Source organism: Haematobia irritans, chromosome 5, assembly GCF_050003625.1.
Source record: "Haematobia irritans isolate KBUSLIRL chromosome 5, ASM5000362v1, whole genome shotgun sequence".
Classification (NCBI taxonomy): Eukaryota; Metazoa; Arthropoda; class Insecta; order Diptera; family Muscidae; genus Haematobia; species Haematobia irritans.
This window is the reverse complement of record NC_134401.1, coordinates 6990044-7062132: the sequence shown is the minus strand read 5'-3', so window position 1 is coordinate 7062132 and position 72089 is coordinate 6990044.

Below are 72089 nucleotides of genomic sequence, written 5' to 3'. Positions count from 1 at the left end.
AGCGAATGCTTATATCTTGTGGTTATTGATAACTTCATAATTGTATCGTATGACCAATATATTCACACATACACTTCTCTGGCTTTCCGAATATTTTCTCTTCCATCCTTGTTAGAGTTTCCATGATTGATGCCATGTCTTATGTTCTTAATTTCTGAATATTGCCAAATATTTCTTCCACACCAGAGTGATTTCATTCACACTCCTACATTTACAGATAAGAACAAGACCAAATGCTTTTACTTTATTGACCAATTAACTTTTCTTAGAATATCCCATGACTAAGCTGGCCAGAAGAAGAAAAAATCGTTTTCAGGTTGTAATTTTGCAAAACACTCAATATTGTGGTTTCTCTGTAGGATTTATAGTAAAAACAGATAGAAGGCAAATTTGTTTTTGCGGTTTGAATGGAAGCAACCACAATCTATAGAGATTTACGATTCTATCGAGAAGAAAATTGAGGATTTAAACAAACAGTGTAGAAATTTAATATTAGTAGTGGTCTAGAGTTATCAATACCGAATTTTTTGTGCTTCAGAAAATATGAAAACATTACGACAGAGGGTAGGGAGTAAGATAAGCTTAGTTTGAAGAAAATCCAATTTTTTTTGGCTAACATATTGGTATTCATGTAAGAGATAGGTTGTAATGGAATCAAAACTATCCACACACATTTTTAAAAATTTTAGAAAAGTCGAATTTTGGTTTGTTATGCCCTAAACCACTCTGTCGAACAGGTTATTATAACCACGGTTGCCACTCGAGCCAAAAATAATCTACCAAAATTTGAAGAATATTTTACCAAACAAACAAATCTTATTTGGAAAAATTTTATTTCTATAGAAGATTATGTCAAATTTTTATTTCTATAGGAATTTTTGTGACAATTTTATTTCTCTAGAAAATTTTGTGAAAATTTTATTTATATAGGAAATTTTGTCAAAATTTTATATCTATACAAAATTTTGTTAAAATTTTACTTTTATGGAAAATTTTTTCAAAAATTTTATTTCTATAGAAGATTTTGTCAAAATTTTATTTCTATAGAAAATTTTGTCAAAAATTTATTTAATTTGTTGTTTTGATCTCAGCTTACAATCACTGTGTTGACTAAACTAACATACAAGAGGAAAAGAATGTTTGTCAAATTTAGACTGCAAAATGGTTGGCAGTCTATATTTTGTCAAAATGTTATTTCTATAGAAAATTTTGTCAAAATTTTATTTCTGTAGAAAATTTTGTCAAAAATTTATTTCCATAGAAAATTTTGTCAAAATTTTATTTTTGTAGAAAATTTTGTTAAAATTTTATTTCTATAGAAATTTGTATCAAAATTTTATTTCTATAGAAAATTTTGTAAAAATTTTATTTTTATAGAAAATTTTGTCAAAATTGTATTTCTATAGAAAATTTTATTTTTGTAGAAAATTTTGTCAAAAATTTATTTCTATAGAAAATTTTGTCAAAATTTTATTTCTCTAAAAAATGTTGTCAAAATTTTATTTTATTTTATTTTTGTAGACTCATTTGTTAAAATTTTATTTCTATAGAAAATTTTTTCAAAATTTTATTGTTATAGAAAATATTGTCAACATTTTATTTCTATAGAAATTTTTTTCAAAATTTTATATCTATAGGAAATTTTGTTAAAATTTTGTTTCTATAGAAAATTTTGTCAAATTTTTATTTCTATAGAAAATTTTGTCAAAATTTTATTTCTATAGAAATTTTTGTCAAAATTTTATTTCTGTAGAAAATTTTGTCAACATTTTATTTTTATAGAAAATTTACTCAAAATTTTATTTCTATAGAAAATTTTTAAAAATTTTATTTCCGTAGAAATTTTTTTCAAAATTGTATTTCTGTAGAAAATTTTATCAAAATTTTATTTCTGTGGAAAATTTTGTCAACATTTTATTTCTATAGAAAATTTTATCAAAATTTTATTTTTATAGAAAATTTTGTCAAATTTTTATTTCTATAGAAAATTTTGTCAATATTTTATTTCTGTAGAAAATTTTGTCATAAATTTATTTCTATAGAAGAGTTTTGTCAAAATTTTATTTTTATAGAAAATTTTGTCAAAATTGTATTTTTATAGAAATTTGTATCAAAATTTTATTTCTATAGAAATTTGTATCAACATTTTATTGCTATAGTAATTTGTATCAAAATTTCTATTTCGATAGAAAATTTTGTCAAAATTTTATTTTTATAGAAAATTTTGTCAAAAATTTATTTCTATAGAATATTTTGTCAAAATTTCATTTCTATAGAAAATTTAGTCAAAATTTTATTTCTATAGAAATTTGTATCAAAATTTTATTTCTATAGAAATTTGTATCAAAATTTTATTTCTATAGAAATTTTTGTCAAAATTTTATTTCTGTAGAAAACTTTGTCAAAAATTTTTTTTTATAGAAATTTTTGTCAAAATTTTATTTCTATAGAAAGTTTTGTCAAAATTTTATTTTTATAGAAAATTTTCTCAAAATTTTATTTCTATAGAAAATTCTCTCAAAAATTTATTTCTATAGAAAATTTTGTCAGAATTTTATTTCTATATAAATTTTTGTCAACATTTTATTTCTGTAGAAAATTTTGTCAAAATGGTATTTTCATAGACAATTTACGCAACATTTTATTTCTATAGAAAATTTTTAAAAATTTTTTTCCATAGACATTTTTTTCAAAATTTTATTTCCGTGGAAAATTTTATCAAAATTTTATTTCTGTGGAAAATGTTGTCAACATGTTATTTCTATAGAAAATTTTATCAAAATTTTATTTCTATAGAAAATTTTGTCAAAATGTTATTTCTATAGAAAATTTTTTCAAAATTTTATTTCTATAGAAAATTTTTTCAAAATTTTATTTCTATAGAAAATTTTGTCAAAATTTTATTTCTATAGAAAATTTTGTCAAAATTTTATTTCTATAGAAAATTTTGTCAAAATTTTATTTCTATAGAAAATTTTGTCAAAATTTTATTTCTGTAGAAAATTTTGTCAAAATTTTATTTCTATAGAAAATTTTATTTTTGTAGAAAATTTTGTCAAAAATTTATTTCTATAGAAAATTTTGTCAAAATTTTATTTCTCTAAAAAATTTTGTCAAAATTTTATTTTGTGGAAAATGTTGTCAAATTCTATTTTGTGGCAAATGTTTTAAGCTTTTATTTCTATATTTTCAGAATTTTATTTCTATACAAATTTTGTCAAAATTTTTTTCTAGAAATTTGTGTAGAAATTTTATTTTTGTAGACTCATTTGTTAAAATTTTATTTCTATAGAATTTTTTTTCAAAATATTATTTCTATAGGAAATTTAGTTAAAATTTTGTTTTTTTTTTTAGAAAATTTTGTCAAATATTTATTTCTATAGAAATTTTTGTCAAAATTTTATTTCTGTAGAACATTTTGTCAAAATTTAATTTTTGTAGAAAATTTTATCAAAAATTTATTTCTATAGAAAATTTTGTCAAAATTTTATTTCTATAGAAATTTTTGTCAAAATTTTATTTCTGTAGAAAATTTTGTCAACATTTTATTTTTATAGAAAATTTACTCAAAATTTTATTTCTGTAGAAAAATTTTAAAATTTTTATTTCCGTAGAAATTTTTTTCAAAATTGTATTTCTGTGGAAAATTTTATCAAAATTTTATTTCTGTGGAAAATTTTGTCAACATTTTATTTCTATAGAAAATTTTATCAAAATTTTATTTTTATAGAAAATCTTGTCAAATTTTTATTTCTGTAGAAAATTTTGTCAAAATTTTATTTTTATAGAAAATTGTGTTAAAATTTTATTTCTATAGAAATTTGTATCAAAATTTTATTTCTATAGAAATTTGTATCAAAATTTTATTTCTATAGTAATTTGTATCAAAATTTCTATTTCGATAGAAAATTTTGTCAAAATTTTATTTTTATAGAACATTTTATCAAAAATTTATTTCTATAGAAAATTTTGTTAAAATTTTATTTCTATAGAAAATTTTGTCAAAATTTTATTTCTATAGAAAATTTTGTCAAAATTTTATTTCTATAGAAATTTGTATCGAAATTTAATTTCTATAGAAATTTGTATCAAAATTTTATTTCTATAAAAATTTTGTATCAAAATTTTATTTCTATAGAAATTTTTGTCAAAATTTTATTTCTGTAGAAAATTTTGTCAAAAATTTATTTCTATAGAAAATTTTGTCAAAATTTTATTTCTATAGAAAGTTTTGTCAAAATTTTATTTTTATAGAAAAATTTCTCAAAATTTTATTTCTATAGAAAATTTTCTCAAAAATTTTTTTCTATAGAAAATTTTGTCAAAATTTTATTTCTATAGAAAATTTTATCAAAATTTTATTTCTGTGGAAAATGTTGTCAACATTTCATTTCTATAGAAAATTTTGTTAAAAAAATTATTTCTATTGGAAAATAACAATATTTTGCAATATCTACCAAATCATCGGGACCTCTTGTTGCTTCTGGAATCAGAATCAATAAATTGTTGCTGTCACCTTTTAGGCATCCTCTCCATTGATTTTGCATTAATTTTTCAGATGTGAAGGAAAAGCTTACAAAATAAATCTTATCTATTGTATTTTGTACTAATTAACATCGGTGACAAACAATGGGGCCACCAAAGACATGCAAAGATTGTGGTAACACAATGCTGTCGCAATGTGGATTCCAAAAACTCCTTCGCTTATCACATCCTAAACCTCAAATAATCCACTACCCTCCCCTGTCGCGTCAAAAGGCACAACCAAAATAGTGTTGGCTTACAAACGCACTTTTGCCTTTTATCAACATATTTTCCCAGCCACTACCACAATGACGACCACAAACAATTGCAACAACAACAACAACAGCAACACTATGTAAGGCTCTTTGTATAGCGACCAACTGAGGACTATTGCAGTAGAATGCCATTCATGCCAATATATGCCTTTGCCATAAGTATTCTATGAAAACTAGCTCTTAACTAGGAGTTGTGTGAGTGTTGTCTCTCTCTCTCTGTTTTTTGTGTTTTCCATATAATCTGATCTCTTCTTTGGTTGTGTAAATGTGGCTAATGGCTGGGGTTTAAAAAAAGTGAGAATAACTGTGAGAACAACAAGTGAGATATCTGCAATGGTTCTTTTTATGGCGAGGGTTTTTGTTGTTGTTTTTGTTATATTAGTTAACGACTCCAGCTGCCACTGACAATGACAATGGCTGTAGAAATGCGTGATATGTAGGCCAAAGGGTTTAGGAGAGAGAGAGAAAGAGTAGATGCTCTTGAAAATTTCACAAATAAAAAAGGATTTTGCATAAACTATAGAAGTGAAGAGCTTTGCATAAACTGCCATCAGACGTCCTAGGGTTTTTTGATACATAACCAATTTGCTCAAAATTCGAATTGGAATTCAATTTATCTTAGAGACCTCAAACTCAATAGGCACTGGACTCTTATAAAAGCTGGACTCTTATAAAAGTGTGGCTATCGGAAGGAGGATAAAAATTCCTAAGGCAAGCAAAAGAGATCCACTGAGAGAGAGAGAGAGAGAGAGAGGAACTCGTAATTGCATTAGAATTTTGTTAGTGCTTATATATTCGAGGGGTCCTTGTTATCGAAAATTATCAACAAATGAGGCAATTACGACGTGATTTTGGACAGAAAAATTAGCATTTCGTAAACTATTTAATGGAAACCACTTTGGTTCCTTTTACATATATAAGGGCTCCATGAAAAAAGACCCCAAGAGAAAAATAATATAAAACCTGTATAGATTAGGTTTCTGATGACCAATAAATGGAATAATATCACAAATATTGAAAATGATCAATACACTTTTTGAAAATTAATCATAATTTTTTTCGTCGTAATACCCCACAAATAAGCCAAATGCCTTCAATTCAGTATGTTTGGTTAAGGTTATAATACAATCAGATCCTTCAACTTTAACTCTTCCTCAACTGTTTTATATTATCTGCACAAAAAATTCCATAGATTTTGGCAAAGTCAAATTTTAGGCCATATGACACGTTTCAATTATGTCCTACTATAAGGTAGGATGAAATAGACAGACTATCAATGTGGTTACATCACATCAAACCAAACGAACTATAAATTCAATTGTACCACCAATAGGCGTTTCACAAAATACAGATTACAAAAATATCAATGAAATAGATAATGTTTAGGGAAGAGGAGGAAACTGTAATTGAAAGAAAGATCATAATTTTTGCTTTTAATTTTTGCAATAAATTTAAGACAAGAACTTTTTTTTGGCTTGTAATCCTTATACGAAGGTCAACATCTTTCGATTGAAATAAACTTTGTTTTTGAGTGTATGAACGCTAGGAAGGTGGACACAACCATTAAAACTAACTTTTTGGGGGTTTTGTTTTTATCGATTTTTTTTTTCATTGTTGAGATATTTAACAACTGAGAAAACTAAAATATTTAATTAGCAACCCATTTACCAAACTTGCCTTACGTCCCTCATATATATGTTTTTTGTTTTGTTTTTTGGAAAATACCTATTAGTTAGATTTATCTGTTTTTAATTGAAAACGTGATTTTATTGATATTCGAATATGAAAGTGTTTGCTTTGTTTGCTTCATAGTCTCATATCACAAAGTTTGATATTTTCCTTAAGAAATTTTAAGATTCAAAAACCATGGATGAAGCTACAATGATTTTGTTAAAAATTGAATTTATTGATTGTTAGTAAGAATTCAATTGAAATTAAAAAATATATATATCAAGGATTAATAGTCCCTATAAATATACAACTTACTTAGTGAGAAATTATAAAATGGCAAACTCGAGCAGAATCGAAAACCTGTCAAACTTGGACACTCTGAAAGCCGGACACTTCCCCAGAGTGGACAATCGCCGTGAGACGTTTGCTATTTTAGCATATTGAAATTAACTTGTCATAACCACAGTTGTTACATCTACCAAAACTCGTAGATTTTTTACTGTTTGGTAAATTGGTAGAATTGTTTCTATTTTGGTAGATTTTGCAAAATATTCTTCTACAATTATGAGGTACCTTACAAATTTTCAATAGAATTAAAATTTGAAAATTTTTTATAGAAATAAATTTTTGACATAATTTTCTACAGAAATAAAATGTTTACAAAATGTTCTATAGTAATAAAATTTTGGTAAAATTTTCTATAGAAATAAAATTTTGTTGTTTTTGATCACAGCTTAAAACCATGCATTGACTAAACTACAAGTGTAGCTTAACCAACAGAGGAAAAGTATCCTTATCAAATTTATTTGGGCAAAGCCCTATAGACTGCAAGATGGTTGGATGTACAGCTGTTTCGGAATTACCACATTGCTCATCAGCATCCCATACTTGCAGCAAAACTATCAACCAATTATCAGAATAAGTTCGGGTAATTCAATCAACCCAAAGTGAACTACACTTGAACCTTCCGAAAAAAAGGTTTGATAGTCGGCTACTGCCTAAACAAATTTGCAAGCATATCTCTTTTTCTTTTGACAAAATTTTCTAGAGAAATAAATTTTTTCCAAAGAAATTAAAATTTTGAAAAAATTTTCTATAGAAATAAAATTTTGAAAAATGTTTCTAAAGAAATTAAATGTTGACAAAATTTTCTATAGAAATTAAATTTTCACAAAATTTTCTATAGAAATAAAAAAATTGATAATCTTTTATACAGACAAACAAAATTTTGACAAATTTTTCTATAGAAATAAAATTCTGACAACTTTTTCTATAGAAATACAATTGTGACAAAATTTTCTATAGAAATAAAATTTTGACAACATTTTCTATATAAATAAAATTTCCACAAAATTTTCTACGGAAATAAAATTTTTACAAAATATTCTATAGAAATCAATTTTTGACAAAATTTTCTATAGAAATAAAGTTTTGACAAAATTTTCTATAGAAATAAAAATTTGACAAAATTTTCTATAGAAATAAAATTTCGACAAAATTTTCTATAGAAATAAAATTTTGACAAAATTTTCTACGGAAATAAAATTTTGACAAAATTTGCTACGAAAATAAAATTTTGACAAATTTTTCTATAGAAATAAAATTCTGATAACTTTTTCTATAGAAATACAATTGTGACAAAATTTTCTATAGAAATAAAATTTTGACAACATTTTCTACAAATTTCCACAAAATTTTCTACGGAAATAAAATTTTTACAAAATATTCTATAGAAATCAATTTTTGACAAAATTTTCTATAGAAATAAAGTTTTGACAAAATTTTCTATAGAAATGAAATTTTGACAAATTTTTCTATAGAAATAAAATTTTGACAAAATTTTCTATATAAATAAAATTTCCACAAAATTTTCTACGGAAATAAAATTTTTACAAAATATTCTATAGAAATCAATTTTTGACAAAATTTTTTATAGAAATAAAGTTTTGACAAAATTTTCTATAGCAATAAAATTTTGACAAAATTTTCTATAGAAATAAAATTTTGACAAAATTTTCTACGGAAATAAAATTTTGACAAAATTTTCTACGGAAATAAAATTTTGACAAAATTTTCTACAGAAATAAAATTTTGACATTTTCTATGGAAATAAAATGTTGTCAACATTTTCTATAGAAAAAAAATGTTGACAAAATTTTCTATAGAAATAAAATGTTGACCAAATTTTCTGTAGAAATAAAATGTTAACAAAATTTTCTATAGAAATAAAATTGTGACAAAATTTTCTATAGAAATAAAATTTTGACAAAATTTTCTATAGAAAAAAAATGTTGACAAAATTTTCTATAGAAATAAAATGTTGACCAAATTTTCTGTAGAAATAAAATTTTGGCAAAATTTTCTATAGACGAACAAAATTTTGACAAATTTTTCGATAGAAATAAAATAATGTCAGAATTTTATTTCTATAGAAAAATTTGTCAAAATTTTGTTCGTCTATAGAAAATTTTATTTCTAGAGAAAATTTTGCCACAATTTTATTTCTATAGAAATTTTTATAGAAATTTTTAGAATTTTTTATAGAAAATTTCTATAGAAATTTTCTATAAAAATACAATTTTGACAAAATTTTCTATAAAAATACAATTTTGACAAATTTTTCTATAGAAATAAAATTTCCACAAAATTTTCTACGGAAATAAAGATTTTGACAAAATTTCTGTAGAAATCAATTTTTGACAAAATTTTCTACGGAAATAAAATTTTGACAAAATTTTCTACGGAAATAAAATTTTGACAAAATTTTCTACGAAAATAAAATTTTGACAAAATTTTCTATAGAAATCAATTTTTGACAAAATTTTCTATAGAAATAAAAATTTGACAAAATTTTCTATAGATATAAAATTTCGACAAAATTTTCGATAGAAGTAAAATTTTGACAAAATTTTCTGTAGAAATAAAATTCGACAAAATCTTCTACGGAAACAAAATTTTTGAAAAAATTTTCTATAGAAATAAAATTTTGAAAAAATTTTCTATAGACATAAAATTTTGACTAAATTTTCGATAGAAATAAAATTTTAATAAAATATTCGATAGAAATAAGATTTTAATAAAAATTTCTATAGAGATTAGATTTTAATAAGATATTCTATTAAATAAAATTTTAATAAAATTTTCGACAGAAATTAAATTTTGACAAAATTTTCTATAGAAATGAAATTTCGACAAAATTTTATATGGAAATGAAATTTTGAAACAATTTTCTATAGAAATAAAATGATGACAAAATTTTCTATAGAAGTAAAATTTTGACAAATAAAATTTTGTAACAATTTTCTATAGAAATAAAATTATGACAAAATTTTCTATAGATATAAAATTTTAATGAAATATTCTATAGGAATAAAATTTTGTATAGAAATTAAATTTTAATAAGATATGATATAGAAATAAAATTTTAATAAAATTTTCGATAGAATTAAATTTTGACTAAATTTGGTATAGAAATAAAACTTTGACAACATTTTCTACAGAAATTTTGACTAAATTTTCTATAGAAATAAAATCTTGACTAAATTTTCTATAGAAATACAATTTTGACAAAATTTTTCTATAGAAATAAATTTCTATCAAATTTTTCTATAGAAATAAAATTTCAACAAAATTTTCTATTATTATTTTATTATAAATAAAATTTTGACTAAATTTTATTTCTATAGAAAATTTTGTCATAATTAAATTTCGTTGTTGTTTTTTATTTCAGCTTAAAACCATACATTGACTAAACTACAAGAGTAGCTTAACCAACAGAGGAAAAGAATGTTTGTCAAATTTATTTGGGCAAAGCCCTATAGACTGCAAGATGGTTGGATGGACGCACGTTTCGGAATTACCACATTCCTCATCAGCATCCTCTACTTGCAGCAAAACTATCAACCAATTATCAGAATAAATTCAGGCAGTTTATTAAACCCAACAAAAACCACACTTGAACCCTCCGAAAAAAGGTTTTACATTGATAGCCGGCTTATGCCGAAATAAATTCGAAACAAACATATCTCTTTTCCTATGCCACTGTCAAATCATCGATTTGAATTCACATGGCTGGGTTTATTTTGAGCGTGCCTTCTCTTCTTTTTCCATTTGTTTTGTTTTGTTATTGTTGGTTTTGTTCTTTAAGCATTGTTGTTGTTTTTTATTTCAGCTTAAAACCATACATTGACTAAACTACAAGAGTAGCTTAACCAACAGAGGAAAAGAATGTTTGTCAAATTTATTTGGGCAAAGCCCTATAGACTGCAAGATGGTTGGATGGACGCACGTTTCGGAATTACCACATTCCTTTTTTCGGAGGGTTCAAGTGTGGTTTTTGTTGGGTTTAATAAACTGCCTGAATTTATTCTGATAATTGGTTGATAGTTTTGCTGCAAGTAGAGGATGCTGATGTGGAATGTGGTAATTCCGAAACGTGCGTCCATCCAACCATCTTGCAGTCTATAGGGCTTTGCCCAAATAAATTTGACAAACATTCTTTTCCTCTGTTGGTTAAGCTACTCTTGTAGTTTAGTCAATGTATGGTTTTAAGCTGAAATAAAAAAACAACAACAATGCTTAAAGAACAAAACCAACAATAACAAAACAAAACAAATGGATAATTAAATTTCTATAGATATTTGTTTCAAAATTTAATTTCTATAGAAAACTTCCAAAAGTGAACAATTGTCTTAAAACGCGATAATAATTAAATTAGCGAATATTAGCTATTCACTTCTAGGGGAATTCACTGTATTTTATTTTAGAAAATTATAACAAAAACTCTTGTGAGTTAATTGACCATTTGATCACACCTCAATTTGATGCTGTTGTTTTTTGTTCTCTTCTTTTTGCAACAGCTCATTATATCCAACAAAAGCACATTTAATTCAACGTCTGCAACATCCATCCATTGTCCTTGTTCGTAGCCCACCCAGTTGCTAGTGGTGAAGAGAAAAATGTTTATCCGTCTGCGATAGTCAACCAATATAAAATGTGATTTTTTTTGTTTGTTTGTTAAGCTGGCGTAAAAATTTACATAAAAGTTCGTTTAATTAGCTCACCAATTCATGTAACATAAGAAAATGTTTTAAGCCAAAATCTGTTAAATACCACATTACAGGCTGCGCACATTAACCAGAGCACAACCGACAGTCTGTTACAATGATGTGGCAGTGCCTATGAGAGTCAAGCGAAAATGCCTGACGACCAGTCAGGTCAGTCATAGTCGAACTGACCAAACATCCTGTCAATGAGCCATAATAATGGTTGGCCAATTAAATTGCTACCTTTGACGTTGTCACTACACAACTACGTGGGTCAAGAACCAGCAGCCATTTAGAGGACCATTATGGGACGGCGACTGTGTTTGTGGTGGGAGGGAGATGTGGGCGGTAAGCATGGCAGTAACCTGTCAACAAGCAAGCATTTCATTTTAACAGGTTGAGATGACATTGCCTACATAAATTCACAACCAATTGTTGTCGTCATGGCCGAAGCCGTTGTTTAAATCCAAGCATCTAGGCTGTATTACCCGGTGGTGATAACATCGATGATTGAGTTGAGGTAAAGATGATGAAAATGAGGCTAATTATCGGGGTGATAATGAAGATAGTGGTATTTGTGGATGAGATCTCTATATATGTGGCATATACGTCAATGGAGCTTGTCAATGTTAAATGCAGCCATGTCAACGATATTCAGGTTAATGGGGTCGATTAAAACAAAACAACAACAAAAAATTACCTGCCACAATTCTAGAAGACGTATTATTGAGTTCAACTATACCAAAAACAAAAAATTGAGTTTTAAACAGAAATAAAATTTTAGCAAAATTTTCTATAGAAATAAAATTTTGACAAAATTTTGTATAGAAATAAAATTTTCAGAAAATTTTCTAGAGAAATAACATTTTGACAAAATTTTCTATAGAAATAAAATTTTCAGAAAAATTTCTAGAGAAATAAAATTTTGACAAAATTTTCTATAGAAATAAAATTTTGACAAAATTTTGTATAGAAATAAAATTTTCAGAAAATTTTCTAGAGAAATAACATTTTGACAAAATTTTCTACAGAAATAAAATTTTGACAATATTTTCATAGACAAATAGAATTTTGACAAAATTTTCTATCACAATAGAATTTTGACAAAATTTTCTATATTAATAAAATTTTTGGAAAATTGTCTATAGAAATAAAACTTTGACAAAATTTTCTATAGAAATAAAATTTTGAGAAAAATTTTCAATAGAAATAAAATTTTGACAAAATTTTCTATAGACAAATAGAATTTTTACAAAATTTTCCATAGAAATAAAATTTTGGGAAAATTTTCTACAGAGATAAAATTTTGACAAAATTGTCTATAGAAATAAAATTTTCAGAAAATTTTATAGAGAAATAAAATTTTGACAAAATTTTCTACAGAAATAAAATTTTGAGAACATTTTCTATGGAAATAAAACTTTGACAAAATTTTCTATAGAAATAAAATTTTGGGAAAAATTTTCTATTAAAATAAAATTTTGAAAAAAATTTCTATAGAAATACAATTTTGACAAAATTTTCTATCAAAATAGAATTTTGACAAAATTTTCTATAGAAATAAAATTTTGTTGTTGTTTTTATTGCAACTGAAAACCATACATTGACTAAACTACAAGTGTAGCTTAAGAAACAGATGAAAAGAATGTTTGTCAAATTTATTTGGGCAAAGCCCTATAGACTGCAAGATGGTTGGATGCACGCACGTTTCGGAATTACCACATTCCTCATCAGCATCCTCTACTTGCAGCAAAACTATCAACCATCATCAGAATAAATTCAGGCAGTTTATTAAACCCAACAAAAACCACACTTGAACCCTCCGAAAAAAGGTTTTACATTGATAGCCGGCTTATGCCGAAATAATTTTTTGACAAAATTTTGTATAGAAATAAAATAATGACAGTATTTTCTATAGACATATAGAATTTTTACAAAATTTTGGGAAAATTTTCTACTGAAATGAAATTTTGACAAAATTTTCTATAGAAATAAAATTTGACAAAATTTTCTACAGAAATAAAATTTTGACAAAATTTTCTATACAAATAAAATTTTGACAAAATTTTCTATAGAAATAAAATTTTCAGAAAATTTTCTACAGAAATAAAATTTTGACAATATTTTCATAGCGAAATTGAATTTTGACAAAATTTTCTATGGAAATTAAATTTTGACAATATTTTCATAGACAAATAGAATTTTGACAAAATTTTCTATAGAAATAAAATTTTGGGAAAATTTTCTACAGAAATGAAATTTGACAAAATTTTCTACAGAAATAAAATTTTGAGAAAAATTTTCTATAGAAATAAAATTTTCAGAAAAAAATAAAATTTTGACAAAATTGTCTATAGACAAATAGATTTTTTACAAAAATTTCTATAGAAATCAAATTTTGGGAAAATTTTCTACAGAAATGAAATTTCGACAAAATTTTCTATAGAAATAAAATTTTGAGAAAATTTTTCTATAGAAATAAAATTTACCAAAATTGTCTACAGAAATAAAATTTTGACAAAATTTTCTATAAAAATAAAATTTTGACAAAATTTTCTGTAGAAATAAAATTTTCAGAAAATTTTATAGAGAAATAAAATGTTGACCAAATTTTCTACAGAAATAAAATGTTGACAATATTTTCACAACAAAATAGAATTTTGACAAAAATTTCTATCAAAATAGAATTTTGACAAAATTTTCTATAGAAATAAAATTTTGACAAAATTTTCTATTGAAATAAAATTTTTACAAAATTTTCTATAAATAAATAGAATTTTGGGAAAATTTTCTACAGAAATGAAATTTTGACAAAATTTTCTATAAAAATAAAATTTGACAAAATTTTCTACAGAAATAAAATTTTGACAAAATTTTCTACAGAAATAAAATTTTGACAAAATTTTCTATACAAATAAAATTTTGACAAAATTTTCTATACAAATAAAATTTTGACAAAATTTTCTATACAAATAAAATTTTGACAAAATTTTCTATAGAAATAAAATTTTTAGAAAATTTTCTAGAGAAATAAAATTTTGACAAAATTTACAGAAATAAAATTTTGACAATATTTTCATAGAAAAATTGAATTTTGACAAAATTTTCTATAGAAATTAAATTTTGACAAAATCTTCTATCAAAATAGAATTTTGACAAAATGTTCTATAGAAATAAAATTTTGACAAAATTTTGTATAGAAATAAAATTTTGACAAAATTTTCTATAGAAATAAAATTTTCAGAAAATTTTGTAGAGAAATAAAATTTTGACAAAATTTACAGAAATAAAATTTTGACAATATTTTCATAGAAAAATTGAATTTTGACAAAATTTTCTATAGAAATTAAATTTTGACAAAATTTTCTATAGAAATTAAATTTTGACAAAATTTTCTATAGAAATTAAATTTTGACAAAATCTTCTATCAAAATAGAATTTTGAGAAATTTTCTATAGAAATAAAATTTTGACAAAATTTTGTATAGAAATAAAATATTGACAGTATTTTTTATAGACATATATAATTTTTAAAAAATTTTGGGAAAATTTTCTACAGAAATAAAATTTTGAAAAAATTTTCTATAGAAATAAAATTTGGAAAAATTTTCTATTGAAATAAAAAGTTGACAAAATTTTCTATAGAAATAAAAATTTTCTATAGAAAAAAGATTTTGAAAAATTTTTCTATAGAAACAGAATTTTGAAAAAAAAAATTTATAGATATAAAATTTTGACAAAATTCTCTATACAAACAAAATTTTGACAAAATTTTCTTTAGAAATTAAATTTTGGACAAAATTTTCTATAGAAATAAAATTTTGGACAAAATTTTCTATAGAATTAAAAGTTGGCAAAATTTTTTATAGAAAAGAAATGTTGAGAAAATTTTCTATAGAAATAAAATTTTGAGAACATTTTCTATGGAAATAAAACTTTTACAAAATTTTCTTTAGAAATAAAATTTTGGCAAAAATTTTCCATAGAAATAAAATTTTGAAAAAAATTTTCTATAGAAATACAATTTTGACAAAATTTTCTATAAAAATAAAATTTTGTATTGAAATAAAATATTGACAATATTTTCTATAGACAAATAGAATTTTTACAAAATTTTCTATAAAAATAAAAATGTTGACAAATTATTTTAATGAAATAAAATTTTCTATAGAAATAAGATTTTGACAAATTTTTTGAAAAAAAAAAATATAGATATAAAATTGTCACACTATTTTTTATAGAAATAAAATTATGACAAAATTTTCTTTAGAAATAAAATTTTGGACAAAATTTTCAATAGAAATAAAATTCTGACAAAATTTTCTATAAAATTAAAATTTGGCAAAATTTTCTATAGAAATAAAATTTTATTGTTGTTTTTGATCTCAGCTTAAAGCCATGCATTGACTAAACTACAAGTGTAGCTTAACCAAAAGAGGAAAAGTATGCTTGTCAAATTTATTTGGGCAAAGCCCTATAGACTGCAATATGGTTTATAGACAAATAAAATTTTTGACAAAGTTATCTTAGAAGTAAAATTTTGACAAAATTTTCTAAAGAAATACAATTTTGACAAAGTTTTCTATAGAAATTAAATTTTGATAAAATTTTCTATAGAAATAATATTTTGACAAAATTTTTCATAGAAATAAAATTTTGACAAAAATTTCTATAAAAAAAAAATTTGCCAACATTTTTTATAGAAATAAAATTATGACAAAATTTTCTATAGAAAGAAAAATTTTCTATAGAAATAAAATGTTGACATTATTTTCTTTTGAAATAATTATTTAACAAAATTGTTTTATAGAAGAATAAAATTTTTACAAAATTTTCTATAGAAATGAAATTCCTTCCTGTCTTTTGACCTTTTTCTTTTTTGTTTATCCCTTACAGAAGACAGCAGATATATTAATGTAATAGATATTTGCCTTATTTCTACGAATAGTTTACATTTAAGACATATCATTAACTTAAAATTCCTATCATCCCTGGTCCCTTTTGATTTCATTTCATTTCATTTCATTTAATTTAATTTTTTTTTGAGAAAAATATGATCTTTCGTTTGGATGATAGTTAAAAGTCACAAACATAAATTCCTTTAGGGCCACATTGTCATGCAAGTTAAGTGCCTTCGACGTCATCATTAAACATTCATTGACAAAGTTCTTTTATTGATGTTTTTTTAAGTAATCCATTTTTCATTTTCACATGAACTACTTAAATTTTAATCTGTATTTATTTGGCTGGCAGGCAATAATCACAAATTTCTTCAAATCATCACGACAACAAACAATTTTCCTTTCAATGTGGTCCCTTAATATTGGAATATTTTCGTGTTTGAAGGCAACAAGCGTAGAACCCATAAAACTCCAAACTTGATGGCAAAATACTTGTCCCTTAAGCATAAAGGGCAGGACCAAGTAGAGTTAAATGCAAAATTATATAATTGACAAATTTAGAAATGATGACCGAGGTATTGATTCAGGATTGTTGGGTTTTCTTAGAATAACATAATCCTTGATGTAGGATATATTAGCTTCCGTCTAAATAAAATTCAGTATTTTTCTTTTTGTTTCTGTTTTTCTTGAAAATTATCTCAAATCCCATTTAAGCTATTTACCATTTTACATATAAATGTGTTAACTTACTTTAGTGTTTGTATTGTGGTACTCCTAATGAAAACATGATGAGTTCCTTAGTTTTCTTAACAAGAGAATTTTTTGCACACACGCACATACATCCATCTATACCTTCATTGATGATAATGTTGTTGGTGATGCTGTTGCTGCCGATGATGAAGACAAAACCTTAGAAAAAAGATATTCAGGATGGGAAAGGAATCCCTAAAACTTAATTTCGCTAATAACATAAATAATCTTACAGAATTTTTTGTGGGGGAGAAAAAGGAGAATTCGCCTATATAACATTTTTCATTTCTGTCAGTATTTAGGCCTACTCATGCAGTATAAGAAGGAAAAGAGGAATGGCCTAATCCGGCATGAACAGCCAAGGGTTTGAAAATTATGACAAAATTCATTAACTTTAATCAGAAGCCAGTTAAACTTGAAAATATTCAGAAGATGATTGGAATGAAAGCACGGTTCCCATGCGTGAAAAACTATAATCTGCCAAAATTTGCAGAAAGTTTTACCAAAAATCTACCAAATTTAAAAATCAAAAAAATATTTTGAAATGTTTAATCAAATTTTTGCCAAAATTTTATTTCTATAGAAAATTTGGGCAAAATTTTATTTCGATAAAAAATTTGGTCAAAATTTTATTTCGATAAAAAAATTTGGTCAAAATTTTATTTCTGTAGAAAATTTTGTCACAATTTTGTTTCTATAGAAAATTTTGTAAAATTTTATTTCTATTGAAAATTTTGTCAACATTTTATTTCTACAGAAAATTTTGTCAAAATTTTAATTCTATAAAAAATTTTGTCAAAATTTTATTTCTGTAGAAAATTTTGTCAAAATTTTATTTCTATAGAAAATTTTATTTCTATAGAAAATTTTGTCAAAATTTTATATCTATAGAAAATTTTGTCAAACTTTATTTCTTTAGAAAATATTGTCAAAATTTAATTTCTACAGAAAATTTTGTCAAAATTTTATTTCCATATACAATTTTGTCAAAATTTTATTTCCATAGACTATTTTGTCAAAATTTTATTTCTATAGCAAATTTAATCAAAATTTGTATTTTATAGAAAATTTTGTCAAAATTTAATATCTAAAAAATGTTTGTCAAAATATTTATTCTATAGAAAATTTTGTCATAATTTTATTTCTATAGAAAATTTTGTAAAATTTTATTTCTATAGAAGGTTTTGTCAACATTTTATTTTTATAGTAAATTTTGTCAAAATTTTATTTCTATAGAAAATTTTGTCAAAATTTTTTTTCGATAGAAAATTTGGGCAAAATTTTATTTCGATAAAAAATTTGGTCAAAATTTTATTTCTGTAGAAAATTCTGTGAAAATTTTATTTCTATAAGAAATTTTGTCAACATTTTATTTTTAAAGAAAATTTTGTCAAAATTGTATTTCTATAAAAAATTTTGTCAAAATGTTATTTCTATAGAAAATTTAGTCAGATTTTTATTTCTATAGAAAATTTGGTCAAAGCTTTATTTCTGTAGAAAATTCTGTCAAAATTTTATTTCTGTAGAAAATTTTGTCAAAAATTTATTTCTATAGAAAATTCTGTCAAAATTGTATTTCTATAGAAAATTTTGTCAAAATTTTATTACTATAGAAAATTCTGTCAAAATTTTATTTCTATAGAAAATTTTGTCAAAATTTTAATTCTATAGAAAATTTTGTCAAAATTTTATTTCTATAGAAAATTTTGTCAAATTTTTATTTCTATAGAAAATTTTGTCAAAATTTTATTTCTGTAGAAAATTTTGTCAAAATTTTATTTCTATAGCAAATTTTGTCAAATATTTTATTTCAATAGCAAATTTTGTCAAACATTTAATTTCCATAGACAATTTTGTCAAAATTTTATTTCCATAGACAATTTTGTCAAAATTTTATTTCCGTAGACAATTTTGTCGAAATTTTATTTCTATAGAAAATTTTGTGAAAATTTTATTTCTATAGAAAATTTTGTCAAAATTTTATTTCTATAGAAAATTTTGTCAAAATTTTATTTCTATAGAAAATTTTGTCAAAATTTTATTTCTATAGAAAATTTTGTCAAAAGTTTATTTCTATAGAAAATTTTGTCAAAATTTTATTTCTATAGAAAATTTAGTCAAAATTTTATTTCTATAGAAAATTTTGTCAAAATGTTATTTTTATAGAAAATTTTGCCAAAATATTATTTCTAGAAAAATTTTGTGAAAAATTTTATTTCTATAGAAAATTTTGTCAAAAATTTTATTTCTATAGAAAATTTTGTCAAAATTTTATTTGTATAGAAAATTTTGTCTAAATTTTATTTCTATAGAAAATTTTGTCAAAATTTTATTTCTATAGAAAATTTTGTCAAAATTTTATTTCTATAGAAAATTTTGTCAAAATTTTATTTCTATAGAAAATTTTGTCAAACTTTATTTCTTTAGAAAATATTGTCAAACTTTATTTCTTTAGAAAATATTGTCAAAATTTTTACTTGTACAGAACATTTTGTCAAAATTTTATTTCCATAGACAATTTTGTCAAAATTTTATTTCCATAGACAATTTTCTCAAAATTTTTTTTCTATAGCAAATTTAATCAAAATTTGTATTTTCATAGAAAATTGTGTCATAATTTTATTTCTATAGACAATTTTGCAAAATTTTATTGTTATAGAAAATTTTGTCAAAATTTAATATCTAAAAAAATGTTTTCAAAATTTTTATTCTATCGAAAATTTTGTCAACATTTTATTTTTATAGTAAATTTTGTCAAAATTGTATTTCTATAGAAAATTTTGTAAAATTTTATTTCTATAGCATGTTTTGTCAACATTTTATTTTTATAGTAAATTTTGTCAAAATTTTTATTCTATAGAAAATTTTGACAAAATTTTATTTCTATAGAAAATTTTCTCAAAATTTTATTTCTATAGAAAATTTTCCCAAAATTTTATTTCTATAGAAAGTTGTGTCAAATTTTTTATTTCTAAAGAAAATTTTATTTCTATGAAAAATTTAATCAACATTTTTATTTCTATCGAACATTTTGTCAAAATTTTATTTCTATTGGAAAGTTTTGTCAAAATTTTATTTCCATAAAAAATGTTGTCAAATGTTTATTTCTATAGAAAATTTTCCCAAAATTTTATTCCTATAAAAAATGTTCCCAAAATTTTAATTCTTTAGAAAATTTTGTTAAAATTTTATTTCTATAGGAAAATTTCTATATGAAAATTTTGTAAGAATTTTATTTCCACAAAAAATGTCAAATTTTTATTTCTATAGAAAATTTTCCAAAAATATTGGAAATAAATATTAAAACATCAATAATCGATTGTTTCTATGACCTCAAGCCGAACAAAATTAATAATCAGAAAATTTTATTTCTATAAAAAATTTTGTCAAAATTTTATTTCTGTAGAAAAGTTTGTGAAAATTTTACGTCTATCGAAAATTTTGTGAAATTTTTTTTCCGTTTTTAAGAGTTTTCAAATTTGAGAAGTTTTGCTGTATTCACATGTGTCATAATTTCATTGGAATATTTAGGTTCCACTTCACTCTCCCTTGGCTGTCTATTCTTTCTTAACTATCCCATGGATATGAAATACAACAACTAAGGCCCAAATCCTGCAGTTTCTTCTTTTTTGGTGGGGAAGAGGAGAGAAATGAGAAACATTTTTAGCAGATTAAAACCAAATATGGTAGGAGATGTTGAACTGTTTCCTTGTTATTTGGGAGCTCATCCCTCACTAGAATTATAATGGCTTCCATATAAACGATATCATATATGGATCTAAAGGTGTGGGTGGCTGGCTCCCAATATATATGTAGGTGCAAATGGGTATGGGTATTTGTGTGTGTGTGTTTGTTTGGTGAATGTCAAGCTCTGTTTGTATTTCACATCTCCTTTAAGCTGGCAGTATCATCAATTTACACGTTAAATCCATTTTAACCGTAAAAGGTTGATGTTAAATGAACAGACACGTTTCGGTCTGGCCTCTTGCTATCAATCTTGATATTGCTCGCGGAATTTGTTACGCGTAAGGCATAGGCAGAGAGTATCGTTATGCCATGCCAGGGATCTCTGATACAAATTCGTTTACTATTCTCCACTATGACATAGCTTCCTTGTTTTCACACACACCCACTATGCCTTCACGTATCCTTGGAAAATGTTACAATATTCTGAAGTCTGATGGAGTTTCCATTGGCAGTGGAGGGAGACGGTATCACAGGATTTCCAGCAATGCTCCTTTGGCTTATGCTGTATGAAGCTATGATGTGATGCGTATAACTGCGTTGAACTTTGACCACCTGGAAGAAATATGATTTCAAATGCAATAAATTTTATTTAAGAGCTTAAAATCACTGTCAGTAAACCAGTCAGCAGAAGAATGATGACAATGATGAGGAATGATATCTTCTGAGGAGTTAAGATTCTTAAGGCATAGAGGCGTTTATTCCCAAGGATTCAATAGAAATAAAATTTTGACAATTTTCTATAGAAATAAAATGTTGACAAAACTTTCTATACAATTTTGGCAAAACTTTCTATACAAATAAAATTTTGACAAAATTTTCTATACAAATAATTGTTTTTTTTACAAAATTTTCTATACAAATAAAATTTTGACAAAATCTTCTATAGAAATAAAATTTTTACAAAATTTTCTACAGAAATAAAAATTTTTAAAAAATTTTCTATAAAAATACAACTCGTGACAAAATTTTCCATAGAAATAAAATTTTGACAAAATTCTCTATAGAAATAAAATTTTGACAAAATTTTGTATAGAAATAAAATTTTGACAAAATTGTCTATAGAAATAAAAATTTTGACAAAATTTTCTATAAAAATACAATTCGTCACAAAATTTTTCATAGAAATAACATTTTGACAAAATTCTCTATAGAAATAACATTTTGACAAAATTCTCTATAGAAATAAAATTTTTACAAAATTCTCTATAGAAATAAAATTTTGACAAAATTCTCTATAGAAATAAAATTTTGACAAAATTTATTTTGAAATAAAATTTTTACAAAATTTTCTATAGAAATAAAATTTTGACAAAATTGTTTATAGAAATAAAATTATGACAAAATTTTCCATAGAAATAAAATGTTGACAAAATTTTTTATCGAAATAAATTTTTGAAAAAATTTTCTCTAGAAATAAAATTTTGATAAAATTTTCTATGCAAATTAAAAAATTTTCTAGTGAAATACAATTGTAACAACAGTTTCTATAAAAATAGAATTCTTGACAAAGTTTTCTATAGAAATAAAATTTTGTCAAAGTTTATTTTGACAAAATTTTATTTTATTTTGGAAATAAAATTTTGACAAAGATTTCTGTAGAAATAAAATTTTGACAATTTTCTATAGAAATAAAATGTTGACAAAATTTTCTATACAATTTTGGCAAAATTTTTAATACAAATAAAATTTTGACAAAATTTTCTATACAAATATTTTTTTTTTTTACAAAATTTTCTATACAAATAAAATTTTGACAAAATCTTCTATAGAAATAAAATTTTTACAAAATTTTATGTAGAAATAAAATTTTGACAAAATTGTCTATAGAAATAAAATTGTGACAAAATTGTCTATAGAAATAAAATTGTGACAAAATTTTCTCTGGAAATAAAGTTTTGATAAAATTTTGTCTATAAATAAAATGTTGACAAAAATTTCTCTAGATATTAAATTTTGACAACCTTTTCTGTAGAAATGAAATTTTGACAAAATTTTCTCTGTAAAGAAAATTTGGACAAAATTTTCTATGGAAATAAAATTTTGACAAAATTTTGAGAGGTTTCACTGTATTCCAAAAGGATTCCACTTGCTTTGAAAAAGGTTTCCTTTGTTTTGAAAAAGATTTCATTTCATTTCATTTGATTCGAAAATGGATTCAGTTGAATCGAAATTGTTTTAATTTTAAATATAAAAGCAAAAATGAATTTATTTTGCCTGTAGACCAAATTTATTCTGCCTGTAGACCAAAACCGAATCTCTGGCAAATTTTATTATGGTATCTTCAGCATGTAGCGGTATTGGATCTACATCCTCACCTTGAAAAAAATATGAAATATTATTGTATTTTATTTTGAAGTTCTCACTTTCGTGTGACTACGTAGTCAATTTCACAAACAAACACCATTTGAGCAACACGAGAACTTAAAGCTGTCAATACCAATGTCAATACAATATCCTTACCTATATCATTTTCATTCTTTTCACCGAAAAAAAAAAAAACGAAACGAATACAAAAGGACATCCACCCAATAATGTGTTTGTGAAAGTTATTACCAATATTCGATACATTTTCCCAAACAATTCGTTGGGGGGGGGGGGGGGGGGTGACTATTAAACCAAACACCCCACAATATTGGTGGCACAAATAAATCCAAGGTTCTTTGCCAGGGGAGGGGTGGATGTATCGTTTTTAGCTCAAACCTATCTTTGTTGTCTTCCATTCGTGATCCCGTATCCCTCTTCAGAGCTATTTCATTTTCTATAAATTCCATTTGTGACATGCAAAAGTATCGAGCCATTTCTTTTATTTTTGTCGACCCATATTTGAGTTGAATTGTGGCTGCAAGGTGGGAGGGGGTATGAGGAAATGTGACATTGACATAACATTTTCAGCAGGCAGTAGATATTTGAGGATATTTCAAAAGCTGCATTAAAATGAAAACAAAATGCACACAAATATGGTTAACAAGTGTTCAGGGGGAGGGGGGGTTAACTTTCCCAAGTGTAAACATGAAAAATTTTCCAAGAAAATTGTGAACACTTGAGTGCATAAAAATTTACAAATATATGCATGTCAAAGGCAAAGAGACAAGGATATAGTAAGGAAATATGCACCAGAACTTGGTGGAAATCGAATAATACTGGGTAATGGAATTGGTATTGTAATGTTCGACCGACAGAGAGAGAGACATGGCCAAAGAAGTTAACCCGTCAACAGAAAAAAATTGAAATTTAATTAAAATTCTTTGAGAGTAAACTAGGGCAGACCACGGAACTCTACCCTACAGTGTGGGAATCGAAAAATACATTTAAATTCATGTCTATTTTGTCTTTGGTCCGTGGGAATTTTCCAAATAATATTACCAGCCCTTCGCATCATTTGTAAAAGAGCGAAGAAAATTTTTCTAGGATTAACAAAATCGCGAATAAAAAGTCGACTTTTCGACATTGCGACAAATTTCAAAATTTAGAAAATTAGATTGTCGAATTTTTAGAAATTTAAAAAATTTTTTAAATTGTAAACCAAACTTTCAAGAAATGTATAAACTTATTAAAACTTTTATAATTTTGAACCAAACTTTGTAGAATTTCATTCAATGATTGGCTCTATGAATATGGGCTCCATGGAAATTAGCCCCAAAACATAAACAAAGTAGGACGCCAAAAAAATTATACAGATAACAAAAAAATTATACAGACAACAACACCAAATTTTTATTTATTTTTTTTTGCGAGTAACTTAATTTGATTTTTGGAGCCCGTTTGTTATATAAAAATAAATCCCCAATATTTCATATCGTTTTCAAGAGGGGTTCTATTTTCGCATGCTGAGATTTGATGATTATGGGAACTAGACAAGCACTCTAGGTGGACATTTTCCGTTGTCAGGTGTGTTGGATTTTCTTCAATTCAATGTCGAATTGTTCTTGGATTTCGTTCAGGGATATTTTCGTCTCTCTCTGTTTGTATAAATATCACGCCATTATTTGACATCAAACGTGTTTGTATTTTTGTTAGGAAGGCATGTGGTGAAGCTAGAAGGATTTTCAATAAATTTTTGGGTTTTTTTTTCGATTTTTTTTTTCACTCTAGGGGCTATAGGCAAAATAAGTGTGGGAATATATACTACTTGCACTATTCGTACTTTACATTTAAAAATACTTTTTCATCTAGTTTTCTTTGCTTTGCTTTTGAGAATACAAAATCTTTTCAAATTAATTAATATTCCTCTGTCACACTAGATATATTCAATATATAATTTTTGTAATAAAAAAAGGAAAAGCTAAATTTGTTTCCTTCATTGGTGACCCCTGAGTATTTGAGAACAATGCCTGATAATATGGAGGAAAATTCAACAATTTCACGTGTTGCAGTAAAAGTTCCGCCGTTTTGGAAGGCGAATCCAAAATTGTGGTTTAGCCAGATGGAGAGTCAATTTATTAACGCTGGGATTTCTCAGGATTCCACGAAATACCATACGCTGGTTGGCTCTATAGAAAGCAACATACTTAATGCGGTAAGCCACATAATCGAGAATCCTCCAGAGCGAGATTTGTACAATTCCCTGAAAAACGCTCTGCTGGCTGAGTTTCAAGATTCAGAAGAAAAACGTCTGCAGAAGCTTATGAAAAATGTGGATTTGGGCGATAGAAAACCTTCAGCGATGCTGCGCGACATGCGCCAATTAGCATCTGGAAAGGTATCCGAAGAAATGCTACGATCTTTATGGTTCCAACGGTTGCCAGCAACGATAAAAGCTGTTCTTTCCGTGAGTACTGACAATTTGGATAAACTATCAGTCATGGCAGATAAAATAAACGACCATCTCGGAAATACATCGATAAATCAAGTAAGTAAATCTGACCCAGTATCAAGACTAGATAACCTTGAAGGGCAAATTAATGAAATAATACGAAAATTTGACGAGCTGCGAACAACACAACGTAACCGTAGTACATCCAGAAAACGTAGAGAAAGTAAGACTCGGTCCCATGGTGAAACAAATGAGGGATGGAAGTGTTGGTATCACTTTAAATTTGGTGATAAAGCCACGAAGTGTCGGTCTCCCTGTTCTTATAAATCGGAAAACTAGAATCTCCTTCGCCTTCGGTGACGGACGAAGGAGAACTGAAGATATGTCGCCTCATGTTACGGGATCAGTCTTCCAAGCAACAATTTTTAGTGGATACTGGGGCTGATGTGTCAGTGATTCCAGCATCTTTATATGGAAAGCGAGGCGAAGTGGAAGCGTTCGAACTACAAGCAGCAAATAGAACTCCGATTAAAACATTTGGCACAAAAATTCTTAAGCTTAATCTTGGTTTAAGAAGAGATTTGGTATGGCCGTTCGTTATAGCTGATATAACCCAGCCTATCATTGGCTCTGATTTTTTAGAGAATTTCGATTTGCTTGTCGATATAAGAAGACGCTGCCTCATAGATAAAAGGACAAATTTGAAGGTTGAGTGTTCATTATCAACTATACCTCAAATATCTTCAGTCACTTGCAATACACTCCCGAAAAATTCTCCGTTCTATTCCTTAATCAGCGAGTTCAGAGACGTAGCAAGACCGTCGAATAAAATACCTCAAGTTAAGCATTCAGTAACACATGTGATAGCAACGAAAGGTCCGCCTGTTTATAGCAAGCCTAGGAGATTGTCGCCTGAAAAGTTGAAAATAGTTAAAAAAGAGTTCGAATATATGCTTCAGCTTGGAATATGTCGCCCCTCAAAGAGCAGTTGGGCCAGCCCATTACATTTGGTACCAAAGGCCAATAACGAATGGAGGCCTTGTGGAGACTATAGGGCATTGAACAAAGTGACAATTCCCGACCGATACCCCGTGCCACATATCCATGATTTTGCAGGAAATTTACATGGCAAAAATATATTTTCAAAAATCGATTTGATTAAAGGATATTTCCAAATTCCGGTAGAAGAGGAAGATATTCCGAAAACAGCTATCACCACGCCATTTGGATTGTTCGAATTCACCCGTATGCCTTTCGGTTTGTGCAACGCTGCGCAAACTTTTCAGCGTTTCATGAATGATGTCGTTCGAGAATTTAATTTCTGTTATGTCTATATCGACGACATTTTGGTGGCATCCGAGAACTTAGAAGAACATAAAAGGCATTTACGGCAGCTTTTCGAGAGATTGCGACATTTTGGCCTCACAATTAATGTATCAAAATGTGAATTCGGTAAGTCTGAGATAAGTTTTTTGGGATATTTAGTTACAACCGATGGCTTGCTACCCAATGCTGAGCGTGTAAAAGCAATAAAAGAATATAAACTACCAGAAACATTGCACGAGTTGAGTCAATTCTTGGGACTTCTCAATTTTTATCGACGCTTCATTCCAAATGCGGCGGAAGCCCAAGCGATTCTTCACGATATTAAGAAAGGGCAAAAGAAAAAAGATAAGCGAAGAATTACTTGGACGGAGGAACTTGTAAGCGCTTTTCAAGATTGCAAAGACCAACTATCAAACGCAACTCTTCTTACATATCCGGTGGAGGGTGCTCCTACTTCTTTATGGGTAGACGCATCAGATTTCGGTATGGGCGCAGTTCTTCAACAATTTGTCAACGGCAAGTGGGTGCCTCTTGGATTTTATTCGAAGAAATTTTCGGAAGCTCAACGTCGATATAGCACATATGACCGTGAATTGCAAGCGGCATATTCGGGCTTGAAGAGTTTCCAATACTTCCTCGAAGGTCGACAATTTTCTATTTTTACTGATCATAAGCCTCTGTCATTTGCTTTTGCGCAGAGACTTGAAAAAGCTTCGCCGAGACAACTTCGTCAGTTAGACTACATAGGTCAACATACCACTGACATTCGATATGTACGAGGTATGGACAATGTAACAGCAGATTTTTTGTCAAGAGTGGAAACGATTTCTGTCCCATCGCCTTTAAACTATGAGCAGTTGGCAAAAGAGCAGCAAAGCGATTGTGAGTTAAGTAGTCTGTTGAATTCTAATGAGAGTAGTTTGGTCCTCAAGAAGATTCCAATGCCCGAAAGTGGACTCGAATTGTACTGCGATTGTTCAACACAGGTTATTCGTCCATTTATTACAAAGAATTTCAGATTTGAGGTTTTCAAAATGGTCCACAACTTGGCGCATCCTGGTCCAAAAGCCACTCTTAAGCTGATTACTGAGCGCTTTGTGTGGCCATCAATGAAAGCAGACATTCCATCGTGGTCAAAAATGTGTAATGCATGTCAAATGTCTAAGGTTGGGAGACATACGAAAAGCAAGGTAGGAAGTTATGCCGTACCTAAAGATCGTTTTGCTTATGTTAGCATTGACCTCGTTGGACCTTTGCCACCTTCGAAAGGTTGCCGATATTGCCTTACTTGCATTGATCGTTTTACAAGGTGGGCGGAAGCTATACCCATAGAAGACATCACTGCCGAAACCGTTGCCAATTCGTTTTTTCAAGGGTGGATTTCAAGGTTTGGGATTCCAAAGCAAGTCACAAGTGATCAAGGTAGGCAGTTCGAATCGTCCTTATTTCGAGAGTTTGCAAAAATTTTGGGTATCAAAGTAATTCATACTACAGCATACCATCCGCAAGCAAATGGCCAAATTGAGCGGTGGCATCGTACATTGAAAAATGCTATAAAATGCCAAACTGATTCGAAATGGGTTGAAGCTTTGCCTATGATTATGCTTGGTCTCAGAAACATTGTCAACTCCGATGTTGATCACTCACCTGCAGAGATGGTTTATGGCACGACATTGCAAATACCAGGTCAATTTTGTGGTGACACGCCATGTACTGTAAGTAATGACTGGGTTTCAGAATTTTGTGAACGAATGCAAAATCTCCAAACTTCGAAAGTAACACGCCATGGCAACAGTCCCACATATTTACCTCAAGACATTAGTTCCTGTACGCACGTATATTTGAGAAATGATGCTGTTGCTAAACCTCTACAGCGTCCTTATAGCGGTCCATATTTAGTAGTCAAGCGTAGTGACAAAACATTCACAATCAAGATAAACAGCTCGGAGAAAGTTGTATCTATTGATCGGATAAAGCCTGCAAAAATATTACTAAACCTGGAGAATAACAAGGATGTCGATACCTCTATCAATGTACCTCTCAGAAGAAGTAAAAGAGTTAGTTTCAAACTCCGTTGAAACTGGAGGGGGTACTGTGGGAATATATACTACTTGCACTATTCGTACTTTACATTTAAAAATACTTTTTCATCTAGTTTTCTTTGCTTTGCTTTTGAGAATACAAAATCTTTTCAAATTAATTAATATTCCTCTGTCACACTAGATATATTCAATAAATAATTTTTGTAATAAAAAAAGGAAAAGCTAAATTTGTTTCCTTCATAAGTTTTTCACACAAAAATTTGGATTTTTCAGAATTTGGATGGAGTTTTAAATTTTTTAGGGGTTTATCATGAATTAACCTCCTTTTCGCTTTAGGACTCTTAGTTAAAGAGATATAAGCAAAAAAGTTGTTCATATAAAATTTGGATTTTTTTTTAGGATTTAGATAGAATTTTCATTTTTTAGGTTGATAGGGAATTAACCTCCTCTTCGTTCTAGAACATTATCCTATCCTATTTCTATAGCAAATTTTGCCCAAATTTTATTTCTATAGCAAATTTTTCCAACAAGTTATTTCTATGGAAAATTTTGACACAGTTTTAGGTCTATAGGAAATTTAGTCATAATTTTATTTCTATAGCAAATTTTGCCAAAAGTTTATTTCTATAGAAAATTTTGTCTAAATTTTATTTCTATAGAAAATTTTGTCTAAATTTTATTTCTATGGAAAATTTTGCCAAAATTTTATTTCTATAGAAAATTTTGCCAAAAATTTTATTTCTATAGAAAATTTTTCCAAAATTTTATTTCTATAGAAAATTTTGCCAAAATTTTATTTCTATAGAAAATTTTTCCAATATTTATTTCTTTAGAAAATTTTTGCCAAAATTTTATTTCTATGGAAAACGTTCCCAAAATTTTATTTTTATAGAAAATTTTGCCAAAATTTTATTTCTGTAGAATATTTTTGCCAAAATTTTATTTCTATGGAAAATTTTCCCAAAATTTTATTTTTATAGAAAATTTTGCCAATTTTGTTTTTATAGAAAATTTTGCCAATTTTTTTTTTTTAGAAAATCCTTATTTTATTTTAAATTTAATTATAATTTTATTTCTATTGAAAATTTTGTCACAATTTTATTTCTATTGAATATCTTTGCCAAAATGTTATTTCTGTAGAAAATTTCGCCAAAATTTTCTTTTTATAGAAAATTTTGCCAAAATTTTATTTCTATAGAAAATTTTAGCCAAAATTTTATTTCTATAGGAAGTTTTGCCAAATTTTTGTTTCTATAGGAAATTTTAGCCAAAATTTTATTTCTATGGAAAATTTTACCAAAATTTTATTTCTATAGAAAATTTTGCCAAAATTTTATTTCTATAGAAAATTTTGCCAAAATTTTATTTCTATAGAAAATTTTGCCAAAATTTTATTTCTATAGAAAATTTTGCCAAAATTTTATTTCTATAGAAAATTTTTCCAAAATTTTATTTCTATATAAAATTTTGCCAAAATTTTATTTCTATAGAAAATTGTTGCCAAAATTTTGTTTCTATGGAAAATTTTCCCAAAATTTTATTTCTATAGAAAATTTTGCCAAAATTTTGTTTATATAGAAAATTTTGCCAAAATTTTATTTCTATAGAATATTTTTGCCAAAATTTTATTTCTATGGAAAATTTTGCCAAAATTTTATTTCTATTGAAAATGTTTGCCAAAATTATATTTCTATGGAAAATTTTACCAAAATTATATTTCTATAGAAAATTTTGCAATAATTTTATTTTTATAGAAAATTTTTCCAAAATTTTATTTCTATATGAAATTTTTCCAAAATTTTTCCAAAATTTTATTTTTATAGAAAATTGTTGCCAAAATTTTGTTTTTATAGAAAATTTTGCCATATTTTTTTTTCTATGGAAAATTTTGCCAAAAGTTTATTTCTATAGAAAATTTTGTCTAAATTTTATTTCTATGGAAAATTTTGCCAAAACTTTATTTCTATAGAAAATTTTGCCAAAAATTTTATTTCTATAGAAAATTTTGCCAAAATTTTATTTCTATAGAAAATTTTGCCAAAATTTTATTTCTATAGAAAATTTTTCCAATATTTATTTCTATAGAAAATTTTTGCCAAAATTTTATTTCTATGAAAACGTTCCCAAAATTTTATTTTTATAGAAAATTTTGCCAAAATTTTATTTCTGTAGAATATTTTTGCCAAAATTTTATTTCTATGGAAAATTTTCCCAAAATATTATTTTTATAGAAAATTTTGCCAATTTTTTTTTTATAGAAAATTTTGCCATTTTTTTTATTATAGAAAATCCTTATTTTATTTTAAATTTAATTATAATTTTATTTCTATTGAAAATTTTGCCAAAATTTTATTTCTATTGAATATCTTTGCCAAAATGTTATTTCTATAGAAAATTTCGCCAAAATTTTCTTTTTATAGAAAATTTTGCCAAAATTTTATTTCTATAGAAAATTTTAGCCAAAATTTTATTTCTATAGAAAATTTTTCCAAAATTTTATTTTTATAGACAATTTTGCCAAAATTTTATTTCTATAGAAAATTTTTCCAAAATTTTATATCTATAGAAAATTTCTGCCAACATTTTATTTCTATAGAAAATTTTGTCAAAATGTTATTTCTATAGAACATTTTACCCAAATTTTATTTCTATAGAAAATTGTGTCAAAATGTTATTTCTATACAAAATTTTGCCAAAATTTGACTTCTATAGAAAAGTTTGACAAAATTTTATTTCTATGGAAAATTTTGCCAAAATTTTATTTCTGTAGAAAATTTTGCCAAAATTTTATTTTTATAGAAAATTTTCCCAAATTTTTTTTTCTATAGACAATTTGGCCAAAGTTTATTTCTATAGAAAATGTTGCCAAAATTTTATTTATATATAAAATTTTGCCAAAATTTTATCTGTAACATACATAAAAATCCTACAAAATACCCATTGATAACGCCAATTTTTGTAACAGTTGGAGTTTTTCCAAAATCCCCTCTAGAGTGTTCATAGTTTATTATAGTTCTTCTTCTCCTGGATTTAGCTCCTTTCAATGCCTTTCTCTCGCTCTTATTTAACAACCCTTTTGCTACTCTGATGCAATTCTTCATATACATTTTTCTATGCTATCTCTTCAAAAAAGACTTTTTAAGTAGTGTATGTATGGCATTACAAATTTGGCTGACATGCAAACGGCTATACAGCAACAAACAAAAAAAAACCAACAACGAACAGATAAAAGAGGTTGATGAAAAAGTTGCCAACAAACTGAGTAACGAAACTAAGAAATTGCCAAACAAAGGAAAAACTAATAAAACTGTCAAGTGAACTTTTGTTTTGAGAAGTAATAAACATAATACGATACAACACACACAACACCCTCATTCTCATGCAATACTTCAGAGCCTTTCTTGTGAGATACAAATATGTGTAAGAATTTTCTTTTCTTTTAGATTTCTTGCATTTTCCCGCTCTTTAGAAGTATTCTTTATCAAAACTTCAAGAGTGAGTCCCAAAAAAAGACAAATACATTTAAATAAAATAACAATAAAAATATGAAAATTTCTACATAGTAAGCAAAGGAAAAAAACTGTAATCTAAAATAAACTTGAATGATGTGTTTATATACAAGGATATCTCTTACAGCCACTTACTTTTATAAGAGGTAATGTAATGGTAGCTCTATGAGTCATCCGTTGGAATAATAGATTTTTCCACGGCTTTTCTGACATATTTTCTTATAGAAATAAAATTTTCGCAAACTTTTCTGTAGAAATAAAATTTTGACAAAATTTTCTATTGAAATAAAATTAAAAAAAAAATCTATAGAAATACAATTTTGACAAGATTTTCTATAGAAATATAATTTTAACAAAATTTTCTAAAGAAATAAAATTTTTAAAAAATGTTCTAAAGAAATAAAATTTTTACAAAATTTTCCAAAAAAATAAAATTTTGACAAATTATTTTATAAAAATAAAATTTTGACAAAATATTCTATAGAATTAAAATTTTTATAAAATTTTCTATAGAATAAAATTTTGACAAAATATTCGATAGAAATAAAATTTTTACAAAATTTTCTATAGAAATAAAATTTTGATATAATTTTCTATAGAAAGAAAATTTTGACAAATTTTTTATAGACGATTTTTTTGTTTGGTAATTTTTTTTTGCAGAACTATCTGCAAATTTTGGTAGGTTATTTTTGGCTCGAGTGACAACCGTGATTGCAATTATTAAAATTCTGAAAATTTTTTTCAAAATTTGTGAAAATCTATTTAATTGAAAAATTATGTTGACTGATAAGGTCCTTTTCCATCTCGATGGCATCACGCCGTATCCCAAATTCAAGAGCTGTGGGGTCAAAATATATGCCGAATATTATAGGGAAAATGTACTAAAGACAGTATTGAATTCCTGGTCAATCAAACATATTGTCGTATTTCCGACAAATTTTCTTGAACATTTTTATGTGGGAATACAAAATTATCTTAATGGAAACCTCTACGAAATTTCTAATAGGCTTAGAATTGAAAAAGCAAAAAAAAAATAAACTAAATGGCCATATTGTCAAGGATATAACATTTGTCTCATTTACATGAATGTAACAAAACCCTTTTAAGAAAAAGTCTTAAAGGTTGTCAGAATTAGAAAGAATTCCATTGTGAATACATCAAATGTGTATGTGTTCATTGGCGTAGCAAAAAAAAATAATATTGGAATCTACACCGAATGTCATTACTCACCAAAGACAGTTTCTATTCTGTTTTTTTTTTCAATGATATTCGAGGGAAGCCTGTGATTTCCATCCTATGATGATCTTTTCAGTTATGACCAATGACTCGCTTTGGGCAAAAATATCAGCCGAGTCAAAAATTTGGCCTGTCCAAAGTCGGGAAAGACAGACAAATAAAGTATGTTCTTTCTTTAGTTTCGGCCGTCGTTGTTGCACCAATCTTTTTGATTTTTTTACCAACAATTTTGTTTCTATAGAAATTTTTTTCAATATTTTACTTCTATAGAAAAATTTGTCAAAGTTTTATTTCTATCCAAAATTTTGTCAAAATTTTATTTCTATAGAAAATTTTGCTAAAATTTTATTTATATAGAAAATTTTGTTAAAATTTTGTTCTATAGAAAATTCTGTCAAAATTTTATTTCCATAGAAAATGTTGTCAAATTTTTATTTCCATAGAAAACTTTGTAAAAAAAAAGAACATTGTCAAAATTTTATTTCCATAGAAAATGTCAAATTTTTATTTCCATAGAAAATGTTGACAAAGTTTTATTTCTATAGAAAATTTTGTCAAAATATTATTTCTATAGAAAATTGTGTCTAAATTTAAAAAAACAAAAATTGTTAAAATTTTATGCCTATAGAAAATTTTGTCAAAATTTTATTTCTATAAAAAATTTTGTCAAAATTTTATTTCTGTAGAAAATTTGGTCAAAATTTTATTTCTATAGAAAATTTGGTCAACATTTTAAAGGGTGATTCTTTTGAGGTTAGGATTTTCATGCATTAGTATTTGACAGATCACGTGGGATTTCAGACATGGTGTCAAAGAGAAAGATGCTCAGTATGCTTTGACATTTCATCATGAATAGACTTACGATCTGCCACAACGTCGAATTTTCAGTGAATGGGCCCTAGAAAAGTTGGCAGAAAATCCGCTTTTTTATCGACAAATTTTGTTCAGCGATGAGGCTCATTTCTGGTTGAATGGCTACGTAAATAAGCAAAATTGCCGCATTTGGAGTGAAGAGCAACCAGAAGCCGTTCAAGAACTGCCCATGCATCCCGAAAAATGCACTGTTTGGTGTGGTTTGTACGCTGGTGGAATCATTGGACCGTATTTTTTCAAAGATGCTGTTGGACGCAACGTTACGGTGAATGGCGATCGCTATCGTTCGATGCTAACAAACTTTTTGTTGCCAAAAATGGAAGAACTGAACTTGGTTGACATGTGGTTTCAACAAGATGGCGCTACATGCCACACAGCTCGCGATTCTATGGCCATTTTGAGGGAAAACTTCGGAGAACAATTCATCTCAAGAAATGGACCGGTAAGTTGGCCACCAAGATCATGCGATTTGACGCCTTTAGACTATTTTTTGTGGGGCTACGTCAAGTCTAAAGTCTACAGAAATAAGCCAGCAACTATTCCAGCTTTGGAAGACAACATTTCCGAAGAAATTCGGGCTATTCCGGCCGAAATGCTCGAAAAAGTTGCCCAAAATTGGACTTTCCGAATGGACCACCTAAGACGCAGCCGCGGTCAACATTTAAATGAAATTATCTTCAAAAAGTAAATGTCATGGACCAATCTAACGTTTCAAATAAAGAACCGATGAGATTTTGCAAATTTTATGCGTTTTTTTTTAAAAAAAAGTTATCAAGCTCTTAACAAATCACCCTTTATTTCTATAGAAAATTTTTTAAAAAACACAATTTTGTGAAAATTTTATTTCTATAGAAAATTTTGTCAAAGGTTTATTTTTATGGAAAATTTTCTCAAATTGTTATTTCTATAGAAAATTTTGTCAACATTTTTTTTCTATAGAAAATTTTGTCAAAATTTTATTTCTATAGAAGATTTTGTCAAAATTTTGTTCCATAGAAAATTTTGTCAAAATTTTATTTCTATAGAAAATTTTGTTAAAATTTTATTTCTATAGAAAATATTGTCAAAATTTTATTTCTATAGAAAATTTTGTCAAAATTGTATTTCCATAGAAAATGTCAAATTTTTATTTCCATAGAAAATTTTGTCAAAGTTTTATTTCTATAGAAAATTTTGTCAAAATTTTATTTCTATAGAAAATTTTGTTAAAATTTTATTTCTATAGAAAATTTTGTTAAAATTTTATTTCTATAGAAAATATTGTCAAAATTTTATTTCCATAGAAAATTTTGTTAAAATTTCATTTCTATAGAAAATTTTGTTAAAATTTCATTTCTATAGAAAATGTCAAAAAAAACAAAAATTGTGAAAATTTTATTTCTATAGAAAATTTTGTCAAAATTTTATTTCTATAGAAAATGTTGTCAAAGGTTTATTTTTATGGAAAATTTTCTCAAATTGTAATTTCTATAGACAATTTTGTCAAAGGTTTATTTATTGAAAAACACAATTTAGTGTTTCTTTCTTTATTGAAATTAGATGTGACACAAATGAGTTTATTTGAAAGACTATATAAATGCAAAGCAAACTATGAGTACATACAAGGGATGAAAAAACAAATTTGATATCATAGCCTACTTAAATGATTATTACAAATATTGATAGAAAGTGTTCATTGTACAAAGTGGATATAAAATTCAACATTCCCCCTCAATGAACATTTTCTCTCAAAATAAATTGTTTATTGAATTAATCAAAATCTCTTATTCTAGCAAAGTCCCAACATTTTAGTAAATTTATTATGTGATATCTTCGGAAGATTCTTAGTAAGTATATCCGCTATATTTTTCATTACTTGGACAATAATTTAAATTGATTTCTCCACGCTGGTAAACATCTCGGATATGATGATATTTGATGTCAATATGTTTACTTCGACTGTGATAAACAGGATTCTTGACAAGATTAATTGCGCTCATATTGTCCACATTCATTGTGATGGCTTTTGGACATTGAATTTTCATCTCATTAAACAATTTCTTTAAATATGTTACCTCTTTACATGCGGAAGACATAGACATGTATTCAGCTTCAGTACTGCTGAGTGCAACTGTATCTTGCTTTTTCGATTCATACGAAACTACTGCTCCTGCCATTATGCAAACATATCCTGTATATGACTTCCTGTCAGTACAATCGCCACCCCAATCCGCATCTGTGAAGCATACAATCGGACTACCCGTTTTCTTAAATTTTATGGCCATATCTTCCGAAGCATGAAGATATTTTAGAACTCTTTTAGCTGCGCTCATGTGCTCACTGTGAGGATTGTTATTTCTTTGTGATAATTTACTCACAGAATGTAAAATATCTGGCCGTGTATTTAATGCAATATACATTAAAGATCCAATGAGAGATTGATACTGCACTGCATCAGCTAATTTGCAACTTTCGTTATCGCACTTGATTTGATGTCTGGGATCTAGTGGTGTTGAAATTGGTCGACATGTTTCCATTTCAAAATTCTTCAATAATTTCCGTATCTGCGATTTCTGTTTTACTGAAATATCGCCCAATTCTCCTTTGCGTTCTATTTCGAGACTTAGAAAATATTTTGCCGCTCCTTTGTCCACTACCTTGACATGTTTCGCAATACCATTCTTTATATCTTGCATGTCATCCAAATTTGAACATGCTATTAAAAGGTCATCGACATAGACTGCTATAATGTTCATTCTATTTTCTTTGTGCATAGTATATACACAAGGTTCACTTTCACACTGTTGGAATCCAATACCTTTCAAAATATTATCCAACTTGAAATTCCATTGCCTGCCTGATTGTTTCAGCCCGTAAATGGCTTTCTTTAGCTTTAAAACATGATTGGGAAATTTGTTATCGATGAATCCTTCTGGTTGTGACATATAAACTTCTTCATTCAGTTCACTATTTATATATGCTGATGATACATCCATTTGATGAAGGTGTAATTTATATTCTACTGCCAAGGCAAAGATTATACGTATGGTTTCATGTCTAACCACTGGTGAAAATGTTTCCATATAATTTATTCCAAAAATTTGAGAACAACCTTTTGCTACTAATCTGGCCTTGAACCTCTCTATATTATCGTCCTTATCCTTTTTCAGTGCAAATACCCATTTATTACTTACAACTTTTTGATTATTTGGTTTCTTTACAAGCTGCCATGTATCATGCTCTAGTAGTGACTGATATTCCTTTTGCATTGCTGCCCACCACTCCTGTTCATATGGGCCTTTTAAAGCATCTTCAACTGTATCTGGAATTTGAACCTCTTCTGCGCGTAGTACATTTAAAGTATTAAATACTTTTCGTGGTCTGCCAGGTTTTCCAGTTCGGACAATTTTTGGCCTTCCTCTACCTCTCGTAGCTACTTGCAAATTCTGAGGAGTTTCGTCCTCGTTATCTTCAAACGATTCATACTCACTCTCAATGTGAACATCATGAACTTCATTGTTTAAATTTATTTCTTGAATTTCTTCCTTTTCAATCACTGGATTTTCAGAACTAGTTGCTGATACTTCCTCTGTACAAATTGAAATTTCTTTGTCTTGTTCAGATATATTTTCGACAAAATACACGTCGCGGCTAACTATAATTTGCCGTCGTTCCTTATCAAATAAACGATATGCTTTTGAGGTATCCGCATAACCCACCATTACACATTTAAGTCCTCTTGGTTCAAATTTGGTCTTCTGACGTTTATTTAAAGCTACTGCTAAAGAACCAAATACTTTTAAATGTCCAACTGATGGCTTCTTACCATAAAAGACTTCAAATGGTGTACTTCCTGGAAGTGATTTTGATGAAGACCTGTTTCTAAGATATGCTGCAGTGTAAACTGCTTCTGCCCACAGGGTTTCTCCTAGATTTGCTCCTATCAGCATACTTCTGGCCATCTCTATCAGAGTTCGGTTAAACCTTTCAGCAACGCCATTTTGCTGTGGCGTATATGGTACCGTAAGCTGACGAACTATTCCATGTTTCACAAGGTATTGATCAAAACGCTTGTTGAGAAACTCAGTGCCATTATCGCTTCTTAAAACTTTGACCTTCTTGCCCATCTGTTTTTCAATCATGACATGAAATTCTTGAAATTTATTGAAGACTTCATCCTTACTTTTAAGGAAATAAACAAATACGTATCTTGATTTGTCATCAATAAATGTTACCATATATCTTGATCCGCCAATAGATGTCGTTTTCATGGGACCACAAACGTCTGCGTGGATGACTTCGACAATATCCTTTGCTCGATTTTCTGAATCTCCGAATGGTCTTTGAACACTTTTGCTTCTCATACATACCGTGCAATTTAAATCATTAGGAATTTCGATTTCCAATCCTCGTACCAACTGTTTTGATTTCAGCTCTCTTAGGCTTCCAAAATTTAAATGTCCATAACGACAATGCCATTTCATGGCTTCTTCTACAGACTTTTTTGATGCAAATAATGTTGACTCCTTCTGTTTACAGATAAACATTTCGTCGACTTTCTGAGCTTTCAAAACTAACTCACCTTTGTTATTCAAAATTTCTGCTCCTTTTCTGCTGAAATTCACACTGTGACCATATGCAATCGCCTTCGACACGGACAGGAAATTACATTGCAATTCAGGAACAAACAGCACATTCACCAGAGTTACATTACGATCTTTATAATGTAAATTGATTGTTCCAATACCTTCCGCCTGAATGCTGTTGTTTCCTGGAAGAACTATATTTTCTTGATGGGTTTTAAATTCGGAAAATAAATCTCGTTTGCAACACATGTGCGACGAAGCACCACTGTCAACACACCAACTTGTTTTGCTCAGAAATTCTTGACCATTTGCCGCTGAAAACAAAGCATTTTCTTCTCCTTTTCCTTCGTTCGGTTTCAATGCCCCTTTTCTGCATTCAGATGCATAATGCCCCATTTTCTTGCATTTGAAACATTTAATGCCTTTCTTAAAAATTGATTGAGATTCGTTGGACTTTTCCTTGTAATTATTTCTATTAAATTTCTCTGGCTTTTGCACTTCCTTACTACGCCTCGATGCAAATGCATGTCCAGTTACATTATTTTCTTGATCTTGAGTCTTTCTTCGTTCTCCTTCTTCAAGCAACTTAATTTTCAATGCCGACAAGGAAGGTAGACTATCCCTAGCCTCTAATGCAACGACCAAATTCTCGTACGAATCCGGTAAACTGGCTAAAAGCATAATTGCAAACAGCTCTTCCTGAAGTTCTACGCCAACTTCGGCTAGTTTTTCCACGTTTGCACTAAAATGACAAATGTACTTCTGCATACATTCACCTTCCGTCATTTTCATAGCTAAAAGTCTCTTGAATAATGATACTTTCCGGGCGGGACCCTTTGGCCGATGTACATCTTTAAGTATTTCCCATGCCTCTCTAGCTGTTTTACAGCTTTTTATATGCTGCAGCTGAATAGAAGACACACACAAAACAATCGTAGCTAATGCTTTCTCATTCTTGATTTTCAGTTGCGCTGCAATTCCGGCATCTTGGGTTCCAGGCACATCTTCGGATATAACATTCCACAAATCTTGAAACACGAGAACATTCTTGATTAACACACTCCATGTGTCATAATTGGTTTCATCCAATTTCTCGATATTGAACATGGAATTCATTGTTAATTTTCTTTTATACAAAACGATTTAAAAACGCGAAGAAAATTCACAAAAACAATATTTCACAGTTCTGCCTGTCTGGGCTCATAACCTATTGAAAAACACAATTTAGCGTTTCTTTCTTTATTGAAATTAGATGTGACACAAATGAGTTTTTTTGAAAGACTATATAAATGCAAAGCAAACTATGAGTACATACAAGGGATGAAAAAACAAATTTGATATCATAGCCTACTTAAATGATTATTACAAATATTGATAGAAAGTGTTCATTGTACAAAGTGGATATAAAATTCAACATTATTTTTATGGAAAATTTTCTCAAAATTTTATTTCAATAGAAAATGTTGTCAAAAAAATAAAATTTTGTCAAAATGATATTTCTATAGGAAATTTTGTCAAAATTTTATTTCTACAGAAAATTTTGTCAAAATTTTATTTCTATAGAAAATTTTGTCAAAGGTTTATTTTTATGGAAAATTTTTTCAAAATTTTATTTCTATAGAAAATTTGCTCAAAATTTCAAATAGAACATGTTCTCAAAAAAAAAAAAAATGCCAAAATTTTATTTCTATAGAAAATTATGTCAAAATTTTATTTCTATAGAAAATTTTGTCAAAGGTTTATTTTTATGGAAAATTTTCTTACAATTTTATGTCTATAGAAAATTTTGTCAAAATTTTATTTCTATAGAAAATTTTGTCAAAATTTTATTTCTATGGAAAATTTTGTAAAAAAAAATTTTGTGAAAATTTTATTTCTATAGAAAATTTTGTCAAAGGTTTATTTTTATGGAAAATTTTCTCAAATTGTTATTTCTATAGAAAATTTTGTTAAAATTTTATTTCTACAGAAAATTTTGTTAACATTTTATTGCTATAGAAAATTTTGTCAAAATTGTATTTCTATAGAAAATTTTGTCAAAATTTTATTTCTATAGCAAATTTTGTCAAAATTTTATTTCTATAGAAAATTTTGTAAAAAAAATTGCCATAATTTTATTTCTATCGAAAATTTTGTCAAAAATTTTTTTTTGTGAAAATTTTATTTCTATAGAACATTTTGTCAAAATTTTATTTCCATAGAAAATGTTGTCAAATTTTCATTTCCATAGAAAATTTTGCTAAAATTTTATTGCTATAGAAAATTTTGTCAAAATTGTATTTCAATAGAAAATGTCAACATTTTATTTTTATAGAAAATTTTGTCAACATTTTATTTTTATAGAAAATTTTATCAAAATTTTATTTCCATAGAAAATTTTGTCTATAGAAAATTTTGTCAAAATTTTATTTCTATAGAAAATTTTGTTAAAATTTTATTGCTATAGAAAATTTTGTCGAAATTTTATTTCCATAGATAATGTCAAATTTTTATTTCCATAGAAAATTTTGTTAAAATTTTATTGCTATAGAAAATTTTGTCAAAATTTTATTTCCATAGAAAATTTTGTCAAAATTTTATTTCCATAGAAAATGTCAAATTTTTATTTCCATAGAAAATTTTGTTAAAATTTTATTTCAATAGAAAATGTCAAAATTTTATTTTTAGAGAAAATTTTGTCAAAATTTTATTTTTATAGAAAATTTTGTCAAAATTTTATTTTTATAGAAAATTTTATCAAAATTTTATTTCCATAGAAAATTTTGTCTATAGAAAATTTTGTCAAAATTTTATTTCTATAGAAAATTTTGTTAAAATTTTATTGCTATAGAAAATTTTGTCGAAATTTTATTTCCATAGAAAATGTCAAATTTTTATTTCCATAGAAAATTTTGTTAAAATTTTATTGCTATAGAAAATTTTGTCAAAATTTTATTTCCATAGAAAATGTCAAATTTTTATTTCCATAGAAAATTTTGTTAAAATTTTATTGCTATAGAAAATTTTGTCAAAATTTTATTTCAATAGAAAAAGTCAAAATTTTATTTTTATAGAAAATTTTGTCAAAATTTTATTTCAATAGAAAATGTCAAAATTTTATTTTTATAGAAAATTTTGTCAAAATTTTATTTTTATAGAAAATTTTGTAAAAATTTTATTTCTATAGAAAATGTTGTCAAAATTTTATTTCTATAGAAAATTGTGTCAAAGGTTTATTTTGATTGAAAATTTTCTCAAAATTTTATTTCTATAGAAAATTTTGTCAAAGGTTTATTTTTATGGAAATTTTTCTCAAAATTTTATTTCTATAGAAAATTTAGGCAGTGCCTCTTAGTTAGAGAGGATATGTTGCAAAATCTTCCAAACCATAAAGAATTCTACCAAACAGTAAGAAATCTAGCACTTTTTGTAGAATTCTACATGACCCCAAAGGATTACTAGCCATATATTTGCGTATAATTTTTTTCTTTTCATTGGAGAGTAAACATGTTTGTCTTGACTGAAAATTCTTAAAAACAAAATCTACGCCCATGTTGTATGTCACATCATAAATAATAAAATTCTAATTAAGACACCATAAAATTAAGAATTACACCACAACACCTACGCATGAATACATTAGAATATATTTTATTGTATTGTCTACACATTCGGCATTATGAATTCACATATACACAGGCACTCACATTAAGGTAGGTGTATGCGAATATGTGTGAATATTAAAATAATTCTTCTTAGTACATTCTAAGAACACAAAACAAGTCACATATGAAGAAATTAACACAATTCAGAGAGACAGAGAGAGAGAAAGAGCGAGAGGGAGAGAGAGTGTTAGTAATAACGAAAAAAATTAAATTTGACAAAAGGAAAAGCATTACAAGAGAGTTAAATAATCTGCTGTATGAGAAAATATTAAAATTCAAAGCTGTGAAGGGCAATGCATACAGGCAAAATAAAATAAATATTTAAGATATTTAGATGGAAAAACATTAAGTTTTTTCCATAAAAAATAAAATCAATTGTTCTTAGTACATTCTAAGTAGGCGAAACAAGTGACATATAAAGAAATTACACATTTTTGTGAGAGTGTTAATATAGAAGAAATTATAAACAGAAAAGAGGATGAGGGTTAAATAATCTGCTTTATGATAAAATTTTACAATTCAAAGCTTTGTATGGTAATGCATATAGAATAAAGAATTTAGTTAAAAATTGAAAAAAAATAATAAAAGAATAAAAATTGTAAAATTAAAAAAAAAATAAATAAATAAATAAAATAAAAAAAGTAAATAATAAAAATATTTACATATATATTAAAATCCATTCACATAAATGTGAAATGATTTTCAACAATCAGCTTACACCTATTTCCCCCTAAAAGTATGACATGACTTTTAAATATAGATCGTAAGAGAAATGGGCCTTTGAGAATATTCTATAATATTATTTTTTTCATAATCTTGGTCACAAGAAAGTAGTTACCAGGAAGAGTAGTCTGGTACTAAATGATTATCAAAAAAAGCTTCTTCACTAGCTACAATTTTATTCACTAAGCCATACAAGTGTTTGGACGAAGACGTTTCATATGACATTTTCTGATAGGAATTTTGTTTTATAACAATTTAAATCATTTTTTTAATTCGTTATCAGAAGAGAATTATTCAATAAAGAATTTCGGCAAAATTATTATTAAGACGAAGTTCATTTGATTACATGTTGAACCAAGTTTTGTTAGATTCTATACCAAAGATGGATTGAATAATGTATTTTTTTGTTATAAGATTTTGCAAAACGATGAATGGACGTACTCTCAGACATATCTACAGATGGATTGACAGACGGATGGAAAAGTGGACCGATAGGTAGATGAACAAAATTCATTCAATTATACTTTAAACCAAGCTTTTCCACAATCAACGCTAAAAGAAGGGTTATGTAATAGAAGACTTGAGAAAAAGTACATCAAAATCTAAAATACTCGTAGAATTTCAATATTTAAAAAATGATTACATGACGGATATTTGATTGGCATTATATAAAATCTTGAGAATAAATATTTGATTCCTCAATACGAAATCCTAAACGCAAAGAGTACTCTACAAAAATTCCAATAAAATGTTTAAGTTGTTGTGTATTCAAGAACTCCTTCATCAAGTGTCCGTCCTCTTGATTAGACAATTAAATCTGTCAAATATGCTTATGGCATCAACTATTATCATCATTTGCCATGATTTCCTTTGTTTCATATGTCCATCTGATAGGAAGATAGGAAGTGAAAAAAAACATATATCACGTCCTTATTGGAGTAGTCATATCCTTGTTGCGGCATTATTGACAGATAAAACAAGTTCTTCACAAAGACCCACACACAAACACACTCCAGAGATAACCATCCATTTGATATCATAAGGACAACTATTCGAAAAACAAAACGTAACAAAGCAAAAAACACCAAAATATTCGCAATGACAAAGAATGCATCTATCAAAGTGTTTGAAAACGTTAAGGGTTAAGCTTGTCATCCAGTCAGACATTTCCAAACGGGACGTTTTCTGTCATACCAGCATTGAAGCAAAAGACAAAACTCTATCAACATACTGATTACAAAATGATTGATGGATGGATAGATGAATAAATGAGGAGATGTTTTGGAGGGGATAATCCTGTTCAAACCTCTTCTTGCCATTATGACAATGATGCGTAGTAAACTCTAAAATGTCAAAGGAAGATAGAAAGAGAGGACATGAAGATGGAGATGGAGAGTGAAGATAGACAAGTGTTTAATGTAACAATTGCAAGATATGGAATGACACATAATTTCTTATGGAAATGAAATAGAAATAATCTCAGGAAATAGGTTTCTTGAGATAATTATATTCAAATAATTTTATGAATTAGAGATTGATAGGAAACCATCTTATATGACGATGTTTATTATAATCGTCCTTTATCGAGGTCTGATGCGAGGCTTTGCATATCTAAGTGGTATCAATAGGATGTACTTTATTTAAACCAAATTTGATAACAATCTCAATTAGGACTGATTCGACAGAAAATTTTGTCAAAATTTTATTTCTATAGAAAATTTTGTCAAATTTTTTTTTCTATAGAAAATTTTGTCAAAATTTTTTTTCTATAGAAAATTTTGTCAAAATTTTATTTCTGTAGAAAATCTTTGTCAAAATTTTTGTCACAAAATTTTATTTTGTGAAAATTTTGTTTCTATAGAAAATTTTGTGAAAATTTTGTTTCTAAAGAAAATTTTTTCAAAATCTTATTTCTTTTGATACTTTCTATAGAAAATTTTATTTATTTCTATAGAAAATTTTTGTCAAAATTTTATTTCTATAGAAATGTTTGTCAAAATTTTATTTCTGTACATAATTTTTGTCACAATTTTATTTCTTTAGAAAATTTTTGCAAAATTTTATTTCTGAAGAAAATTTTATTTCTATAGAAAATTTTGTCAAAATTTTATTTTTATAGAAAATTTGTGAAAATTTTATTTCTATAGAAAATTTTGCCAAAATTTCATTTCTATAGAAAATTTTGTCAAGATTTATTTCTATAGAAATTTTTCCTAAAATTGTATTTCTATGGAAACTTTTGTCATAATTTTATTTCTATAGAAAATTTTAACAAAATTTTATTTCTATAGATAATTTTGTAAAACTTTTTTTCTATTTATAATTTTGTAAAAATTTTATTTCTTTAGAAAATGTTTGCAAAATTTTATTTCTAAAGAAAATTTTGTCAAAATTTTATTTCCATAGAAAATGTTGTCAAAATTTTATTTCTACAGTAGATTTTGTCAAACTTTTATTTCTGTAGAAAATTTTTGTCAAAATTTTATTTCTTTAGATAATTTTGTACAAATTTTATTTCTAAAGAAAATTTTGTGAAAATTTTGTTTCTATAGAAAATTTTGTGAAAATTTTGTTTCTAAAGAAAATTTTGTCAAAATCTTATTTCTTTTGATAATTTCTATAGAAAATTTTATTTATTTCTATAGAAAGTTTTTGTCAAAATTTTATTTCTATAGAAATGTTTGTCAAAATTTTATTTCTGTACATAATTTTTGTCACAATTTTATTTCTTTAGAAAATTTTTGCAAAATTTTATTTGTGAAGAAAATTTTATTTCTATAGAAAATTTTGCTAAAATTTTATTTCTATAGAAAATTTTGTCAAAATTTTATTTCTATAGAAAATTTTGTCAAAATTTTATTTTTATAGAAAATTTGTGAAAAATTTATTTTGCTTTTTATAGAAAATTTTTGTAAAAATTTTATTTCTATAGAAAATTTTGTCAAAATTTTATTTCTATAGAAAATTTTGTCAACATTTATTTCTATAGAAATTTTTTCCAAAATTGTATTTCTATGGAAACTTTTGTCAAAATTTGATTTCTATAGAAAATTTTAACAAAATTTTATTTCTATAGATAATTTTGTAGTTTAGTCAATGCATGGCTTTAAGCTGAGATCAAAAAACAAAAAAAAAAACAACAATAACGATTGAAGAGAAGCCAACAATAACAAACAAAACGAATTTTGTAAAACTTTTTTCTATTTATAATTTTGTAAAAATTTTATTTCTTTAGAAAATGTTTGCAAAATTTTATTTCTAAAGAAAAATTTGTCAAAATTTTATTTCCATAGAAAATGTTGTCAAAATTTTATTTCTACAGTAGTTTTTGTCAAACTTTTATTTCTGTAGAAAATTTTTGTCAAAATTTTATTTCTTTAGAAAATTTTGTACAAATTTTATTTCTAAAGAAAATTTTGTTTCTAAAAAAAATTTTGTCAACATTTGTATTCTATAGAAAATTTTGTCAACATTTTTGTCAAAATTTAATTCTATAGAAAATTATGTCAAAATTTAATTCCATAGAAAATTTTGTCAAAATTTTATTTTTATAGAAAATTTTGTCAAAATTGTATTTCTATTGAAAGTTTTGTCCCAATTTTAGTATTATAGAAAGTTTTGTCAAAATTGTATGTCTATAAAATGTTTGCCCAAATGTTATTTTTGTAGAAATTTTTTTCAAAATTTTATTGCTATAGCAAATTTTGTCAACATTTTATTTTTATAGAAAATTTTTGCAAAATTTTATTTCTATAGAAAGTCTTGTCCAAATTTTATTTCTGTAGAAAATTTTTGTCAAGATTTTATTTCTTTAGAAAATTTTGGCAAAATTTTATTTTTGACGAAAATTTTGTCCAAATTATTGTCAAAATTTTATTTCTATAGAAAATTTTGTCAAAATTTTATTTCTATAGAAAATTTTGTCAACATTTGATTTCTATAGAAAATTTTCTCAAAATTGTATTTCTATAGAAACTTTTGTCAACATTTTATTTCTATAGAAAATTTTAACAAAATTTTATTTCTATAGAAAATTTTGTAAAACTTTTTTTCTACTGATAATTTTGTAAAAATTTTATTTCTATAGAAAATGATGTCAAAATTTTATTTCTATTGATAATTTTGTCAAAATTTTATTTCGTTAGAAAATGTTTGCAAAATTTTATTTCTAAAGAAAATTTTGTCAAATTTTGTTATTTCCATAAAAAATTTTGTCAAAATTTTATTTCTATAGAAAATTCTGTTACAATTTTATTTCTATAGAAAATTTTCTCAAAATTTTATTTCTATAAAAAAATTTTGTCAAAATTTTAGTTCTACAGAAAATCTTGTCAAATTTTTATTTCTATAGAAAATTTTGTCGAAATTTTATTTCTATAGAAAATTTTGCCAAAATATTAATTCTATAGAAAAATTTGTCAACATTTTAATTCTAAAGAAAATTTTGTCAAAATTTTATTTCTAAAGAAAATTTTGTCAAAATTTTATTTCTTTTGATAATTTTGTCAAAATTTTATTTCTATAGAAAATTTTGTCCAAATTTTATATCTTCAGAAATTTTTGTCAAAATTTTATTTCTAAAGAAAATTTTGTCAAAATTGTATTTCTATAGAAAATTTTGTCCAAATTTTATTTCTACAGAAATTTTTGTCAAAATTTTATTTCTATAGAAAATTTTCTCAAAATTTTATTTCCATACAAAAATTTGTCAAAATTTTATTTCTATAGAAAATTTTGTCAAAATTGTATTTCTATAGCAAATGTTGTCAACATTTTATTTCTAAAGAAAATTTTTTCAAAATTGTATTTCTATAGAAACTTTTGCCAACATTTTATTTAAAAAAAAATTTAACAAAATTTTATTTCTATAGAAAATTTTGTCAAAATTTTATTTCTATAGAAAAATTTGTCACAATTTTATTTCTATAGAAAATTTCTTTCTTTCTTTTGTTTGAAAAATAAAAGTAAACCTTCATATGGTAAAGGAGAGCATGGCATTAAAGTTTCCTTTTTAAATCTTCTTTTAATATTACCTTGAATCTACGTATTGAATTCTCTTATGTGTGTACCTTGCTAACTAAAATGAGTTTTAAACAAAAGTCAAGGTATTCAGATTTCGTAGCCGGAAGAATTCCTCAATCATTTGAAAACAAAAAATAAAACCATACGTTCCCCCCCACACTCAAGTTATTCTTCATTTCGTTTCATCAATATTTCTTTTTGGGTTTTGTGGCAAAAACGAATATCTTCTCTAGAAAAACCAAAAAAAAAAAAGAAACAGAAGGAAACAGGATAAAGTAAAATGGCATAGGTGACATTTCAGTTTCAGTTTAGGATATTTGCATAAAACAACATTTCATTGATTAATTCAATTTTTACAATTTCCCTTGGAGATCGATAGACTGGGAAAAAGGATTTGTGATTGGGGGGAGGATATCAAATTAACCTTATGAGAATGAAGATAAAGCCTTAAATGGCAGTCGAATTTGAGTGGGTAAACATCAATGAAAAATACATTTTTCATTGAAAAGACAAGGACAACAAGCACACACACACACACATACAGACTAAGAAATTTCCAATTAAATTCCTTAGAGATTTTGCAAATATTCTTTAGAGGGTTTTCTTAAGTAAGATGATGAGAAGGTATTTTTAGATTAAATACTGAAAGAAATTTAAAGAGATCTACTTTTTAGTGAAATATTCATAAATAATACAAAGTTGGTTTTGAAAAAATTTGGCCTTACTTTCAAATGCCGGGGAGACTCTCCAATAAGTTCCTGTTTTGTAGTAAAAGGACTGAATAGTCTAAGTGAGCCTGAATCTTAATCGGGCTGCCACTTTAACCTAGTAAAAGGTTTGCCAATAAGAAGTGTTAGGTTAGCTATAGTGTCAGTCCGATATTTTAGACTCTCATATGGTGGACTTCTCCCTTATAAATGAGTACTGTCCCTAGCTCATAGACCTTCTTTTTGTAGCCGAATCCGGATGAAGTTTTTCACTACGTTGAAATAACTTAAACCATATTTCCTCCTCAGATTAAAATGATTCATTCTTGCATTCAATTTTCTTTATCTTCGTTTTTTTCGTTCTCTACAAATAATTTCACCCAAATGATTCCTTACTTGAGATGCCTTTGTTTATAATAATTTATGAGTTTTTCCATTTATTTTATGATAGCCGGGAATGTTTGCCATTCATGATTCTCCCATTTTTTGTAGTTGTTTTTTTTTTTTGCCTCATTTCTGTCATTCCATGATTCTGCCATTGTGCTCGGTAATGGTGCTAGGCTAGTGTAACAACACCGACATTGTTAACATTTCCTGTAGAGCAAGGTAATCAAGTTTCTTCATGATAGTCTTATATTTCCACTACGATTCCCTTTGGCCTTTGGCATATCTAATTTAAGATGCCTGCCTTGAGAGACCCTAAGGAATGTGGAAAGTGGGGCAAGCGGATATATAAAATGACTTGGATTTCACAATACATTGAACCCTTTGCTCTCTCTCTACCACTACCAGCACTGAGAGAGCCTTGTTGCTTATTCCCATCCATTACGTAGCAAAGAGTAATGGGTATAAGTATGAGATCTAGATGGGGAGAAGGTTATCCATAATGTTTCTGATATCATTAATCTTCATTTCAGGATTCAGACAGTATTGAAGTCTAAAAGAAATGTGTATCAAACATAAAAACGCTTTCATGCTGAACACGATGAATATGGTGATTATAATTCTAGGGGTTTTTTTTTCATTTTCATTTCATTTCGTTTCTCTTCTCTTCTACTCATCTGGACTTAAATGAGGATTTCCGTAGTGAGCAGAGTGAGAGAGAGTGAGAGGAAGTTTTGTGAGGAAACAACTTGCCTTCTGGTAATTCATTAACGACAAGTGCCACAAACTATGGTTGTTGTATTATTTAATATGAATTACAAACTCACAATGATTATACGTCATAGTGTAATAATGTTGATGACAGCATAATGATATTAATCATACGTTTTGAACATCTTATAATGGAAAAGGGATTATGTTATTTCTCTTCCATGTCAGAGAATTGATATAATATGACTCTCATATATACCCATACAATAAATATTCCTTTAGAGTTTAGAGATCTAGTAGTTATTGGACCCTCTAAAGGGGAAATCAAAGTTTTAATTTTATAAAAAATAAAACTTACAAAATTTTTGTACCCTACACTACGACTATGCTACAGGCTGCTTAAGGGAGACTATACTAACCCTAAGAGTCTTGAAAAAAATTTGTTCCAAACAAATTTCCAGATTTCCTTTAACGATATGCGTTTTAAAGGTAGATGAGAGAAGTTCACCACTGTGGTATCACAATGGACTGAATAGTCTAAGTGAGCCTGATACATCGGGCTGCCACATAACCTAACCTAACCTAAAGGTAGATGATACTTGATGATCGAGAAATTTACAAAAAGTCAATTTTCCATGATGAACTCTGTCTTGTTTATTTATTGTAATAAAAACGAAAACTTTTTTCCTGCATCCGCTGAAAATAAAAAATCACCAAGTTGGTTTATGGAAAATCCATTCGGTTCCTATCAGAGTCGGAGGAGATAAGTTGTATTTTTTTTCACTGAACCTAGCGAAAAAAAATTGTACCTTTAATGACTTTGATCCTTGTGTCAATGAATTCTGACGTAACTATTAAAATCACGTACAAATTCGTTAATACTACGAAATGAGTTGCGTTGCATTTGCAAACGGGAAATAATCTAATCGTTGTATCTTCTCTTCACAAGTTTAAGATTTTTTTCAAATAATCTCCACGAATTTTACAATTCAGGAAAAATGTATCGCCCTTTGTAATTCGGATACCACAGATGGAGGACTAGAAATGCCTGATAAGTATACCAACATATGAGGAAATATCACTCGTATATGCTTGATCTTAAACAGAGAGTAGAGTAGTTACCATTAACTGATAAAATATAGTAAAATTTTTCCAAAACTTTTATTTTACACACAAAAAAAATCTGATTCAATCACGAAATTAATTGATCCAATTAATTATACCCTGCGCCACACTGTGGAACAGGGTATTATAAGTTAGTGCATATGTTTGTAACACCCAGAAGGAGACGAGATAGACACATGCTGTCTTTGGCAATAATGCTCAGGGTGGGTCCCTGAGTCGATATAACCATGTCCGTCTGTCTGTGAACACATTTTTGTGATCAAAGTCTAGGTCGCAATTTAAGTCCAATCGCCTTCAAATTTGGCACATGTTCCTAATTTGAGTCAGAATAGAACCCTATTGATTTTGGAAGAAATCGGTTCAGATTTAGATATAGCTCCCATATATATCTTTCGCCCGATATGCACTAATATGGACCCAGCAGTCAGAGTTTTATACCGATTTGTTTGAAATTTTGTACAAACATAACACTTAGTCGTATAGTCAAGAGGGCAAAATTTAATTGAAATCGGTTCAGATTTAGATATAGCTCCCATATATATCTTTCGCCCGATATGGACTTATATGGCCCCAGAAGCCAGATTTTTGGCCGAATTTGGTTGAAATTTTGCACTAGGAGTACAATTAGTAGTATAGTCAAGTGTGCAAAATTTAATTGGGAGTAGATTTAGCATTGTAGCTATGCATGCCGAATTTGGTTGAAATCGATTCAGATTTAGATATAGCTCCCATATATATCTTTCGCCCGATATGCACTTATATGGACCCAGAAGCCAGAGTTTTATCCCGATTAGCTTGAAATTTTGCACAAGGAGTACAATTGGTAGTATAGTCATGTGTGCTAAATTTGATTGAAATCGGTTCAGATTTAGATATAGCTTCCATATATATTTTTCGCCCGATATGGACTTATATGGCCCCAGAAGCCAGAGTTTGGCCCAATTTGGTTGAAATTTTGCACTAGGAGTACAATTAGTAATATAGTCGTGTGTGCCAAATTTGATTGAAATCGGTTCAGATTTAGATTTAGTTTCCATATACAGTCGACTCCGCTTTAGCGCAATGCGCTTTACTGAAAAACCTCGGATAACTGAAATCGATCGCGTTCGCCAGTTGTTTTTTCTGTCCATTTCATTTAAATTACTCCGCTTTAGTGAAACTCCGCTTAACTGAAAAAATCGGATTACTGAAAAGTTTTTTGTGTTCAAATGAGTTTCGTCACATTAGTATGACTTCGCTTTACTGAAAATGCCACATTCTCGCTATTGAGAGAGAGTACATTTTCTTCTCCGTATTGAGAACGCTTTATTTCAAGTGAAGATGGCACTTTCAAAACAGTTTAAATCACTCTGTAAACAAAATCAACTGAAAGGTAAAATTGTAGATGGCACACACGCGGAATCAAACACCTTGTTTTTATTATTTTATGTACATAGCATTGGTCATAAGTTCGGTTAACTGAAATTGAGTGGATTTTTTTCCAGTTATACGGAGTCCGCTTTACTGAAACTTTTTCAGTTATCCGAAGTTCGCATTACTGGAAGTTTTTTTTCAGTTATCCGTAGTCCGCTTTAGCAAAAACTTCGGATAACTGAAATTAAATGGCTGCATTTTTAACGTTTCAGTAAAGCGGAGTCGACTGTATATGTTTTTCTGATTTCGACAAAAATGGTCAAAATACCAACATTTTCCTTGTTAAATCGTTGTAAAGTTGTAAAAATGACTCTAATTTTCCTGAACTTCTAATACATATATATCGAGCGATAAATCATAAATAAACTTTTGCGAGTTTCCTTAAAATTGCTTCAGATTTAAATGTTTCCTATATTTTTTTACTAAAATTGTGTTCCACCCTAGTGCATTAGACGACTTAAATTTTGAGTCTATAGATTTTGTAAAAGTCTATCAAATTCTGTCCAAATCGAGTGATATTTAAATGTATGTATTTGGGACAAACCTTTATATATAGCATCCAACACATTTGACGGATGTGATATGGTATCGAAAATTTAGATCTACAAAGTGGTGCAGGGTATAATATAGTCGGCCCCGCCGACTTTAGACTTTCCTTACTTGTTTTTTAATTGAAATGTCTTCAATCATAGAAATGATAGTGTCAATTAAAAAATTAATTGACAGCCAAATAAAATATTAATTGATTCAATTAAAAAAATTAATTGATACTATTAATTTGTGTGCTTGATTTTTGTTTCAATTAAAAAATTTGTTAAATCAATTAAATTTTTAATTGAATATTTTTAAAAACTCATTTAAAAATTTAATTGGAAAAATTTTCGTGAAATTTGTTTCCGTGTAGCATATTACTTTCAAAAATGTTCCGAATATCACCACATGAGCTTGTAGGGCATCATAAAACTCCACTTTGTCTTATTTGCTTTTTTTCTATAATTTCTCTCGCATTATTATTCATAAAGTACCGCATTACTTTTTCTTCCCCACAATCTTTACAAATGCAAAAAAAAAAAACAACGACAAACCTTCCAGGACATAAAATATGACCTATCCGCAAAACTGTTACCCTGGAAATGAAGGACATATCCGCTGACACGACACCAGCAAGAGTCAATGCAAAAGGAAATTGAAGAGACCGTATCATCCTTTGAATGCAATTAAAATGATTACATTTCTCTTTTTTTTATGGGTCTGTATACATTTATTAGATTAATTGCTTTTGATAATGTTTTTCATTTTTAATGAGGATGAGGTGACAATCATTTACAAGGACATAACACAAACAAAAAAATAACGAACTAAAGGACAAATACGAAAACAAACATAACTTAAAGAAATTGTAAGGAATCGAAATTTATTTTTTTTATAGAATATCAATTGCAGTTTAATAAAAAACCGTTACTTGTACCCAAAAATTTAGACCTTTATTTAAGGATGAATCATAATCTGGTGTAACCTTATTATCTTACGAAGAGTATTCAATTAGTAAAATTCCATTTAAAATTCTTTTTAAAAGTCTAAATCTCATTTCAGAGAGTTCTTGGAGTTCAAGGTGTAAAAAAAGGTGATCATTTTATATGTGGGTTATCCTCATATAACCCACATACCCATAATAGTCTTTTTATAACTCCACACGTTTGACCCATCGATGATCCACTTTTTAAACTTTCTCAAACATTTCATTTCTAGAAGTAATAAAACATAGGCCTCAGTGTCAGCGATGACCTACCTCCTCATTCGATGGATATTTGTGCCAGAGATCTTCTTTAAAGTTCATAGCCCAATTCGACAAACTAATCCTGAAGGATTTTCTATAGAACTAAAATTTTCACAAAATATTCTATAGAAATAGAATTTTGAAAATATTTTCTACAGAAATATAATTTTGATAAAATTTTCTATAGAAATAAAATTTTAAGAAAATTTTCTATATAAATAAAATTTTTAGAAAATTTTCTATAGAAATAAAATCTTGGGAAAATTTTCTATAGAAATAAAATTTTGAGAAAATTTTCTACAGAAATAAAATTTTGAGAAAATTTTCTATAGAAATAAAATTTTTACAAAATTTTCTAAAGAACTAAAATTTTGACAAAATTTTCTATAGAAATAAAATTTTGACAAAATTATCTAAAGAACTAAAATTTTGACAGAATTTTCTTTAGAAAAAAAAAAATTAACAAAATTTTCTATAGTAATAAAATTTTGACAACAGTTTCTATGGAAATAAAATTTTGACAAGATTTTCTAAAGAAATTAATTTTTGACAAAATTTTCTAAAGAAATTAAATTTTGACAAAATTTTCTTTAGAAATAAAATTTTCTATAGAAATAAAATTTTATTGTTGTTTTTTTTTTTTTGATCTCAGCTTAAAGCCATGCATTGACTAAACTACAAGTGTAGCTTAACCAACAGAGGAAAAGTATGCTTGTCAAATTTATTTGGGCAAAGCCCTATAGACTGCAAGATGGTTGGATGTACAGCTGTTTCGGAATTACCACATTCCTCATCAGCATCCTCTACTTGCAGCAAAACTATCAACCAATTATCAGAATAAATTCGGGTAATTCACTCAACCCAAAGTGAACTACACTTGAACCTCCCGAAAAAGGGTTTGATAGTCGGCTACTGCCTAAACAAATTTGCCAGCATATCTCTTTTCCTTTGCCAAACTCAAATCATCGATTTGAATGTATTTGGCTGGGTTTGTTTTTGAGCGTGCTTCCGCTATCTTCATTCGTTTTGTTTGTTATTGTTGGCTTCTCTTCAATCGTTATTGTTGTTTTTTTGATCTCAGCTTAAAGCCATGCATTGACTAAACTACAAGTGTAGCTTAACCAACAGAGGAAAAGTATGCTTGCCAAATTTATTTGGGCAAAGCCCTATAGACTGCAAGATGGTTGGATGTACAGCTGTTTCGGAATTACCACATTCCTCATCAGCATCCTCTACTAAAATTTTGACAAAATTTTCTAAAGAAATAAAATTTTGACAAAATTTTCTATAGAAATAAAATTTTGACAAAATTTTCTAGAGAAATAAAATTTTGACAAAATTATCTAAAGAACTAAAATTTTGACAAAATTTTCTTTAGAAAAAAAAATTTAACAAAATTTTCTTTAGTAATAAAATTTTGACAAAATTTTCTATAGTAATAAAATTTTGACAACAGTTTCTATGGAAATAAAATTTTGACAAGATTTTCTAAAGAAATACAATTTTGCAAAATTTCCTAAAGAACTAAAATTTTGACAAAGTTTTCTATAGAAATAAAATTTTGACAAAATTTTCTAAGGAAATAAAATTTTTACAAAATTTTTTATAGAAATAACATTTTTATAAAATTTTTATAGAAATAAATATTTAACAAAATTTTCTATAGTAATAAGCTTTGTCAAAATTTTCCTTAGAAATAAAAATTTAACAAAATTTTCCTTAGAAATAAAAATGTAACAAAATTTTCTTTGGAAACAAAAATGTAACAAAATTTTATATAGTAATAAAATTCTGACAAAATTTTCTATAGAAACAAACTTTTGATAATATTTCTATATAAATAAAGTTTTGACAACATTTTCTTTAGAAATAAAATTTTGAGAAAGTTTTCTATAGATATAAAATTTTGTCAAATTTTCTATAGAAATGAAACCTTGAGAAAATTTTCTAGAGAAGTAAAATTTTGAGAAAATTTTCTATAGAAATAAAATTTTCACAAAATTTTTTATAGAAATAAAATTTTAACAAAATTTTCTATACAAGTAAAATGTTGACAAGATTTTCTATAGAAATAAAATTTTGACAAAAATTTTCTACAGAAATAAAATTTTGACAAAATTTTCTGTAATAATATAATCTTGACAAAATTCTCTATTGAAATACAATTTTGACAATTTTTTCTGTAGAAATAAAATTTGATAAAATCTTCTATGGAAATAAAATTTTGACAAAATCTTCTATAGAAATAAAATTGTGACAAAATTTTCTAGAGAAATAAAATTTTGATAAAATTTTCTAGAGAAATAAAAATTTAACAAAATTTTCTATAGTAATAAAGTTTTGTCAAAATTTTCTTTAGAAACAAAAATTTAACAAAATCGTCTATAGTAATAAAATTTTGATAAAGTCTTCTATGGAAATAAAATTTTGACAAAATCTTCTGTAGAAATAAAGTTTTAACAAAATTTTTCATAGAAATAAAACTTTGTTAAAATTTTCTTTAGAAATAAAATTTGGATAAAATTTTCTTTACAAAAAAATTAACATAATTATCTACAGTAATAAAGTTTTGTCAAAATTTTCTTTAGAAACTAAAATTTAACAAAATTTTCTATAATAATAACATTTTGATAAAATTTTCTATGGAAATGAAATTTTGACAAAATTTTCTATAGAAATAAATTTTTTCAAATAATTAGAAATAAAAATTTAACAAAATTATCTATAGTAATAAAGTTTTATCAAAATTTTCTTTAGAAACAAACATTTAACAAAATTTTCTATAGCAATAAAATTTTGACAAAATTTTCTATAGAAATAAAATTTGGACAATATTTTGTTTAGAAATAAAAATTTAACAAAATTATCTATAGTAATAAAGTTTCGTCAAATTTTTCTTTGGAAACAAAAATTTAACAACATTTTCTATAGTAATAAAATTTTGACAAAATTTTCTATAGAAAAAAATGTTGAGAAAATTTGCTATAGATATAAAATTTTGTCAAATTTTCTATAGAAATAAAATGTTGAGAAAATTTTCTATAGAAGTAAAATTTTGAGAAAATTTTCTATAGATATAAAATTTTGTCAAATTTTCTATAGAAATAAAATGTTGAGAAAATTTTCTATAGAAGTAAAATTTTGAGAAAATTTTCCATAGAAATAATTTTTTCACAAAATTTCTTATAGAAATAAAATTTTAACAAAATTCTCTATATAAATAAAATTTTGTCAAAATTTTCTATAGAAATAAAATGTTGACAAAATTTTCTATAGAAATAAAATTTTGCAAAATTTTTTATAGAAATAAAATTTTGTTGTTGTTTTTTTATTTCAGCTTAAAACCATACATTGACTAAACTACAAGAGTAGCTTAACCAACAGAGGAAAAGAATGTTTGTCAAATTTATTTGGGCAAAGCCCTATAGACTGCAAGATGGTTGGATGGACGCACGTTTCGGAATTACCACATTCCTCATCAGCATCCTCTACTTGCAGCAAAACTATCAACCAATTATCAGAATAAATTCAGGCAGTTTATTAAACCCAACAAAAACCACACTTGAACCCTCCGAAAAAAGGTTTTACATTGATAGCCGGCTTATGCCGAAATAAATTCGAAACAAACATATCTCTTTTCCTATGCCACTGTCAAATCATCGATTTGAATTCACATGGCTGGGTTTATTTTGAGCGTGCCTCCTCTTCTTGTTCCATTTGTTTTGTTTTGTTATTGTTGGTTTTGTTCTTTAAGCATTGTTGTTGTTTTTTTTTTTTGTTTTTTTATTTCAGCTTTGTTTCGAATTTATTTCGGCATAAGCCGGCTATCAATGTAAAACCTTTTTTCGGAGGGTTCAAGTGTGGTTTTTGTTGGGTTTAATAAACTGCCTGAATTTATTCTGATAATTGGTTGATAGTTTTGCTGCAAGTAGAGGATGCTGATGAGGAATGTGGTAATTCCGAAACGTGCGTCCATCCAACCATCTTGCAGTCTATAGGGCTTTGCCCAAATAAATTAGACAAACATTCTTTTCCTCTGTTGGTTAAGCTACTCTTGTAGTTTAGTCAATGTATGGTTTTAAGCTGAAATAAAAAAACAACAACAATGCTTAAAGAACAAAACCAACAATAACAAAACGAAATAAAATTTTGACAAAAATTTTACAGAAATAAAGTTTTGACAAAATTTTCTGTAATAATAAAATTTTAATAAAATTCTCTATAGAAATAAAATTTTGACAAATTTTCTATGGAAATAAAATTTTGACAAAATTTTCTATAGAAATAAAGTTTTGACAAAATTTTTCATAGAAATAAAATTTTGTCAAAATTTTCTTTAGAAATAAAATTTGGACAAAATTTTCTTTAGAAATAAAAATTTGGCAAAATTTTTCCTTTCTATGCGGCTTTGTACTTTGAAGCTCCCATTTATTTTATTATTCCTGGAACATAGGTCAATTACCACTGAATATCATTTTACACGTCTACTTTAAAAAAACCAAAGCAAAGAAACATAATACAACGTCTCCATTTTCTTAAACTTTAACATTTCCTAGAATACATCCAAGTCTATATCCAGCTCTCACCTTACTCTTATCTCCAAGGTACTGTGGGTAGTGATACCCTCTTCCCTATCTCCATCATAAAGCCCCAAGGCAGAAAATTTACACATTTCACCATGGTGTAATTAAAAACTAAGGAAAAACATTTAATTTCTTTCTTCATCTACATCGAAGAAAATAACAAAAACATCAAATTGTTATGGTTATAAAAAAAACACACACACACAACATTAAAAAAAGTCAGCAACTATAACAACAAAAGTTTTCTTGCAACGTCTGCACGAATGCCGCGGAAAAGGAACCTGAGTAAATTTACAAGCATGAGCTGCGAAGAAAAACCAAAGAAACTTGAAACTACCGGAAATTCATTATTATTCTATTATGCAAATCTTTTGAAAGATGCAAGAGGGAAAAGTTGAGTAGTGCTGTTCTAAAAGGTGTTGGTGGAGGGGGGGGAAGAAAAAGGTTTGGAGAGCAAGAGAAGAGATAGGTCATATGTTAAAAAACATAAAACAACAAGGACTACTGCCTCCCTATGAGAGCCTCTATAGACATCTAACCAACGAAGAACTTTTATGATGAGACACACATTGGTTAGTTAGTGTGCTGTAAACTGAGCTGCCTACCAATATGGCCACTATGAAAGGGGAAAACTTTTAACCACATACGAAATTGAAAATACATTCACTCTTACACACAAACCCACACACCAGGGATGGAAAATGCAGTACTATAGTACTTTTTTCAATACTTTTTCACCCCGGTCAGTACCGTAGTACCCCCGCGAATGATTTAGTACCTTTTGTGTAGACATTTTTGAGTCGATATCAGATTTATGGTACAATAGCTTTGACAAAATATTTTAATATTTTGAGAAAGTCTTTATCAACCTTATTTGCTAATAGTCTTTTACAAATATGGCAAAACAAACATGTTCATGTGGGAAGAAAATCTCGATTTTGTAAAAGACATAGTCAAAAACCGGATTTTATTGAACTTCAAGAATGTTTTAGTCGAAAAAAGGATGTGATTCTATATTATCGATTTTTTATTTCGGTAGAAAATGTTGTCAAAATTTTATTTCTATATAGAATTTTTGCAAAATTTTATTTTTATAAAATATTTTGTCAAAAATTTATTTCAATTGAAAATTTTGTACAAATTTTATTTCTATAGGAAATTTTTGCAAAATTTTATTTCTATAGGAAAAATTTTGCAATATTTTTTTCTACAGATTTTATTTGCAAAATTTTATTTCTATAGAAAATTTTTGCAAAATTTTATTTATTTATTTTCTTTAAAATTTAGTCTCTTGACAATAATTTTCTAGTGAAATTTTTGTTGAAATTTAGTAAAAAGTACCTTTCCGCTCAAAAAATACCTTTTTTGTACTTTCTTAAAAATTGTATTTTCCATCCCTGCCACACACACAGCAAACTTAATGAATATGCACAAACCCAGAGCAATGTTGCAAGTAACACCCAAGTGTTATTCCTGTGGTAACTACAGAACACGCATACTCATGGGGGGTTTTCCAATTCACCACTCACACACTGGGTTGATGACAGCCACATTGATTAATTGTTTTTGATGTAAGAGAATTGTATGCTATTTAGTTTATACATTTATGTCTTCGATGTTATTGTTAATTGGTAAAGTAAGGGATTGGGCAACCCTAGTATTGCAATATGCCAACTGAAAGCTCTATCGTAAAGCTTCTTAACAAAATTATGTCAATATTTTAAAAATTTTGTCAAGAACTATTTCGACAAAATTTATGTCTTTAGAAAATCCTGTCATTATTTTATTTCTATAAAAAATTTTCTATCAAAATTTTATTTCTATAGAAAATTTTGTCAAAATTTTATTTCTATAGAAATTTATGTCAAAATTTTATTTCTATGGAACATTTTGTCAAAATTTTATTTCTATGGAAAATTTCTTCAACATTTTATTTCTATAGAAAATTTTGTCAAAAGTTTATTTCTATAGAAAATTTTCTCGGAATTTTATTACTGTAAAAAATGTTGTCAAAATTTTTTTTCTATGGAAAATTTTAACAAAATACAGAAAATTTTGACAAAATTTGTGACTTTAGAAAATCCTGTCATTATTTCATTTCTTTAAAATTTTGTCAAAATGTTTATTTCTATGGAAAATTTTGTCAAGAACTATTTATATAGAAAATTTTTAAGAAAATTTATTTCTAAGTGAAATTTTGACAAAATGTATGTCTTTAGAAAATCCTGTCATTATTTTATTTCTATAGAAAATTTTCTATCAAAATTTTATTTCTATAGAAAATTTTGTCAAAATTTTATTTCTATAGAAAATTTTGCCAAAATTTTATTTCTATGGAAAATTTTGTCAAGATTTTATTTCTATAGAAAACTTTGTCAAAATTTTATTTCTATAGAAATTTCTTTTAAATTTTATTTCTATAGAAATTTTTGTCTAAATTTTATTTCTATAGAAAATTTTGTCAAAATTTTATTTCTATAGAAATTTGGTCAAAATTTTATTTCTATAGAAAAGTTTGTCAAAATTTTATTTCTATAGAAACTTTTTTCAAAATTTTATTTCTATAGAAAATTGTGTCTAAATTTTATTTCTATAGAAAATTTTGTCAAAATTTTTTTTCTGTGGAAAATTTTGTTATTTCTATGGAAAATTTTGTCAAAATTTTATTTCTATTGAAAATTTTATCAAGAACTATTTTTATAGAACATTTTTAAGAAAATTTATTTCTAAAGGAAATTTTGACAAAATGTATGTCTTTAGAAAATCCTGTCATTATTTTATTTCTGTAGAAAATTTTCTATCAAAATTTTATTTCGTTTTGTTTGTTATTGTTGGCTTCTCTTCAATCGTTATTGTTGTTTTTGATCTCAGCTTAAAGCCATGCATTGACTAAACTACAAGTGTAGCTTAACCAACAGAGGAAAAGTATGCTTGTCAAATTTATTTTGGCAAAGCCCTATAGACTGCAAGATGGTTGGATGTACATCTGTTTCGGAATTACCACATTCCTCATCAGCATCCTCTACTTGCAGCAAAACTATCAACCAATTATCAGAATAAATTCGGGTAATTCACTCAACCCAAAGTGAACTACACTTGAACCTCCCGAAAAAGGGTTTGATAGTCGGCTACTGCCTAAACAAATTTGCCAGCATATCTCTTTTCCTTTGCCAAACTCAAATCATCGATTTGAATGTATTTGGCTGGGTTTGTTTTTGAGCGTGCTTCCTCTATCTTCATTCGTTTTGTTTGTTATTGTTGGCTTCTCTTCAATCGTTATTGTTGTTTTTGATCTCAGCTTAAAGCCATGTATTGACTAAACTACAAGTGTATCTTAACCAACAAAAACAAACCCAGCCAAATACATTCAAATCGATGATTTGAGTTTGGCAAAGGAAAAGAGATATGCTGGCAAATTTGTTTAGGCAGTAGCCGACTATCAAATTCTTTTTCGGGAGGTTCAAGTGTAGTTCACTTTGGGTTGAGTGAATTACCCGAATTTATTCTGATAATTGGTTGATAGTTTTGCTGCAAGTAGAGGATGCTGATGAGGAATGTGGTAATTCCGAAACAGCAGTACATCCAACCATCTTGCAGTCTACAGGGCTTTGCCCAAATAAATTTGACAAGCATACTTTTCCTCTGTTGGTTAAGCTACACTTGTAGTTTAGTCAATGCATGGCTTTAAGCTGAGATCAAAAACAACAATAAAATTTTATTTCTATAGAAAATTTTGTCAAAATTTTATTTCTATAGAAAATTTTGCCCAAAATTTTATTTCTATGGAAAGTTTTGTCAAAATTTTATTTCTATAGAAAATTTTGTCAAAATTTTATTTCTATAGAAAATTTTGTCAAAATTTTCTTTCAATGGAAACATTTTTTAAATTTTATTTCTATAGAAAATTTTGTCCAAATTTTATTTCTATAGAAAATGTTGTCAAAATTTTATTTCTATAGGAAAGTTTGTCAAAATTTTATTTCTATAGAAAATTTTGTCAAAATTTTATTTCTATGGAAAATTTTGTCAAGATTTTATTTCTATGGAAAATTTTGTCAAAATTTTATTTCTATAGAAACTTTTGTCAAAATTTTATTTCTATAGAAAATTGTGTTTTATTTCTAAAGAAAATTTTGACAAAATTTATGACTTTAGAAAATCCTGTCATTATTTCATTTCTTTAGAAAATTTTGTCAAAATTTTATTTCTATAGAAAATTTTGTCAAAATGTTTATTTCTAAAGAAAATTTTGTCAAAATGTTTATTTCTATAGAAAATTTTATCAAAATTTTATTTCTGTGGAAAATTTTGTCAAAATTTTATTTCTGTGGAAAATTTTGTCAAAATTTTATTTCTATTGAAAATTTTGTCAACATTACAAATTTATTATTGGTTTTGGTTCTACAAGTATGAAAAGCAATCCTCGTATGAACTTAAATACTGAAGCTGAATTCTTTATATAATAAAATAAAAAAAATAAAATAAAATAAATATAAATAAATAAATTTGATCCTTCTGACCACCACATTACAACCAATGATCGATTCAAAACAGCTAGTTTCAGTCGAACTTGTCATAACAGACTTTTTCATATGCAGTGTTGCTAATATTGAGATTTTTTTTCTTCAGCATGGAATTTTTGAATTAAGGACTTGGGCATTTTATCACAAATTTGAGAATTTTGGGGATTTAAATTGGGAATTTTTGTGGGTGAAAAAATACTGGCAAAACATCTAATATAGCAGATACCTTGTTTGAATTGTTATTGCATTATGTTCGTGAATGTCCTAATATATCGTATGGACTCACAACCAACCGAGTTTTTTTGCTTGAAATGTAAAATAAAATCTGATCTCTTCCAATGATAAACTCAAAACAACCAGATAATTTGGAATTAGCCCTAAACGATATGCAGTGTTACCAACATAGGAGCTTTTTTTTTAGGAATTTTAATTTAAATTAGGGATTTTTGGGGACAAAAATACACTGATCATATGCCAATAAGCTTATTTGCCTTATTTGTTGTTGAATATCCTAATATGTACAAAGAAGAAAAATTCACGAAAATTGATACTATCATTTCAATGATTGAAGACATTTCAATTAAAAAAATAATTGGATCAATTAATTTCGTGATTGAATCAGATTTTTTTGTTTATTACCACTTCTTCTTGCTAATTTGTAAATAATTTTCCTTACTAGCCCACTGTGAATCTTACCTTTACCTAGGTCAGCAAAATTATTTCATTGCTTTATATAAAGCGAGGAAAAATGCATATCGTTAGCCTGTTAAAACTTCAGATGATAATTGTAATGTTGATGGTGGTAATAACAAATGGGAGAAAGGAGGGTGAGAGCTTGGTAATGTGTAAAGTGAGAAAAATATTAAGAAAATTGTATGGATTTCCCCGTGTTAATATGTGTATGAGACGGTGTAAATATGTGTATTTGTGTGTGTTTGTAAATACATGTCGTGTGAGTTGTTTTATGTTTACAGCGTCAACATTGTTAACCTCGTGCCACATGCAATCTTTGTATAGCTTCATTTTGTTTTTTTTACAATTTCTCTTCTCTCAGGTAATATCAACGTCCATATTGGCTCCTATACCAACAACAACAACACACACAGATATTTTAACGAATCACTTAAATTTTCTTTTGCTGCAAGGTGTTTATCGGTTGTCTCGGTGCACAGGCATACAAACACGATTGTGTTCTAGGAACGATGTAGTCTTGCACTTGCAATCGTTTTATTAACCAACAACACCATACAATTAAAAACCCCTTTATGGTGTTCTCTATATTCACACTCTGCAATTCTCTCACACCCGATTCTCTTTGTTATTGGTGGGAGTTTTTTAAGCTGGCTTGTTTTTATTTCTCGTCATATATTGTGTTTTTTGTTTTCTCTTTAGTGATTGTTACTGGTGCTAAGTTTTACCTTGTAATAGTGGTACTCATATAGCCACACTACTATACAAAGATATTCTAACCTAGCCATTCTCACACACACACACACATATACAAGCAGTGTTTTGTGATGAACATAAGCTTTTTTTCTATTCGTAACATAGCCCCTATATTTTCAAGAATCCATGAGCTATAGAGTTGATTTAGTTTGCATGAAAATCTATGTGTGGTATAGTGAAATAGAAGGGATAAGGTCCTATACAAAATAATACTCAGTTTGGGAGAATGTTTAATTTGTTTTTGTGGCATTTATCGTACGAGGCGTAAACTAGCAATTTGAAATATTTCGAAATGGTTGAAAAAAAAAAAAAAATTAAATAGAAAATTGTTTCAACTCAGGCAATGGTAATAGGCACAAAATTTCTTAATATAACTCTGGACAAAAAGGTGAGGTAAAGTTTAAAATTTCAAATTAAACTTCATGGGCTTTAGCTTTCTTCTTTGATTTGACATAACTATTAATAACATATGGTATAAATTCCATGCTAATGACATTATCAGCACGCTGGTGTTTACCAAATGACCAAGAGTTCATTTTTCGAATTTAATTTAAATTGGGATTTTTGTGGTGACAAAAAATACTGGCAACACTGTTCATATGACAATAATCTTATTTGCAGTTTCTTTGCATAATATAGACGATAACCAGCCGAATTAAAATTTCGTCAACATTTAACTTCTCTAGAATTTTTTTTTGAAAATTTTATTTTTATAGAATATTTTTCCAAAATTTTATTACTTTAGAAAATTGGACAACATTTTATTTCTATAGAAAATTTTGTCAAAATTTTTTTCTATAGAAAATTTTGTCAAAATTTTATTTCTATAGACAATTTTGTCAAAATTTTATTTCTATAGAAAATTTTGTCAAAATTTTATTTCAATAGAAAATTTTGTCAAAATTTTATTTTTATAGGAAATTTTCTCAAAATTTTATTTGCATAGAAAATTTTGTCAAAATTTTATTTCTATAGAAAATTTTATTAAAACTTGTTTCTATAGAAAATTTTGTCAAAATTTTATTTCTATAGAAAATTTTGCCAAAATATTTGTTTGTATAGAAAATTTTGTCAAAATTTTATTTCTGTAGAAAATTTTGTCAAAATTTTATTTCTATAGAAAATTTTGTCAAAAATGTATTTCTATAGAAAATTTTGTCAAAATTTTAGTTCTATAGAAAATTTTGTCAAAATATAATTGCTACAGAAGATTTTGGGAACAGTTTATTTCTATAGAAAATTTTGTCAAAATTTTGTTTCATTCGTTTTGTTTTGTTATTGTTGGTTTTGTTCTTTAAGTATTGTTGTTGTGTGTTGATTTCAGCTTAAAACCATGCATTGACTAAACTAAAAGTGTAGCTTAACCAACAGAGGAAAATAATGTTTGTCAAATTTATTTGGGCAAAGCCCTATAGACTGCAAGATGGTTGGATGGACGCACGTTTCGCAATTACCACATTCCTCATCAGCATCCTCTACTTGCAGCAAAACTATCAACCAATTATCAGAATAAATTCAGGCAGTTCATTAAATCCAACAATGAACCACAACTGAACCTTCCGAAAAAAGGTTTTGCATGATAGACGGCTTATGCCGAAATAAATTCATACAAACATATCTCTTTTCCTATGCTATCATGCTAAACCTTTTTTTGGAAGTTTCAATTGTGGTTCATTGCCTGAATTTATTCTGATAATTGGTTGATAGTTTTGCTGCAAGTAGAGGATGCTGATGAGGAATGTGGTAATTCCGAAACGTGCGTCCATCCAACCATCTTGGAGTCTATAGGGCTTTGCCCAAATAAATTTGACAAACATTCTTTTCCTCTGTTTGTTAAGCTACACTTGTAGTTTAGTCAATCCATGGTTTTAAGCTGAAATCAATAAACAACAATAAAATGTTGTTTCTATAGAAAATTTTGTAAAAATTTTATTTCTTTAGACAATTTTGTCAAACTTTTATTTCTATAGAAAATTTTGTCAACATTTTATTTCTATAGAACATTTTGTCAAAATTTTATTGCTATAGAAAATTTTGTCAAAATTTTATTTCTATAGAAACTTTTATCAAAATGTTTGTTTGTATAGAAAATTTTGTCAAAATTTTATTTCTATAGAAAATTTTGTCAAAATTTTATTTCTATAGAAATTTTTGCCAAAATTTTATTTCTATGGAAAATTTTGTCAAAATTTTATTTCTGTAGAACATTTTGTCAAAATTTTATTTCTATAGAACATTTTGTCAAAATTTTATTGCTATAGAAAATTTTGTCAAAATTTTATTTCTATAGAAAATTTTATCAAAATGTTTGCTTGTATAGAAAATTTTGTCAAAATTTTATTTCTATAAAAAATTTTGTCAAAATTGTATGTCTATAGAAATTTTTGTCAAAATTTTATTTATATAGAAAATTTTTGTCAAAATTTTATTTCTATAGAAAATTTTGTCAAAATTTTATTTCTATAGAAATTTTTGTCAAAATTTTATTTCTATAGAAAATGTTGTCAAAATTTTATTTCTATAGAAAATGTTGTCAAAATTTTATTTCTATAGAACATTTTGTCAAAATTTTATTGCTATAGAAAATTTTGTCAAAATGTTTGCTTGTATAGAAAACTTTGTCAAAATTTTATTTCTATAGAAAATTTTGTCAAAATTTTATTTCTATAGAAAATTTTGTCAAACATTTTTTGTAGAACATTTTGTCAAAATTTTATTTCTATAGAACATTTTGTCAGAATTTTATTGCTATAGAAAATTTTGTCAAAATTTTATTTCTATAGAAAATTTTATCAAAATGTTTGCTTGTATAGAAAATTTTGTCAAAATTTTATTTCTATAAAAAATTTTGTCAAAATTGTATGTCTATAGAAATTTTTGTCAAAATTTTATTTATATAGAAAATTTTTGTCAAAATTTTATTTCTATAGAAAATTTTGTCAAAATTTTATTTCTATAGAAATTTTTGTCAAAATTTTATTTCTATAGAAAATGTTGTCAAAATTTTATTTCTATAGAAAATGTTGTCAAAATTTTATTTCTATAGAAAATGTTGTCAAAATTTTATTGCTATAGAAAATTTTGTCAAAATTTTATTTCTATAGAAAATTTTATCAAAATGTTTGCTTGTATAGAAAACTTTGTCAAAATTTTATTTCTATAGAAAATTTTGTCAAAATTTTATTTCTATAGAAAATTTTGTCAAAATTTTATTTCTATAGAAAATTTTGTCAAAATTTTTTTTCTATAGAAAATTTTGTCAAAATTTTATTTCTATAGAAAATTTTGTCAAATATTTATTTCTATAGAACATTTTGTCAAAATTTTATTTCCATAGAAAATTTTATCAAAATTTTATTTCTATAGAAACATTTCTCAAAATTTTATTTGTATAGAAAATTTTGTCAAAATTTTATTCGTACAGAATATTTGATCAAAATTTTATTTCTATAGAAATTTTTGTCAAAATTTTATTTCTATAGAAAATTTTGTCAAAATTTTATTTCTATAGAAAATTTTGTCAAAATTTTATTTCTATAGAACATTTTGTCAAAATTTCATTGCTATAGAAAATTTTGTCAAAATTTTATTTCTATAGAAAATTTTATCAAAATGTTCGTTTGTATAGAAAATGTTGTCAAAATTTTATTTCTATAGAAAATTTTATTTATATAGAAAATTTTGTCAAAATTTTATTTCTATAGAAAATTTTGTTAAAATTTTATTTCATTGGAAAATTTCTATAGAAAGTACATACAGAAGTCGTGTATTTAATAAGCGTAAAAATTAAACAACAAAACTCGATTATTTAATAAAAGTCAGTGTTCGTCTTTTTTATCCACAATATGCACCTGCAGTTTTTCTCTTTTTTATATTGTTTTTTTTTTTTTTTATTTTTATGCTACAACATGGTTATTTTCTTTTCTGCTCTCATTTTCTTTAAGTTTTATTGTACTATGGTGCCAGAGTGTATTAAATTGTTTATTGCAATCAAGTGTATTGTTTTTATAAAGAAGAAAATTTTCTCGCTTTTGTTATAAATTCTAGAATGTTCGAATGGGTTTTCTGTATGAGCTTGAGAGCTTGTTTTTTATAGACATTAGGGTGGATTATAAGAGAGACGGAAAAAAAATTATAATTACAAGAAAACTAGTCGCACCTGGGTCGCTCATAAAATAGCAAGATTTACTTTTGAGAAGCCTTTTCATCTACAATGTGTATCCATTTGACGCGGTTTATAGTTCGATGGGTTCACTGGCCGCAATTTTTTCAAAACTTAGATTGGATTAACAGTTATCGTGAATTCAGTGTAGATATTTGCTAGTGACGGTGAATTTTATTCACGAAAAATATTTCAAATTTTTCATCTTGAAAATAGATATTTTTCTCCTAACTTCCACCCTATTAAACATGAGTACAATTGAGTTGGTTTGTATTGCATGCATTCACAATTGCAAGAGGCGTGAACTTTCACTTTAGTAGACGATTAAACATTAAAAAAGAGCGAAAAAAAACATTCAGTTTTAAAGTTTAATTAAATGGGAGAGGATTATAGTCTTGTAGGTTGTTTGCTATGCTATACTCAAGTTTGATCTGGAAATAACAACATGTTTACTCGAAATATTTTGAATATTTCGAGTAAACATCCCAAACTTAAACACTCTGAAAATCGGTCACCCATATGTTATTTTATATTTAAAATTGCAATTTTATGCATTTTATGCAATATGCATTCAGTTGGAAAATTTTTAAATATTAAAAAAATAATATATATTAAAAACTCTTAAATATTATGCTTCATATTTCATATACTCCTATTTGATCACCTATTTTATTTTATTTTTTTTTTAATTTACAATATTTTTTTGAAACATTTTCGGATTTATGTTTTTCTATTTATTCAATTGGAAATAAATCTTTAAACATTATATTTCTTTTATTTTTAAAGAAAATATTTCCTTTCAATTGCCTTTCCAAATGCCCTCTTTGTATGGATTTTATTTAATGGCCCACATTTTCATATTTAAAGTTTTCTACCATATTCCAGTTGTATTGTGGCTCTGGGCTCCTTTAAATCTTAATATCTTTCGAGTCTGGTATTTTTATTGAATTTAAATTGTTTCAATATTTCCTTCCTCATAAGGAAGACATTCCATGGTTGTTTTTTTTTTCTGGTCTATTCAACTATGAAATAACTTTAGCTCAAGTATTTTTTAATTAGTCAAATTATGTTGAATTCATGAACTTCTTGTATATTCCTACTTTTCTATTCCTTTTGGTTGTTGTTGATATTTGCAGTAGAAATATTCTTTGGCAATTTCTTTAAATGGTGTTATTGTGTTAATTAAAAAACTTTTATATTTCTAGTTTGGGGTGGGGGAAGGTTTTCTCTTTTGCTCTTATATTCTAGTTGGTCAATATTATATCGCAAGAAAATTTTAAATATTCTCAAAGTAGGACAAATAAAACTATATAATACTCAGAAGCAAAGAGAAAATAAAATTTAAATTCTATTGTTTAATTTGATATATGTATGTAGAAACGTAAGAAATAGAAAGTCCTTCAAGTCAAATAAAGAATGTCGTAGAAGAATACTTGTGGTAGTTTATATGTGGAGAATTGCAAATATATTTGATAACAAATTTAAGGAAACACACAAAGTTAACGAAGTATTTCTTAAGAAAAGAATTTGGAAAAAAATATTTTTTAAATGTTTAATTGATAAGTTTCTTTATAAAATTTAGTAAAACTTGATAAAGAAAGATAAAGAATTTTCGAAACAATTTTTGTGAAGAAAATGTTTGGAGTCAGTGGTTACAAACATGGTTTCAGAAAAACACTTCGAAAAAAATGTTACTGATTTTTTTAGACAATTTTTTAATGAAAAAAATTTCACATATTTGCATTAAAAAATATAAATTTCTTTAGGTCGAAAACCTTAGTTGTTAGTACCTTCATTTTCTTGTATTTATTTTCATAATTTATTATGATTTTAAATAAACTAATAATAATAATATAAATTTCTATAGAAAAACAAACAAAATTCTATTGAAATATTCCAAACAATTATTTTATAGAACAAAATTCGAAACAATAGACAAAAAAATGAAAAACAATTTATAATAGAAAAAATTGAAAACGAATTTTTATTTTTATAAAAAAAAAATTAAAACAATAAACCCTGAATTTTCAGTCAATTCTTTATATTATATTTTTTTATTAAAGAATTTAAAACCATAATAAATTATGATATTAAATGAGATAGGTACTAACAACAAAGGTTTTCGACCTAAATCAATTCTTTATTCAAACGAAATATAAAATATAAAAAAATAAATTTTAATTTTAATAGAAAACAAAATTGACACAATGTTTTATAGAAACATTCTGAAACAATTTTTGAAAAAAGTCGAAATATTAATTTTGGAATAAAAAATTTATAGAAAAAAAAACTAAACAATTAAAAAAAATTAAAGAATAGAGACAATTTTTTATAGAAAAAAAGTTAGAGACAATTATTTTATAGAAAATCATTCGAAACATTCTTTTTATATTAAAAAATCAAAACCTCTTTTATATAGAAAAAAATTGAAATAATAAAAAAGAATCTAAATATTTTTTATAGAAAAAAAATCGAAAAAAATTTAAATAATTAAAAAAAAACATTCCATATACTTTTTTTATAAAAAAAATTGAGATAAGTTTTTTTATAGAAGACAATTTTAACCATTTTTAAATAATTTTTTATAGAAAAAATTTTAAACAATTTCGTTGTAAAAAACAAACAATTTCTTCTTATATTAAAAAAATCAAAA